At 37.5% G+C, this 65,886-nt stretch overlaps 1 protein-coding gene and 3 pseudogenes across 2 annotated transcripts; 3 read left to right on the plus strand and 1 right to left on the minus strand.

Moving 5' to 3' along the window:
• The first annotated feature begins 1,503 nt into the window (after positions 1-1,503).
• LOC148692237 (uncharacterized) lies at positions 1,504-2,599 on the plus strand (annotated as a pseudogene).
• A 15,498-nt stretch (positions 2,600-18,097) lies between these two features.
• Positions 18,098-20,180, plus strand: LOC137744892 (phloretin 4'-O-glucosyltransferase pseudogene; annotated as a pseudogene). The gene has a single exon (XR_015954273.1). The product of XR_015954273.1 is annotated as a phloretin 4'-O-glucosyltransferase pseudogene (transcript).
• Positions 20,181-21,111: 931 nt separating this feature from the next.
• LOC148692238 (uncharacterized) lies at positions 21,112-22,562 on the minus strand (annotated as a pseudogene).
• Positions 22,563-49,979: 27,417 nt separating this feature from the next.
• Positions 49,980-52,090, plus strand: LOC137744253 (uncharacterized). The gene is made up of 5 exons (XM_068484115.2): positions 49,980-50,653; positions 50,784-50,860; positions 50,970-51,006; positions 51,143-51,263; positions 51,386-52,090. Exons 1-5 carry the CDS (start codon positions 50,377-50,379, stop codon positions 51,867-51,869), a joined length of 996 nt encoding a protein of 331 aa, XP_068340216.2. The 5' UTR covers positions 49,980-50,376; the 3' UTR covers positions 51,870-52,090.
• Positions 52,091-65,886: the final 13,796 nt, after the last annotated feature.

The following is a 65,886-nucleotide window of genomic DNA, read 5'->3' on the forward strand; positions in this document are numbered from 1 at the left end:
AAGCTGAGAGATGAATATTGAACACCATTTTTTTAAAACTAAGACTTAAGATTGATTAATTACGCTATTTTCTTCTTCTTCTTCCTCCTTGAAATTGAACTCATACAGAACAAGCATGCATATCTCCAGTTCTGCTTTCTTAAACCTGTAATAATAATTTTTTTCAACAAAACCGATTCCAATAACAACAACTGTGAGCCTGTGACCAAAACCAGAGCCAGAAGCAAACCATATATTTAAAACTACTATAATCTACGGGGAAGAGATTTGAACTTAGGTACAAGGAGGTAGACGCAAAAAATTACAGTAAAATAACTTCTAAACTTTAAAAAATTGAAATCAAACGAACAAAAATTTCATAAATTGAGTCATACCTTGGTTGGAGAATTCAAAACTTCAAAATCACCATCCATCAATAAAAAAACTTATTTTTCTCTATGAAAGCTATTAGGGTTTTAGTCAGAATGAAAGTAGGATAAACAAAGAGTGATCGTAGGGTTTAATTAGTTTGGGTTTATTGATAAATTTGAGTTATATTATTAATTTCATTTTGTACTTAATAGTAATTATGCAATAGGGTAAAATAGACAATTAACATTTAAAATTTAAGTTGGGTGTAAAAAGAGGTTACATGGGTTTAAATAGAATTTTCCTTGAGAGATTAAAGAGAGTGAGGTCTTTTACCCAACAATCTTAACCGAATCCAATGGTTACAATTTGTTCTAATATATATAATATGTGATAAATAAATGTATAATATGTATATAAATCGATTCGGGATTACTGAACATTTGCCAACCAAGTCCCAATTCCTGTACCGAATCATTGGGATTTTTTCGGTATGGGTTACCAAACTTTTCGGGATTTTTTATTTTGGAGTTTTTCGGTTTTGAATTATGGATTTCTTGATCGGGTTTGGGTAATTCAGAATTTTTTTTTCCAGCCCTACATACATGAGATGTGAATAGAGTCATAAAATAACAATGTCAATCTTTACACAAATTAATAGTTGGGTACAATGCAGTGTCTACTTCTTGTTTTGTGGATTCAGACACTTTGTTGCAGTGTCTATTTCCTGTTCTGTGATTGTGCATTTAGATTCAAATAGGTTTGTGGATTCAGACACTGTAATAGTGTCTATTTCTTGTTTTGTGGATTCAAACACTTCATTGCAGTGTCTGTTTTCTGTTTTGTGATTGTGCATTGAGATTCAAATAAGTTTGTTAATTCAGACACTACAACGTAGTGTTTATTACTTGTTATGTGGATTCAGACACTTCGTTGTAGTGTTTGTTTCCTGCTCTATGATTGTGCATTGAGATTCAAATAGGTTTGAAGATTCAGACACTGCAACGTAGTGTCTGTTTTTTGTTTTGTGAATTCAGGCACTTTATTGCAGTGTCTATTTCATGTTCTGTGCTTTTACGTTAATGGATTCAGACATATAGTATTAATATCGCTAACAGAAACTTTATATTTTTTTGTTTGTTTTACCGTTGAAACATGTCCCCAAAAAAAGTTAAAGGGATACCTAAACAAGTTAAAGGCAGTACTTTAAAAACAAAAGCAAAAGGGCAAGAAAACAGAAAGGCATATGATCAAAAAGCTAAGCATCCGAACCATGCACAATTTAGGTGCAACATGACTGCCTTCAACACGATTGTTCAAGAGGTGAAAGGCATCCTCAATAGTAAGCAAATTGACTTGCTAAAGAAAACTCCATTTTGGCCCTTAATAAAGCCATTCTATGAGGGACATATGAGCAAGGATGACATAGTCAAGTCGGACCTCTACTTGAACGAGATAGTGAAAGTTTTCAACCATCAAACCAAGTCATTCAACTTTGGGAAACAAAGTATCAAAATAACCTCCAAATCAGTGACGAAGGTTTTGGGGTTACCAAATGAAGGAAAGATACCTAAAATGATGGGGCCAAGGTACAACTCAACTTTTTGACAAAGGTATTTTGGCAAATGGAAAATATCGAAAGTGAGACTTGATAATGCACTTCGAAAAGCAATTGCATAGGCTAAAAATCCACCTCAACAGAATTCAAATCACGCAAAAGGAAAAGGAAAAGAAATGAGTGAAGAAGAGTATGAAGTTGTTGAGTACGACAAGGATGTGGTAGTGTTAATCCTTCTTGAGTTATGCCTCATGATGCTTTTCCGCAACTCTGCCAGCACGCTAAACTTGAAAATTATGGAGTATTGCAAGAAGTTAGAGGAGTTATCTAAATATTCATGGGCTTAATTTGTTTGCAACTACATCACACTTCATTGGTTGAACACGCTAAGGCGAAAGAAACTGAAAATAAACTAATGGGATCAATCGATGGTTGCATCATTATACTTCCAGTGAGTCCAACAATTTTTTATTTTATTTATTTATTTTTGATGTTTTAATAGTATAAAAATTAGCTTCTAACCTAACATGTATTTCATTATTTTTTATGCAGTTTTTATTGTGTGAGAGAACCACTCTTATACAACCAATGATTGGGAAGGAGAACTCCACACCAATAATGATAAAATGGGTCCTTCAAGGGCTACACACCAAATTCAACCAATCGGGGAATGTTCAAAATATTGAGGTATAAACATACTCATAGCATTATACGCATGTTTTACTTTTGATCATACATATTATAACACAATAACTTTCATGGTGCAGCCATTTTTCAAAGCACAAAGTGAGATTGATGGATGTGATGATGTGGAAGATTATGATTATGGAAATCATGATGATGTTAGGGATGAAAATTTTGCTAGTGTAAAGATGGTGAAGAGGATCAGAGTGACGAGAATGAGAAGGGTGATGAAGATGAAGGTAGCAAGGATGAAAATGTAAGTAAACAGTAACTGCAATGAAGTTTCTTAATTTTTATGTTAAGTTTTAAATGCATTGTAGTTTTCAATTATTAACATTTGAATTTTATGATGAATGTTAACAGGAACAACAAGAAGATGTTCAACAAACATATCGGAGGACAAAAATAATGGAAGAACACGTGGAAATGATTAACAAGAAAATTGAAGAATTGGAAGATATAAATGTGGCGTTACAAGTTGAGAATGGTATGTTCAAACAAGAAAATGAGAAGTTAAAGAAGAGAATAAAAGAGTTGGAAGCCAAGATAATTGAAGAGCAATTATGGACATCAAAAGACAACACTAACAACCAAATGCTCGAAAAATACCAAGAGGATCATCCTGCCACTAGAATGGACATTGCAACAGAGTTTGCCAATCCTATGGATGTTTCAACTCGGCAAAATGAAGCAAATGTTCAGGAGAATGCAAGCACAACTCCAGAAAGTCCCGAAGTTGATGTTATGCAAAAAAGAGTTAGAAAGAAGAGAAAGCTATCTTGCTACAAGTACGACACTACATATAAGAAAAGAAAGAAGCAAGATGATGATTTACCCAGTTACAATCAAGAGATAAATGTTGAAACTTCCAAGGAAGCTGCCAAGGATGATAGTGATAAACTTGAGCTACTGGAGCATGCTAATAAGAAGCCTAAAATGAAAGTTCAGTTGTCAAAGCTAAAATGGGGAAAGAGTCTAGTTTGCAATATGCTTACTCCAAAAGAGAATGAGGTTATTGGAGACTACATGCGAAATTCCAATAAAGACTAAGTTCATTATACCTTTGATTAAATAGAGGACTTTGGTTCCAATATGATTTAGTACTAATATTTATAAATTTTGACTTTGCTCAATCAAATTTTCTGGAAAGGAAAAAGAGACACCCTAAACAAGTTCGACATGAAAGAGATTGTAACCCAACTCACAGTACAGCGTAAGTAACAAATAAACCTACTAGAACAATAATTCAAAATGTACATTGCATTGCATATGCTATTAATGTATCAACTGACACACCTCAACTCGAAATGTCCACTAGGACTCCGAATCGAGCTATAATGGCCGACACCTGGAAGGTGACAAAGACATAAAGTATAGTGATGCGGAAAATGTGAATAAATGTTGCCCCAAAAGTGCCTAAGGACCAGAGTGCACTGCGAGCGGGAACGAGCCCGTTTTACACGCAACGTCAGAGTATAAGTAAAGTATAGTTGTAACATCCCACATCGCCCAGGGGAGTGGATCCTTTATGCCTTATATGTATATTCCCATCCCTACCTAGCACGAGGCCTTTTGGGAGCTTACTGGCTTCGAGTTCCATGGGAACTCCGAAGTTAAGCAAGTAGCGCGCGAGAGCACTCTCATGATGAGTGACCTAGAAACAAAACCATGAGGGTGTGGTAGGGGCCCAAAGCGGACAATATCGTGCTACGGTTGAGTTGAGCTCGGGATGTGGTGGACCCTAGGTCTGGATGTGACAACAGTAATGTGGGTAAGGTTCATACCCTCACAGGTAGCCACCTATACTGAGATTTGCCACAAATCCTCATCGATACGAACTTCCAACAGCTAAAACCTGGAGGGGTGCAAAAATAAGGGTGAGTGGGCCTGAAAATAAAGTTTTTAATAAAAACATTTTTGAAAACATTATAACCCCTCGCCGTAAAACCCGTATAATTTTCCAGAAAATAATAATACATACGTATATAGAAATCATGCTCGAGAGTAGTGAAAACCAAGTATATGCCATGTCAAGTATCTTAGCAATGAAATAAGTAAGCCATGTGAAATAAATCAATGTAAAATGATATGCCAACCGGAGTCACCTAACGTGACCTGTACGACTCTAAACCTGCACACAAGTCAGAACCACCTAATGTGGTCTGCACGACAGGCTGGGTGTAAATAAATACACACAAGTGCTACGATCACGTGAAGGTTGTGCGAAGTATCGCAAGTCACCTACGAGTCGGAACCACCTAATGTGGTCTGTACGACAGGTTGGCACTTGCCTTGGATCCAAGATGAGTGTACAGTGCAGGAGATGAACGATCACGTGAAGGCTGGCCCTGACCTCGGGCGGAGCACTAACATCGGGGTGCAGGATAATGAGTGCTAAATGCATCCAAACATAACCATATACATCATAATATACTCACCTGTAGCTTACCTGGGCTCTGCAACATCATGCAACATTATGCAAAGCTATACTAATGCATAGGCTAAAATGTAAAGCAACCATGACATGGCATCTTAAACGAAATTCCACTTAAAACCCTTTCTGGGAAAAATGGGAAACATATATACGTATATATAGAAAATCGAAATGCCTACTCACCTGGAGTCCGTGCTACAACTCCCTAGCACAAATATCAAGGCGTCACGAACAATTGCCGCCTAGAACAATTATCAAATCATGTCTTAGAATTCTTATCAATAGAACATATAACTTACATGTCCTAATTGGAAAGATCCGTACGTCGGATTCATGATCTGTAAGTTTCTAATATCCTCAAATATTATGTGTTATAACGTATCAAAATTTGGTGACGATCCAACGGTTGGATCGTCGATTCATATAATTTTCAAGTAACGCACCTTAATGAAACTAGATTCACAATACTTAAATCACATCATATGGATATCAAATCTGAGATTAGGATATCAATTTAGTGTAAAATAGAATTGGCAGCCCGTTGGCCATGCACTGCCACACGCGCCACCGCCGGTGGCGGTCGGCTGCCCGGTCTCGCCGGAAAATTCAACTATTTCTAAAAATTCTCAAACTTCACAGAAATGAAGATCTCAGTGAGTGGAGCAACTTTCATACCTATGGCTAAGGCCAATTTGGCCGGGAAAAGCCCTAATTCCACTAAAACCCATCGGAAACCCTTTAAAATGTGCTTCTTGATTCGCCATCTCCGATGCTCCGCCGCCCCTACAACTGATTGGGCTTTGTTTTGGACCTCATGGGAAGTCTATTAATGGTGGTGGTTGACTGAGGTAACTTTGGATTTAGTGGATCACCACCCTGAAGCCGTCGCACCCACCGGTGCAAAACCTCTCAATTCCAAACCCAATCTTCTCAAATTTGATGTAGAAATGGTAGAGAAAGTGTCAATATGAGGATTGGGAGTGGTAGATTGGCCTAATCCATAGGAAAAATGATGAATTTCACTTGAGAAACCTACGGGTCATAACCGGGTTCTCGGGTCCACGGGTCAAGGGTGATTCCGTGCTTCTCGTTTCTCTCATTTCCCCTTCTTTCTTCTGCTTCCTATTGGTTCTCCTCACATCACTCCTCTTCTGATTTGTCTCACCTCTCCCTCCTTTCTTTCCTTTATACTTCATCTGCATTGACCACCCTTTGCTCCTTTTAATCTGGGCTACAAACGTGGCATCCCAGATTTTGCTCCAAAAATCTGGAATTTTCTAGATATTAACCAATTTCCTAAAATGCTCTCAACTTTAAACGTTAATAACTCCTTCATGATAACTCCAAATTATGTTCTATTTGCACCCATGCGTCCGTAGCGACGAGTCCTATGAGGATACTGTAAGAAAATGAATCTTACGTGACACGACACGACAGTCAACAAAAGTCAACATTTTGCCTCGAAGGGCATTTTCGTAAATTCATCTTTAAAAATTATAAAAATCGTAATAATTGGGGACGGGTTGTTACAATCTACCCCCTTAAGAAAATTTTGTCTCCGAAATTTAAAATAACTTGTTGATACTCGAAAACAGGAAGGAACATATTTATATAAACATACGAAAGAAATCAAGTTAGAGTGGCTGCATCAAAGAGAATGCCACTCCGTCACGATCAGATTGCAATTATTCCTCTTTCATGCCTCCAAGCTCATACCTTCTTCCTTCCTCAATAACATAGTAGTATAATACTCGTATAACCCGTAAGGTTGAACACCAAGAGTGCAAATAACTCACCCAGAATTTGTAATGGCAGAAATACCCACATAAATATAATAACTTAGTGAGAAAATATTTGTACGAGAAAAATCAAAACCCAAAATGAAAATGGACCTCACCAAACATTCGTCGTGTTATGAACTTCGAGAATGAGTCTGAACCATAGGTAACTAATAAGTGTTGCCGTAGATGAGCCGTCTTGCCCATTTGCTTAGTGAACTCAACAACTAAGCCATCTATATTACAGTCTACAGCTTGTAATGCCAATCACCCATTGTTGTCTCAATAAGCTAGTGAGAAGTTCTCGAGGATGCCAAAATATCATTTTACTTCTCATGTGCGAGTATGCCTAGATCACTCGATTCATGCCTCAATCACGATACCTTACTATCCCAGAGCGCACCAAACCATCTGCTAGAAGTGATTTTTCCAAGATGTTCTTCCGTCGAGTGCTACCACTTTAGCACCATCGTCACATGAGACATTTCTAGAGTCTTAACAAAAGTAGACTTCGCAGGAATTCTAATAGGTGGTATTCTAACGGATAATGCCTATGAATCAAAACTATTTCAGATTTCCAATCTCGAAAGGGTTTAATACTGATGGTTGGAGGATAAGGATGGAGTTGGTTGATAAAGTCTTCGATGATACATAGTTACCGATACATTAGCCCTACTTAAGGCCATCAACTTGCCTCAAATCTACATCTTTCCTTGGCAAGGAATTTCTTCACTTTAAATCTAAGGGTATTCATCAAAGTGCTCTTCTTAAACGTTGACAAGTCGACAAAACTACCCAAAACTTAGCAAAAGCTAACACATTTTTCGTATTCGACAAGGTGGCAAGATCCAAACATTAAACTCAAAAACCGAGAATGCTTTCATCACGCATGTGATGAACGTAATACTGCCAACTTATGCTCTGATACCAAACTGACACCCCCCCCCCCGACCCAGAATGTCTACTAGGACTCCGAATCGAGCTGTGTTGGCCAACACCTGGAAGGTGACGAAGCCATAAAGTATAGTGATGTGGAAAATGTGAATAAATTTAGCCCTAAAAGTGCCTAAGAACCAGAGTGCACTGCGAGCGAGAACGAGCCCATTTCACACACAACGTCAGAGCATAAGTAAAGTACAGTAGTATGGGTAAAGATCATACCCTCAAAGGTAGCCACCTATACTGAGATTCGCCACAAATCCTCGTGGACACGAACTTCCAATAGCTAAAACCTGGAGAGGCGCAAAAACAAGGGTGAGTGGGCTTGAAAATAAAGTTTTTAATATAAACATTTTTGAAAACATTATAACCCCTCACCGTAAAACCCGTATAATTTCCTAGAAAATAATAATACATACGTATATAGAAATCATGCTCGAGAGTAGTGAAAACCAAGTATATGCCATGTCAAGTATCTCAGCAATGAAATAAGTAAGCCAGGTGAAATAAATCAATGTAAAATGATACGCCAGCCAGAGTCACCTAACGTGACTTGTACGGCTCTAAACCTGCACACGAGTTGGAACCATCTAAAGTGGTCCGTACGACAGGCTCGGTGTAAATAAATACGCTCAAGTGCTACAGTCACGTACCCCTCCCACCCCCCACCCCCCTGATGCGAGATTTATACGCACACAAATTAAACCCTCTTTTCGTCAAATTGTAGTATATGTATAAGTAGGGATCGTTCTGGACCGGGGATTAGGAGGGATTGTTAATCACTTGGATTTGACTCAAAAAACGTAAAAACACAAAATAAATGTATTTCTAACTAATCTAACACTTTAAAATAAATGGGGGATTGGTTTTGGACGAAATTAAACTAAAATAGAAACTTGGAAACAAAACAGATTGTACAAACGAAATTGATGGAATAGAATGAAGAAAAAAAAACTAGTTAGAGGGTTCCTTATCCACACATGAACATAAGCATATAATTTGACTCCCAGTTATGACTTCAACAAACGATGAATGACAATGCTCCAAGTTAATTAGGTCCGCTTAAATTAACCTTCAGATTTCCCTAGATTCATTGGATTGAATGGGATACGCATTACAACCAAATTATTCCTAATCAAAGTCTCTCACATGGAATACGCATGATAGAGACATTCAACAAAGATCATTAAGTTCAACGGAAATCATAAACATTGACTAGGCATTCATAACTATGGAATACGCATGTTAATCCAGCCTAGGGTTTACTAAACACAATCGTGACTAGCGATTTTTACTACTCATGAATATAAGTTCATAACGATTAGGTGAAATTCCCTTATATCCTAGCATCAAGTCTTAGGCATGCAAATTAAGTGTCGACCCTCAACCCACATACATAAACAAGTTCTTAATCAAAACAGAAAAGTAACCCACATCTAAAGTTCATGAATTCATAACTGGAGTAAATCAAATCATAACCAACATATGTCCATGGCTTCAAATTCGCCTCTAACTAAAAAGAAATTAGTTTCACATGTTTAACATAATTGAATAACAAGTTAAATTAAACATGAAAACAGAAACAAGAAAAGAAAGAACAAATGGATGGAAAGTTAGCTACGGGGTTCATCTCCACATATGTTATACTTGCATAATAAAACGATTTCCAATTGCATTTCAACAAATCATTAATTCTCAACGCCCCGGGTCAATTAGGTCCGCTTAAATTAACCGTCAAGTTTTCCTTAAGTTAATGAATTGGATGGGTTAGCGCAACGCAATTCACAACATTCTCCAAAAGTCCTTTACGTGAAAAGCACAATAAAGATACAATCAAAGATCATTAAGCATCATGAAAACTTTAAGTGTTGACGAGGCATTCGTTACTATGGAATACGCATGAAACTTATGCCAAGAATTTATTTAACGCGATTGTTTATAAGCAACCTCCACTACTTGTGAATATAAGTTCGTAACTATTAGGTGAAACTCACTTATATTCTAGCGTCATATTGATGCATGAAAATTAAGCGCGCATTCTTAATAAACATTCATAAATAAGTTATCAATCAAACGGTTAAACAAATTGAACCACAACTTATGAAACGCAATTAGAATTAATCAAATCAAAATGCAAGCATAAACATATATTTCGAATCACCCCCTAGCTAAAGGGGGTTTAGTTTATTATAACTTTGAAATCAAAGAAATACCTAAACATTCCAACAACTCAAACTTGAATTGTATGAACGTTTAGGCACTCTTCTCTTCCATTCCTCATACGTACAAACAAAGAGAATTGAATTTAAACATTGAAATCAAAGAAACACCTAAACATTCCAACAACTCAAACTTGAATTGTATGAACGTTTAGGCACTCTTCTCTTCCTCGTTGTTGTAGCACAAGGTCTAAGGATAGTTTGATGGTGTGAATGGTTTGGGGAGTGGTGTTTGGATTAATAGGGAAATGGAAAAATGGTGTTTGGATTACAAGGGAACTCACGGCAAAGAGAAGGAATGGAAGTGTTTGTGGTGTGTTGTGTATGAAATGAGATGATCTTGAATGAATGAATGCAAGGGTATTTATAGGAGTAGTGGAGGGAACATATGGCTGTTTGTTTAAGATGCAAGTGGCTAATTAATGATGGAAAATCAGTTAGGAAAACATGTGAAAGCTGGAATTGCATGTGAAGGTGTTGGAATGTGCTGAAATGGTGTGTGAAGGCACGGCATTGATGTTTTCTTGCTTATTTTCTGGCTACATGATAAAAGGTTAATGAATAATGCATGTAGGTGGCTGCAATGATGAAGAATGAGTGGTGGAAATGAAAGGGAAAGCTAGAAAGACATGTGAAGATGCTGGAATTGTGAGTAGGCCACGGCATGGATGTGTTTTGGGTGTGTGTGTGTGAATGTGTGGCTTAATGATTAAGTGAATGAATATGTGGCTGCATGTGGATTAAAGGGGTGTGAATGGTGGTGTAATGATGAAATGAAATGGCTAGAAAGGGTATGAAATGCACGGCAAGAATTTCAGGATGCATGTGTGTGTGAATGGTGGTGAAAATGCATGTGAGTGCATGTTTTGGTGCTGGAATTAGGGGGAATGCACGGGTTAGGCTTGGTTGAATGATGATGATGCATGTGATTGGTGGGAACAAAGGGGGAAACAAGGCACAAGGGTGCTTGAGTGAATGATTGAATGTGCATGTGGATTAATGAATGAATGGTGGTGTAATGATGAAGTGAAATGGCTAGAAATGTTAGGGAATGTGCACGGCAATGATGTTGGGAAATGAATGATTAAATTTGCTTGTGGGTGAAAGTGAAGGGAATGCATGTGTTTGATGAATTGTTTTTGATGGAATGGATGGTTCTTTGCATGGCTATAAGGGAGAGAATAAGAGAGAATGGGCTAGGCCCCTTTGTTTTATGTCCAAAGTGAATACAAGGCCTTCAAATTCGTCCATCGTCTTGGCTCCATGGATAAGCTATCCAATCCATGCCCAAAAATGCTCCAAATGGCCTCAAAATGCACTTTCTTGCTCCCTAGGCCCTTAGAACCTGAAAACACACAAAAGAAGCATAAAGGACTAAAATAACGAGAGAAACATAACGTAAATGCACGAGAACAAGCCATTTAAGTCGCATGAATATGCTCCTATCACCCCCCCCCCCCCCGAAACCCAAAAAAAATTCATCGTGGGCGCGTGAGGCTCTTGGCCTTGACCTAAGGTGTTAATTGTTTTTGCAGGTGCATTTTCGTCCAAAAACAAGAAGGAAGAAATTTGCATCCACATACATTACCGTGTTTTCGACACACTGAAATATTTATCCTTCATCAGATACTAAATGTTAATTTCAGTCAATCTTTTATCAAATCGGATAAATTGGGGTCCCATACATTTTATCCAAAAAAGAACCTCAGTGGATAATTATTGGCATCAAATACTCTCAAAAGAAATGTAAGAGACATCTATCTATCATCAACCTCTATCTCACAGAAGAAACCAAAGCCCTTGTTGAAAAAAGAAAAGAAGGAGGAAAATTAAGAGAGAAAATACCGCAGGAACTCTACTCTAGTCACTTAACTGACAGTAGTCAACCTCACCATTAAGGTTTACTTTTGTTCCGAAATGAGCTCAAAGAAACACAACAGTAATCTTAATTGTTTAATAAGTTAAAATGCTAAACAGATTTTCTCAAAAGTGATTTTTTTAGATTATTTATCATCTCATATTTTAAAATAATATTTTATAATATTGGCACCAGAATTAATGTTAAACAATAAAGTGATAGATAGTACATGAAGAGTCCCACTTTGAGTGAGTTTCCTTAGCACATAAAAGATAGATTGCTCGAGAATAAAAATATTCATTCAAAATAAAAAATTATTTTCCTCTAGGCGCATTAACCTTGCTAGGACTGATGAAGAATCACAAAATCTACCTCTTCAGTCAGATTTGATTATTAACGTATTTCAGGATCAGTCATTTACGCGAGAAAATGATCAATGAACTATTTACCTATTATAGTCATAACTATTTTTGTATTTATTTTTTATGACATTAGAAATGAACCGCACTATTTACTTATCATAATCCTAACCATTTTCCCCTTCTTTCATCCCCTTTAGCTAATTTTGAGTGCTTCGCTGCTCAACTTAGTTAAATCCCTCATGTAGCCTCTTGAACTCTTTGGTATTATTCAGAATGAATATATACGTGCTAAAATTTCATTTGCTGTGAGGTGTATATATGTTTTTCGTGATATGCAAGCAAAAGACAAGCTCAAAGATAGAGTATGATTCTCTTTCCTCCTATTCACATGCTCTTTCCTCTTGTTTTCTCACACATTGCTCTTTATCTTATTGTCTAAAAAAAGAAATCAATATAAGATGTTGACATGATTTGATAGTGACTGTTCAAATAGGAGGGGAGAAAAAAGAAGAGAGATTAGAAGGGGAGAAAATCCTCCTCCCTAAAAAAGATGTACTGTAAATTTTGGTTGCAATCTGAATTTTCAGATATCGTCATGGATGACCTTTTTTATTAATGTTTGGGGATCGAGAATATTCCAAGATTTTTTTCTGTAGTTTGGCTTATATAAGAGGCAACCATGCAGTGTTACGTCGCTATTTTGTTGAAAATTTGGGGTTTTTTTTGTTTTATTCTTGTTTGTTTTTGCATCATATGACATGCAAATGATCACTTGTGACCGATGGTAAACTGGTTGACGATGCACTCTTGCTGTTCACAGTTTCATTCTTCGTTTTTTAGAGTAAACTTGTTTGGACCCATTATTACACAATCTATCCCGCGCGCAATCGAAACTATTGAATGAACAAAATTTTGAGCCGTCGGAAAGCTCCGAAATAAGGAGATTTTAATAATTTCGTTGTCGTTGGTTTTATCATACATGATAATTATCTTGGAGTTTTTGTTAAAATTATTTCGACAGCAACAAAAGCAAAGCTGACAGTCTCTTTCTCCAACACAATTACAATTTTATCTCATCCTATCATTTAGTAGGATTTGGATCCTATCTGGATTCAAATGGTGGGAATTTTAGAGATCTTCATATCTTAGTCATTCATCGTAAATCGTGCAATTAGAAATAATTTGAATTTTTTTTATTTAAAATTAAATACAAATAGTACCTAACGAAAACTGATCGTACGATGAACAGTTAAAATGTGAGGATCTCTAGGATCCCCAAGAAGATCCGAAGAGAATCCTCTTTCCACTTAGTGTACCACGGTTTCACTGACGATGGACTCCGGGGAGAAATAAAGCTCCAGGAGTTATGGACTCCCTTTTGAAGCACAAGCTGCATTTGAGGTTTATGGGCGGTGTGATTGCTTTCCAATTCTACAAATTCAAAGAAGATAAATGACTACTAAGATGGGCACGGTGAGAAGCACATCAAATAGGTTTGTTATTTGTAACTTATATGGATATGCATGCAACGTGTGGGGGCAAAGGATATGATATCTTCCATGTAACTAATGATAGAGTCCCATCTTAGGAAGGAAGTAGGCCTCATCATGCACATGACCCCAAATGAGAATTGTTTCTCATGAGATGTTATCTGGACTTAAGCATCGGATATTTAGCAAGTAAAATGGGATAACGCTCCAAGAGCGTGCTGCAGTTCGAATTTGTTTCGGAACCTGTTAGCCAAAGTATTGCCGTCCTATAAATATGAGAGGCTCTGCAACGTGAAAATTCCCCTTCAACTTTGTAGACATCGAAATTTCAGTAAAACAAATGTTCACCAATGCATTAAAGTTTTGACGTGTCAAGGCATACATGGCATACGCCACGTGTTGTACAAATTGTACACATGGCGTGTGACTCAACAAAATAGGAAGAAATACCCTTGAAGGACAAAACAAGTTTTTCTTCTCATGTTGGGCAATGACAAGGCAAGCACACTTCAATCCATTACGGATCAAAGCAAGTTTTTCTCATTTGGGCAATGACAAAGCATACACATTTCAAGTTTAAAATGGTGTTAAGTGGGAAATTAGGCCATAAGTTAGACCACTTCAAGTTTAAAATGGTATTAAGTGGGAAATTAGGCCATAAGTTACACCACTTCAATTTCAATATTGCATTAAGTGGGAAAATTAGGCAATGGTGCTTGGAAAGGAAAAAAATATTTTGTGGTGGTGATTCATTCTCAAAGCCTATAAATAGGCTTCTCCATCAAGGTATCAAGCATCAAGGAATTCACAAATACATTTCTCTACTCCAAAATTAGAAGAGAATTCCCCAAATCCTTGAAGCTTTGAAACTCCAAAGCTTCCAACCATCCAAATTCCCAAGAATTCCGAAGAATCAAGAAAGCTCTCTTCGTTCTTCGTTAAATCCTCTTTCAAGATCAAGCCCCGACGGCCCTTGAAGAAAGTGTTCATCGTTCATCCTAAGATCAAGCCCCAACGGCCCCTTGGATCAACAGCACAAACAAATCCACACATCCGATCGTTCTTCAAGACTAAGCCCAAAAGCCCTTGAAGATCTGCTCATCCATCAACCTTCAAGATCAAGCCCAAAAGCCCTTGAAGAAATCCATACACCCATTCTTCAAGATTAAGCCCAACGCCCCTTGAAGATCCGTTCATCAACTGTTCATCCTTAGATCAAGCCCCGACGGCCCTTTGGATCAACAACTCATCCACAAACCTACACCCTACGAAGATAGAATTAGAGGACCAAATTTGAGAGAGATCGTAACCCCAAAATCATAAACACAAAAATATTATTTTGTACACGTTGTTCTTGTTTCTTGTTTCAAGGAATCTTTCGTGTTCACAAACTCAACAAACAACTTAAACGATGAACGCAAAGAACCTCGCTCTGTCCGAAACTCTTCTCACAACCCTAAAAAAAATGCCAATTATCCTAATCCCTCCGTTAGTACATATTTACTTCGTTGCAACATCATTGGGTTGGCTAATCGGAAACATATTCAATTCGGGTAAAAGTCACTGGAGCCATTGAACTAGTCAGCCTAGGAGTACCATCAATTTGGTTAAATAGTGCTACTTATGGTTTAGTTGGCTACCTCCAAGTCTCAGTCAACGAAGAGTCTTTGATACTTTCGCTGAAAGCGGTCACTTTATTAGCTCCCCTAGCGAAGTGAGATGTTCTATGATAGTTACTTGCAAGTGCATTTGGAAGTTTGACATTCAGACTGCAGAACAACATTCACCATAAAGATCTCATTTCCTTTGAATATCTTTGTCCTTACAGCCTAATACCTATTCGACATACTTATATTTTCAAGGATATAGTTGAAGTTGCCGAACCTGGGGCAGAATATCCTGAACTTTGCAGTGAAGTAAGCAACTTTGTGTTTAGGTTCTAAAGCCCTAGGTCTAGAGGCATTCCTTCCTCGGCTATAGTCCCTCACACACAAATCAACCCTTTTATGAGAAACCCTCCACAACCTGAAAAAAAATCCTAATTACTCATTAACTCTTCCCCGTTGACAAATATTCAGCTTGGTTAAACATCAGTGTGTCAACAACCGGTGACACCTTCAGTTTGGTTAAACAGAATTGGAGGCGTAGAACATGCCTGACTTAGGAGACCTTTAGTTTAGTTAAACAACTCTCCTATCCTTGTTGGTTATCTATTCAAGTCTCGACAAACAAGGAATTCTCTATTCTTTTGTCTCAAGAGATCATCTCATCAGCTTCAACAAAGTGATGTGTTCTTAGGTTACCTCTTCAGCACAACGAAAGTCGAATAATTGATTGAGCTTCATCGCAAGATTAGCAACCTTGTCAAAACCCTAGGTCTAGAAGCCAGCAGCATATCGACACCACCACCACACTCATTTCACTCGCCTGATTCACCTCAGCGCAAGGTTCTAAAAGACACTAGGCGCTAGTCGGGTGGTGGGCTGGAGCCTAGTGCCTAGGCGGACTAGGCTAATTTAAGTAAACCTATTATATTTCGTGTAAATAAGTGTATGTTTATACTTAAAATATATGTAATTCCATCATAAACTACAAAATAGAATGACATATATATTATGAAGTATTGGAACATAAGGAAAACATGGGGAACAAGCACATAATGTGTATTTATTTAAGTATTCAACAAGTCTGTTACAATTTATTAAAAAAATAAAATACAAAATGAAAATCATCTATTTTCTGTCCAAGTGAATCACAACCTAGGCAGGTGCCTAGGCGGTCTAGGTGGGGACCTCAGCAGGTCTAGGCGCCATTTCTTAATTTTCAAATGCCTAAGCATTAATTAGGGTGTTGACTAGCCGCCTAGCACCTAAGCGGGGCCTAGGTGACGTTAGGCGGAGATTTTTAGAATAATGCCTAGACGGTGAGGTGGCATACCTGCATGAACCACAAGAAGGATGTAGTTAATTCTTAGTTACTTAGCATGTGCGTCATGTAAGTTTGATAGTTTTTAGGATCAACAGCAGTACAAAAAAAGGGGGCAATGGCCACAGAGCAAGCGTGTTGTTACTAGAGTAGCTATTACTAAAAGCGTGACAACGGTCATGCCACACTTTTTGTACTTTTTGGCATGCTCACCTCTCCTATAAAATACGTCATCAATCGTCGTTGTCAAACGAAAGTTAGTGTGATACAGCTAGACGTTAGTGTGATACAGCTAGACCAATCAATTTTAGTGTGATGCAGCTAGACTAATCAAATTCGGCATATGATAAACGGGGCCCTAGGCCCTTAACTAGAGAAGTCCAAAATTTGTATGTGTATTAATCAGTTTGTGGTCACTAAATTCGCTTGTCTCTCTGACCACGTCAAACCTACTAGTCCATGTTATGTACTATGAACTTAATGAGAAATAGCAAGCGAATTCATGCACTCATCATGCATGCTTGATTGGAGACAATACTACAACCATCTAGCTTAATTAGGGAAGTTAGTCTGACTAGGAATCTTTGCAGGATTAGGAATTTAGGATAATGTACTTATAAGATGAAAGATATCTAAAACAATAGATTATATAAAATAGAGTATAAGTCCCACGGTTGAGGTATTTCATATTCCATTTCACCAAAACTATTTGGTTGCTTATTATTTTACGCTTCATATCGTACTAAATTACGACATATGGGGCATATGTGTGTTCACCTTGTCTAATTATCAGAAAAACGGGATAAAGATCTACTTCCAACAATATCGATATTGTCTCAAACTTGTTAATTAGCACTTGCACAGTTTAATAGGTGTGAAGTTTTTATCACAAAAAACCTCAATATTAGTTGGAGTAAAATTATGATATTTAAATTGTAATTTTCTCTTTCATTGTATTGTATCGATGTGAGATTTTTCAACATGCCTCTTTTTGACTTAGGACCACAAAAAACAAATTTGGTCCCTTTAGTTTTAGGACTTTAGTTTTAGGGTGCGGGAGCGTGCCACCATCAGATCGTGTCTTGGTCCTGAGTTTTTTTCTAGTATTGAGGACAAGACTTCAAGGTCAAGTTGCTCACATCTATGATGAACCGTATAGGCTCTTTAGTATGAACCCAATTATTCATGGCCTTACTTACGATTACGAAGCCTAACTTAACGAGGCCTAATATATTATTCGGCCAACCAAACCAGATCGAAATAATAATTAGTTAAACTAACAAATCAAACACTCGCATGTGTATTTATCAGTTTTTCGGTGATGGATTAATTTGTCTATTGTACCACGTTAGATTGGATTTAGTCCATGTGATGTGCTTCGAAGTTTAATGAAAACAATTTTAAAAGAGTAATGTTAGGTAGACTAATTTTTTAAATTAAATTTGTATGTTATGTGAGATGTTATTAATAAAAAATAATCATGTTAATCAACGCTTAAGTAATAATCAAGTCATCAACAATTATTTCATATAATTTACAAAATATGATATAAATAGGAATAATGCTACACTTACCACATTTTGTACAATCTCCCAAAGGTAAGACTCATCAAAACATGTGGATCTCATCATTATTATAAAGATGATACAAATGATGATATAAATATGTGATGAGGATGTCTTTACCCATAATATTATATGCATGGATCGAGAAGACCACAAATCACAAGTGTCCTTCTCACCTTTGCTTTGCCTCCAGCGCCTTCAATTCGTCACCACAAACGTCACAATTCTGCCCCAAAACCCCTATTTAAGCCGTGCCATTCTCTCACCGCATTCCCCACCTTGAATACGTACTCCCACAAGAATTTCAACTTCACTAAGCTAATAAGCCCACAGCACCAAATTTTCCACCAGTCAACTACGTACCTACTTTTTCTACTTCCAACAACTCCACGCTCCACCGCGCACCTCCGCAATCGCATACGCTGCCATGGTGCAACACCGCTTTCTACTTGTCACATATCCGGCTCAAGGCCACATCAACCCTTCCCTCCAATTCGCCAAGCGTCTTATCAACACTACAGGTGCGCATGTCACCTTCATTACCAGTCTCTCAGCCCATCATCGCATAGGCAATGGCTCAATTCCAGATGGATTGACTTATGCGCCCTTCTCTGATGGGTACGACGACGGGTTTAAGCCCGGCGACAACATAGACCACTACTTGTCGGAGTTGCGGCGCCGCGGAGCACAAGCCATCACCGACCTTGTAGTCTCAAGTGCAAACGAGGGTCACCCTTACACTTGCCTAGTCTACACAATACTTCTCCCTTGGGCCGCGGACGTGGCGCATGAACTTCACCTCCCAAATGTGCTGCTTTGGATTCAACCAGCCACGGTTTTCGACATCTACTATTATTACTTTAACGGGTACAAAGATATCATCCGGGATAATAGTAGTTCTGGTACGAACGATGCCCTTCCATATTCAATAGAGTTACCAGGTTTGCCACTATCTCTTACAAGCCGAGACCTTCCCTCCTTCATGGTGGATACAAATCCGTACAATTTCGCCCTCCCGTTGCTTCAAGAACATATGGATCTGCCGGAGAGAGAAACCCACCCTATCATTCTAGTGAACACGTTCGATGCACTAGAACCAGAAGCCTTAAAAGCAATTGAAACGTACAATTTGATTGGAGTCGGGCCATTGATTCCGACCACTTTCTTGGACGGCAAGGATCCATCGGACAAGTCATTTGGAGGCGATATTCTCCAAAAATCCAAGGACTCTCCGTACCTGGAGTGGCTGAACTTGAAGCCGGAAGGGTCGGTGATTTATGTGTCCTTTGGAAGCATTTGTGTGTTGGAAAAGGCCCAAATGGAGGAAATCGCCAAAGGGTTGTTGGATTGCGGCCGTCCGTTCTTGTGGGTTATTAGAGATAAAGTCAATAAGAAGGGAGAAGATAATGAGGCGAAGGAAGAAGACGAGATGTTGAGTTGCAGAGAGGAATTGGAAGAGCTAGGTAGGATAGTGCCGTGGTGTAGTCAAGTGGAGGTTCTGTCAAGTCCTTCGTTGGGTTGCTTTGTGACACATTGTGGGTGGAATTCAAGCTTGGAAAGCTTGGCTTCGGGGGTGCCAGTCGTGGCGTTTCCTCAGTGGACGGACCAAGGAACAAATGCCAAGTTGATAGAGGACGCTTGGAAGACAGGAGTGAGGGTGACACCAAATGAGAAGGGGATTGTTACGGGTGAGGAGCTCAAAAGGTGTTTGGAGTTGGTCATGGAAAGTGGGGAGATTGGTGAAGAGATGAGAAGGAATGCTAAGAAATGGAAAGATTTGGCAAGAGAGGCTGTGAGTGAAGGTGGGTCTTCGGACAAGAATCTCAAGGCTTTCTTGGATCAGATGGATTGATGTTATCTTAACAAATGGCTGTCCTTTTTTCTGTTTCTTGGTTTGGTAGTAGCTTATATATATGTAGAATTTTAGACGGCTACGTAAACACAACTGGTCCACTTTTTGGAATTGTAATACTTCGCTATTCAAAGATGAGTAAGAATTTCTACTCAAAATTTTTCAAAATTGTTCGTTGTCAATTTATAGAACTTCATGTTTATAATTAGAACCGTTCATATTATAAATACCATATAAAGATCGTCTCTGCAAAAATTCAATTAAAACTAAGGTCGTTTAGTCATCAAACTATTTAAAAACAAATAAACGGTATTGGTAAAAGCATTATGAACCGTCTATATATTTGCTACAATAAATTGACTAAACGACTTTAGTTTTAATTTATTTTTTTGCAGAGATGATCTTTACGATATAATTCATAGTATTAACGGTAATGATCATAAGCACAAAGCTCCGTGATTAAAACACTAAGAATTTTGAGTTGGAGTTCCTGCTCATCTTTGAATACCCAAGTATTGCTCGTGATATATATTGCATGCACATGTACTTTTTTATTTTACTTTTAAAATGAGCAGTTGTCTCCTTTGTTATTGCAAATAAGAATATTAGTTAGAATAATGTGCACTCCCTTCTACACTCAAGTTCAAATTTTTATTAATATATATATATATATGGTGTAACTTTGTTTTAATGTAACTTGCAACAAAAATGCTAGGAATGACTTGAAAACCACATTTATATAAGAGAAATTTCTTTATGAAAATCCAGTTGTGGAGAAATTTTAAAGTGTGCAGAAAATACGACCTAATATATCAAAAAAATTAGCAAAGCCTTTAAATTGAATTAGGAAACAGACACTTCAATGCAATCTCTGAACCCAAAGGCAAAAACAAAAGCACAAAACGGAAACTTCAACACAGTGTCTGAATCCAAAGGCAAAAACAGAAGTACAAAACGAAAACTGCATTACAATGTTTGAATCCAAAGGTGAAACCAGAAGTAAGATATGAAAACTGCATTCTAGTATCTCCATTCAAATGGTAAAAATTGAACTAGGAAACAAACACTGAAGCGAAGTGTCTGAATCCAAAGACAAAAGTAGAAGCAAAAACTGCACACTACATTTTATTGTGGAAATTCAAATGATAAAAACTGAACCAGAAAACAAGTATCTCAACGTATATAAACTGAAAATTCAAATTCAATTAATAACTGCCATGCATGTCTTCTTATTGTGCCCTTAATTTCACCAAACCACATCGACTGCACTTCAAGGCTCTCTTCGTATCACAAAAAATTTTGATCCTCTTTGTTACAGGTCTTTCGGGAGGCCGCTTAGTAATTGGAGGGAGCACAACTTGATCTTGATCAACTAAACCATCATTGTCCAATCCTTTCCCAATTGTTGGTACAGGAAAAATCGGGATATTCATATGCCTTTCGATAGAAATCTGCCTTGAAATAATCTTCAATATAATCATAAACACATGCTCGTATTGATACCATGGCTATCAACGCATGTTCACACGGAAACCCATCAATCTGCCGAAGACGACAAGAACAAGTCTTTGACTCTAGATCAACCATCACAGACCAATCCTCAATCACTTCTAAAATTGTCGCATTTAAACGGTGAATAGACCAACACCTACCAACCTCTATTGCACCATTCAAAGTCTTCTCCATCTCCGGACAAAGAATTTCAGTCCACTTCTCAGCTTCCAATCTACGATGAGCATTCAACACCATCAATTTCTTTTGAATGCCTGCCAACAAGGCAACACAGGCAATTCTAAAACTCTAGAATCCGATTGTTGAATGACTCTGCTAAACTATTAGCCATCTCACCATAGCGCATCCCTTGAAAACAAGCATTAGAATAATGCTCTTTAGAAAGGTCAGTACTAAATATCATTCCCTATATTCAACAATTGATCTATAAAGTTATTAAACTCGACTTCAGTCACAGCATATGCACATGTTGAAAAAAAATTTAGTACATTAGTTCGGAGCGTCTGACCATAGCCTGACTTCGGAAACTTGATTGACATATTTTGTTTCAAATGGAAATAGCAATACGAGTGAGGCCAGCCAAGAAAAACGTTGAAACAGCATTTAATAGTCATGGTTGACGATCATAGAAAAAAGTAATCGTTCTACCCATTGGAATCAAAATACTTGCCAAATGTTGAAGAAACCAGGTCCAATTATCCTCCGTCTCGGAATCAACAATGCCAAAAGATAGAGGAAAAAATCCTATAACTAAACAGTAAATAACAATATAATAATGGATAAAAACAAATAAATTATCTCTTGAAAGAAAACGCAACGTATATGCTTAATCGCTTATGGCTTAGCCTACGAGCTAAACCCTAAGCCATAAGCTCCACCCCACCCCAAAATTTCTAAAACCCTACACCAAAAACCACCCCCAAAAACCCATTCCATCTTCAAACCTTAGTAAGCTTTCTAAAACCCTAAACTCTAAATCAACCCTAAACTTCTACTTCATATTGTAAAACAATAAACCTAAGCCAAAAGCCTCAACAAGCAGAAAACAGCAGAAAACTGAAAATCTTAGAAGATTTTGAATCGTATGCATCAACCAAGCATCGTGATTAAAGTTGCAGTTAAAATCGAAGAAAACATTCGGTCGCCATTGAAACTCTGGTGCGATTGTCCTCTGTTGAACGCGAGGCTCCTTCGCTCGATAGTTCTTCTGTTGAGCGCAAGGCTTCTTCGAGTGAATAAAGGAGAATTGTTGGGCAAAAATATAATTTTATAATGGCTTAGAGTAACTTGGGCTTTCTTTATTGACTTATACTAAAATAATGTAAATAGTCCATTGATTAAGTCCAAAAGAAAACCTATGCATTGATATATGGTTAATTAGTAAACTTTTTATTGATCTATGGCTAAATTTCCTTTATTATTAATTACTATATATTGATGTTATATTCTGCTGTCATATGTCTCAATCTTTTTATATAATCAAAATTGTACATACATAATATTTTTGTACATAAAAATCATGCAGGCGGTTCATATCTAACTCAGCAAAGAAATTCATGATGCACCCCTTACATTATATTACTATGTATTCATATCTTTATATATAACAAGAGGGCCAGTGTGGAATATGCTTCCCTGTACCAAACCTATAGAGGGACGTCTATATGACCTCTTGGATGCCAAAAGTAGACATACTTTACAACATAAATATTTACCACTGCAGGCGAGTAATAGAGAGAATATAATGTTAAGAGTTCAAAGTCTAATACCAATGGTCCACTACTAAATACATCAACATTATCCCAACTTTAATCATCTGCACAGCCCAACATGTTGAATTTATAATTAATAATATATCATGTCATACTTTCTATGGAGGATGACTCTTCAACGTACACTTACCGCAGTTTTCAACATGTTATTTTCTTCACCAAGTCGTTCTAGTTTATTGGTACTCTTATTTTCATATGCTGGTAGATTTCAGTTTTTTAGTATACGATATCTTTTAATTAAAGCGGTATTAATTTAATGAATATTGTTTTTGTAATGTAATTATGTTTATACATAAGATTATAACTTGATAGTATAATATGACGTCCACAATGTAAAACTCAACCTTGTTACAATAATAACAATTTTGTTGGAACTAAAATTACGTCAATTATGTATTATCACACTAGTTAGCCTACATTTCTTGTAATTCATACATAATGCTAGCATCATATTGTAACACCATTAAAAAACATTAGCCTCTTGCCACATGTGTACGCACGTGGCAATGGGCTTTTTTGATTTTTTGATTTGGAAAAAAAGAGAAAATAATAATAATAATAATAATAATAATAATAATAATAATAATATATTTATAAAAAAAAGTTAATTACGGGGGTGGGTTTTTTTATGTGAATTCTTATTTTATTTAAAGTTTAATGAAAGAGGAAAAAAAACTTATATTTATGTTGTAACAAGAAGTTCATGATGTAACGATCATGTTCATAGTGTGTACGTAATAAACTTTATCCTTCTATAATCTCAGTCATTATTATACAGTAAACTTTAATGATTATGTAACTTTATTAAAAATAGTTATCAATATTCAAAATGATGTCGTAAAGTTAATGCAAATCTTATATTGATATCGTCCAATTAAATTTGAAAGTTAATTTTTTACTGATTGTCAATGTTTTTATGCAACAATATATTTACACTAAGGGTCAAACTTACCATTCACGAGATTCAAAATTAATGACATCTCACTTACAAGTGAAGAAAAATATTAATAGACTACAGTACGAAGTAGTTTTCTTGTCAATTTGAATATGTCATTTAAATAAGAAATTTGTTTAATAATTCAGATTTAAGTGTATTATCTTTATAAAGTATAAATGTGCGAAAATAAACATGCTCATGCGCATATAAGATGTTTTTTTTTTTTTTTTTAAATCACGGGCGCTACGTGCCTCTAAAATTGTGTTGCGTTAGTTGTTTACCATTGTTAGGTATAGACATTAATAGTGTCACTATAGTTATTGTGGTTGTGAATTTAACATATTGTTTTAAGTTACAAACAAACTTGCAAGTGGTCCTCTACCAAAGTGATAGAGAGGAGTGTTGCCCTTGCACCATGGCGTGGGTTCGAACCCCATCGATCCCTAATCTAACACCTAATCTAACAAATCTATACAAAAAAAAAAAAAAAAAAAACCTACAAACAAACACACCAAAACCTAGTCGTTCAAATAGTATTCCTCCACAGTTTGGACAGGTTTTCAAGTTTGACTCGTTTATCGATCGCTTGATAAAAATAGATAAATAAATAAAGCCACAAAAATTTTCCTTTATGTCCGAATGCTACTGCCAGTTTTCAATTATAAATATCATCAGTATTCTTTTTATGCACTCTCTCTATCTAATCGGTAAAGGGTTTCATTTATAAACACGACCTAATCAAATTGAAGAGAGTATCAATAAGACAAACTTTAAGTGCTTTTAGATTACTAATCAAATGACTGCAAGGAAAAAATTGAAAACCATATATATATATATATATATATATATATATTGTGGATGTAAATTTCCGTTATAATCAAATGACTGCAAGGAAAAAATTGAAAACCATATATATATATATATTGTGGATGTAAATTTCCGATATATTCTCCTTTGACGAAAATGCACCTGTAAAATAATAACACCTAAGATTAAGGCCAAAAGCCTCGTGCGCCTATGATGAATGGGGGGCTTTGGCCGAAGAATCTCCGATGCCAAAATTAGAATTTTGAAAAGAATGTATTTAAGAGTCTGTGGGTAGCAAATGACTTAAGTGGGGTATTTATAGGAGGATGGCCGGCCATATATGGTGTAATTAGGTGAATAATTGTAAGATATTATACATTAACATGACAATTATTCCTAAATTAAATAGAAAGTTTTGGGAATTACCTTTTGAATAAAATCAGTAAAGGATTGATGAGGAGTGATGAGAGGGATTTGAATAAATACCATATTGATCACCTTTGACTCTTCTTTGATTGAGCCGTTATTGTCCGTTGCATGCGCGTGGAAATCCAGGTGTTCCTTGAGGATAATCTTGTCTTTTTAACCCAAAAGTCCACATGTCACCTCCATGATTTTTTGGATTATTTTTGGCTCCACAAATGCCCACCAAAGCCTATTTAAGCCTACCTTAAGTAAGGGACTAAATCAACTTTGGAGGGAATTATTTAACCCTACAAGAAAGAAAGAAAGCTAGAGGATATTTTGTTCCCCCTCCTTTAGCATTCTTCTTCGCTTATCCATGCAAAGAACCGTCTTCCATTGATTTCTTTGTCTTCTATGTGCCGCACCAGGGTAAGAAAAAGTTAATTTTCTTTGTCTTCTTTTTAGGTGGTGCTGCCGTAGAGCAGTCGTTGGGGTAGTACGGCACGTCGACTGGCAGAGGCCAAAAGTCGGCTCAGTATGGGCTTAGAAGATGGTGTGGCAGGGGCCACAACTTGGGCTGCTCAGCTTGGCTGGAGCCAAGGGCAACTGTGTGGCTGGGGTCGCGACTTGAGGCACTGAGGCGCAGTACTGGGCGAGCCGAATAACTCAAGCCCTTTAGGTTCTTGGACCTGATGCGGGCCAAGCAGGCAATTAAGAGGAATGAAGAGGTCGTGGGCCTCCTGAGCTGCTGGAATGATAGGCATGTAGGCCCTTTGCCTACTGGTCCGAGAGAGTAATAAGGAAAAAACCAACTTGGGTTGAGCTAATTTGCTATTTGGTTGAGCCAAGAAAGCTAGGCTGCCAAGTCTAGCTTGTGGGCAGCTGAGGTTTCGTCATAAACTGTTTGATCTTTAAGTTGCTCCGTGCTACTATCTGATTTACTAATTTTCTTGTTCTGTCAATGTAAATTCAGAATTTGGCTCAACTTCCAAGACTTATCCAGATATAAAGAAAGTGCACATTGTTTTAGGTATCCCAGATGAATATCATGAATGACGTTGGCTGCTTAGTCCTCTTTACCAGGAAGAAGGTGTGCTGCCCTCGAGAGAGGAGATAAAATGGATTAAGGCTGAAGCATTGGCTCGTCCGATCACTGTCGTGAAGCCTACTATGAATGAAGATGGAAAGAAGAAATCTTCCCCACCAGCTCAAGAGATGCCGGTTGAGAAAAAACTGAAGATTTCTTCCGTTGCTCGTGAAGGTCCGCCTACTGTTGAGAAGCTTATGACTGACTTGACTTTTTTCGAAGGGGAAGAAAAATAAGGTTGATAGATCTGACCCTATGACGTTTTCCATGCCGAAGATGACAAGTATGATTGCTGATAGGATTGCTCAGCGTAGATGTTCCACCGTGCCCTCAGAGCCGAAGTCTGTATTAAGACGTCTGCTAAGAGCTAAGTTTGGTTCTCATTTGGAGAGGTTTGCTACTACGAAGATTGATAAGGTGGACTCTGCTACTAAAGTGGGGTTGGGCCTATTCCTTTTGCTGCTGAGACTGGTTCGCCTGCTAAGAAAGAGGAAACTGCTCGGCTGGGCAGTTGTGAGAAATCCACCAAGCTTGTTTCTGGAGAGTCTGCTGATATATGTGCACTTTTGAAGCTTGATCTTCTTAAATACATGAACGCGTGTGCTAAACTTGTTGATGGCATTAGAAGGGTTGTTTGCCTAAGTTCCTTTACGAAGAATACGACCCAATATAGGAGGACTGTTATACTTGCCATAATGCAATTCTAGCAGCCAAGTCTATGCTAGCTAAGGTTTATTCTTCTGCCGAAAAGATAAAAAAATTGGAGTCTAAGCTCGTCACTTTGAAGGGGTTCGATATCTCTATCCACACTTCTCTACATCTTGAGACCGCTCGCCAGGAGATCGTTGACTTGAACTAAGCTTGACACAATTCAAGTTAAGTTTGAAAGTGTAGAGAGGGAGATTAGTCGTTAGATACCTCATATTTAAAATCTTGAACGTGTCGTTTCCTGGTTTCGTTCTGTTACCTTCGGAAAGGATGAAGAGTTGATTACTTCTTATAATCAAGTAATCCACTTCCAGAAGATTGCCAATAAGCTTAAACCCAAGTGTTGAAACTCTAAGGTGTGCTGAAAATAAACGAAAATCTAAAGAAAGAAGTGGATGAGTTGCAGCGTGCCCGTGTTGGTCTGCTTGAGGATAATGAGTAACTAAAAAGTGAGAAGGTTGGACTCAAGGCTTCACTTGTTCAATGTCAGGCCAATTTCTAGAAGTTGGGTTATGTAGATCATCTTTTTCAGTAAGGCATCTGACTTTGAGTTTGTTGGGAAAAACTTCGCGACCTTCTCTATTAATCCAAAAGACTTGCTTGCCATTACTTTCGAGGCTTCCATTGGTGAAGTAGTCGGAGAAGTTGGTGCTCAAGCTGGGGCAGTCGGGGGTAAAACACATGATAATACCATTGCTGAAAGTGTGGCAGCTGCTGAAGGTGTGGCGACCGAGTAGTCGTGGGATGTCCAAGCTGCTGAAAAGTAGTCTTCTAGGTAACCTTTAGGATTTTCTTTATTTTCCTTGTTGCTTTTTGCTTTGCTTGAACTCCATCAACCTTTGCTATTTGTTTATCAATTTTTCCAGAAAAATTGATAAACTTGTTTCCTTCGCTTCATTTGTTTACACCTAACCTTTGACCTCTAAACTAGCAGCAGGTGTGCTGTTTTTCTATTAAGCAGACAAGCCCACGTAGCATACGTAGCCATAGGTTTTGGAGTATAACCTTTGCAAAGCAATTAGCTATAAGGTTGGCAGCCGAACGCCTTACTTACAAAATAAAACAAGTTCGTGTGAACATTTGGGTGTTAGTTTTGGCTTTCTTCAATCCTTTGAGCTGTATGGCCTACATGACAACATATTAAAGATTTATGGGGCATGAAATTCGCTAAAATTCAGTATCAAAAGTATGTGGTTGTATGGAATTTCGTAGGCAAAGGTCCGAGAGAACACCTTGCACTTTATGTAACCAATTCCGTGGGTTGCGTAGCAAGTACCACAACACTTTAGGAATCAGTGTAGATCTGAGTGATCATTCGGCGCTTGGCAGAGATAAAGCTTATTGACATCATAGCATGTCGGCAGTGGATAGAGCTTCATATATGCACGCTAATTGTTAACCTTTCATAAAAATGTGTGGTTGTATAAGTTTAATACGGCTTACTACTCGAAGGGCAAGCCGTAGGCAGTCTTCTAGAAACCATAGTCTACCTTAGTGCACTCGGTAACAACTTTAGGGTTCCAAGGCAGCCGTCTATATGGCGTACTACGTAATGTGCCTTCTCCGTCTCTAAGGCCCAATTCCCCGAGAATTAGGCTAAAGACCAAAAATCTTTTAGTTAGCTAAGCCTTCAAAAAGACCATTGTATCTAATTTTAGGGATCTCCCTGCAGGTCATCGTGTTCCTAGTTACATCATGACAGCCTTACCCATCCACGTTTGGATATTCGGAGTGTATAGTTTACCTTCTTACATCGAAAAGCAGTACCATATGGGTGTTAGGGAATTAGTTTACCCGCTCACATTAGAAAGCAAACCCAGATGGGTGTTGGGGAATTAGTTCACCCTTTCACACTAGAAAGCATAGTTGGTCCCCAAGGGGTACAGTTCCTACGATAAGTCCCAGAAATGGCACGATCTTCAATGAGAAGCATAGGTGATCAGTTTTTGTAGGCATACAGTCAAGCTAGGTTTGTGAATGACTTTTTCAATTTTCAAAGAATTGTATCTTTGCTGGAAGGTAGAAACTGCATAACAACTGGATAATCCTAAGCCTGCAAGGTTTTGTTTGTTGAGTTGCTTAAGTTTTTGAACTTTGATAGGCTTAAACAAGATTCATGTGGTGATGACAAAATGTGGGATTCGTCGTTTTGGAGCCTTCTCGTCAGGCGGTAATGATGACTTTTCTTAGGATCAAGTTTTGGGCTAGAACTGCTAGATTCGTCATCTTATTATAGTTAGAGATGAGCTGTTATTGGTAGCATGCGACGCGAATGATAACCTTTTTGTGTTCTTCCTTTGCTAAGTCTAAGTTTATGGCCTCTCTTTTCTGTTCTGCTTAATGGTTGGCAATAAAGTGTTGATGCTCAACACGATGACATTCAGATGGATCATTATTTCTGAACCGAATGTCAATGAAAAAGGAGTTTCACCGGTTGCTCGTTGTTTGGTGGTGTGATACGCCCATGAAACACCAGGAAATTCGTCTGGCCACTTTCTATTTTTGCTTGATAGGGATTTCTTGAGGTAGTTGAGGGTTGTCTTATTAGATGTCTCGGCCTACCCGCTGTCTTAAGGATACCTCGGTGTAGACATATGCTGCTTGATGCCATATTTCTAGAAAAACTTCGCCAAATCTTTGCCTATGAATTGCAGGCCATTGTCTATGACGATATCTTGAGGGATGTTGGACCGGCTGATAACATTCATCCATATAAAACGCTCTATGTCTATTTGAGTTATGATTGTCATAGGTTTTGCTTCTACCCATTTGGTGAAGTAGTCAATTGCCATGATCATCATGCCTCTGCCTCTAGTAGCGGGCGATGTAGGCCTTACCAGGTCGATTGCTTACTGCATGAAAGGCCATGAACTCATCTGCGAGTGTAGTTCGCTGGCAGGCAGTACTGGTACCACCTTATAGCGTTGGCAGTTGTCGTACTTTTGCATTAACTCCTTAATGTCTTTATGTATAGTAATCCAGTAGTAACCTGCGTTAAGAGCCTTTTGTGCTAATGATCGGCCTCCATAGTGATTTCCATAAACACCTTCATGGATTGAAGTTAGAACCTTTAAGTCATCGAGGTGCGCTAGGTAACAGAGATGTTGTCCACTGTAGGATCTTTGGACGAGAATGTCGTTCCACATGTAGTAGCATGCTGCCTTCGTTTGGACTTTTCTAGACTCCAATCTTTATTTGGGGAGTATGCCATTGACCAAGTAGTCTATAATGGAATCTTGCTAGTTCAGAGTTGAACTAACATGTGACACCTCGGCTATTGGCTCTGCCTCTATGCTTAGTTTGTCCAGATACTTCATTAGAATATAACATTTGAGTGGATGGTCCAGGGCGGAACTTAGGCCGGTTAGCGCGTCTGCGTGGGCATTGTCTGCCAGCAAAACTTGAGTGAAGTGTAAGTCTGAAATGCCTCAAGTTGTCTTTGTACCCTTCCTAGATACTACGTCATTCTTGGATGTTTTGTTGTGTACTCCCTAATAGTCTGGCTGGTGATTAGCTGAGAATCGGAATGAATTGCGAGCTTTTTCATTGCCAAGTTTTTCGTCATCTGAAAGCATGCTGGTAAAGCCTCGTATTCTGCTTTGAAGTCTAAAGAGCCGCAGACATAATCGGCATGGTGAAGAGCTACGAAGCTTGAGTCGGCGTGGCGAAGAGCCACGGAGTATGATTCTTATAATCGGGAACCGTGATGTAAGATAGGCATGGCAGGGAGTCGCGTTACGTGCAACAAAAGACGATGCTTAATTACCGGTATTGGGCCACTCTACAGTTGAGTTACAGAGCAAGGGTTAGTTGGGGCCGTGTGACAATCAGCATGAGGTGATGCTCTACTGTAGGTACAGGTTACTTCTATGTAGAATCTTCTGGGGTGATGAGGACAAAACTTACTTCCGAGTGCATATTTTTGTGTTCGTCTGCCCTTGGCACGCCTTTCGAGCTGAGTTAATGCGTTTGTCAGAAAACTTTGTGTCATCCAGTGTCTGTGCCTTTATCGTCGCGCATCTGGATTGGGCGAAATAAGACGTTATGAGGATGGCTACGTTCATCTGAAGGTATGACTTGAGCTTCTAGGTTGCAACAATTGTCACCAAAGTTAGCTTTTGAATTTCTGGTAGCTAGTTTCCACATTGAAGACAACTTTTGAACTATGGAATACAGGTAGTCAATCCCCCAGCTCTTCTTGTATGAGGGTAGAGCTTATTGCTGCTTTAGATACCGTCAAGCATGTAAATAAGTTTTCCGTTGCTTCCGGCTTGGATAGTAAGGAGGTGATGTCAGGTACCTCTTCAACTCCTTGAATGCTTTCATGCACTCACTTCATATTCATCTTGATGGTCATTTTCCATTGAGTCACGAAAAAGGCTTATGTCGATCGGTGGATCGCAAGGGCAAATGGTTGAGTGCGGCTATTAGTCTGGTCAGACCTTGGATGTGCATTCGGCTAGGTTGGGTTTCGTTACCTCCACGAAGTTACTGATGTGGCCTGACCACTGCTTAAGGTCAAGAAATATGTGCTCGGCGTCTTCTTGGTTCAGGTAGAGTTGTCAATATGCACTTCAATAGCCTCTACTGGGGTATAGGACTTCTTTTCAACTCCTTTAGAACTTGTACAGTGTATCGTCAGGATGCGGCCTAGTTTGACTTAACTTCTCTGATTCCTCATCCCGAGATGCGGAATCAGATTTTTTGCTACTCAACAGAGGTTACCGCGCCTAATCTCATTAGTCAGTGTCAACCTAAAATCTTGTTAAAGAGAGACGAGTCGCTAAATATTGTGAACGTTTGCTTTGAGACCATTGGTGGTGTTATTAAGTCAAGCGTTATTTTGTCGATGGCAGTCGAGGTGTGACCATTAAATCCGGTAAGTGGGGTATTTATAAGAAGGTGGCCGACATATATGGTGTAATTGGGTGAATAATTGCAAAATAATATGTGAAATAATATCTTGCAATTAACATAACAATTATTCCTAAATTAAATAGAAAGTTTTGAGAGTTACCTTTTGAATAAAATCAATAACAGATTGATGAGGAATGATGAGAGAGATTTGAATAAATACCATATTGATCACCTTTGACTCTTCCTTGACTGAGCTGTTATTGTCCGTTGCATGCCACGTGAGAATCCCAATGTGCCTCGAGGGTAATCTTGTCTTTTTAACCCCAAAAGTCCACATGTCACCTCTATGATATTTTATGTGAACACATCATATATTCAGCATTTGTTATCAAGCACAACCCTAGCAAGAGTTTTGTTTAAGTATACATATACATGGATAAAGTTTAGTGAATTTATACCGTATATATGTCTAGGTTTGGAAATTCCAATTTTGGTACTGTTAAAAACTAAAAATGAGCTATATATCAAGTAAATACTAAAAATTAATCATTTCAAAAATTAAAAATTCATCACTTCAACTAATTTTTTAATAGATAATTATATTGGAGTCACTTCTCTAGTGTAGGTATATTTGAGCTTTCATGACCCCAATGCGACTAAAGAGATAAAGATTTTTAAAAAAAAAAATCACTTTATAATCGGATGGTATAATTAGGGGTGGAATTTTTTACCAAATTACCATACCAACCGTACCATACCAAAGTTGTGCCAAAAAATTTGTACCATTGGTAATAGTACGGTATTTGTACCATACCATACATTTTCGGTACGGTAATGGTATTCAAAACCATTACCGGTGGTATACCGTACCGTACCACTAATATTAATATTATATCATTTATTTATTCATTTATATATATAATTAGGTATTATTATCATTATATATGCACTTTATATTTTTTTCTAGTCATTTATTCAATCATCTCACCCTCTAAGCTCTAACCTCTACTTTCCCAATAAAAAACCTAAGCATTCTTGCGCTGCAACTCTTCATCTTTTCACTCATCTAGCCATCGGCTTCATCAATGTTGCTCCCGTTCCGACAACTCTCTCTCTCTCTTCACAGTCCATCTCATCTTCTTCTTCATCAAATTAGGATGTCTTTCTCCCTAGCTTCATCTATCAAGTTAATTTTTGTACAATTTTAAAGAATGTAGAGATGGAATTTACTATTTTTTTTAAGGATGTTGGGTTCTTTCAGCAATTCTTCCATCTATTTTGTGACATCCCGTCCCGGGATTATTAGAACGCACGTGTGAAATTACATAATTGCCCCTAGTTCGTTTTGTCACGTTATGGGTTGTTTTGTGTGGTGTGGCATGTGTTGGACCACACACACACTCCCACACACAGACACTGTCCCTCTCTCTCTCTCTTTCTGTCTTCTCTCTGTCTCTCCCGTGCTCCCTTCCTCCCTTCTCCATTGAAACTGTACGGACAAACCCCAAAACCCCTCAAACCTTAGCAGATCGAGGGAACCAAGTACACCATCAAGCTCGTGAGGCTGAGAGGAGTCTAGTGGTACCATTTTCAGGTAAGAAAACTACCATTTTCACGTCATTTCGAAGTGGTCCGAATTGTGTACTGTTCATGCAAATTTAATCTAGTTAGCTTTTGGACTTTTGAAGCTTGTAGATGTGTTGGTGAAGTCCCAAGGAGCTTGGGAGTGCATCGTTGGACGGATTTGGACGTCGGAACCAAGAACTGTAAGTTTGGCCGAATTTTCATGTTTTTGAAAAGTTTGGTTCCGTTGTTTTTAGGCTCTAAAACTAGTCCAACGTGGTAGATGAGGTTTAGGGCTTCATTTTGGTATAAAATACGTGAAAAATGGATGAAAAACGACGGAGAATAGTGAGTTTTAAACTTTCCCAGTTTTTCCGATGGCCGGAGTCCGGCGAGGGTAGATCGGAGAAGAAAGGAGAATATTCCGTTAAGTTTAACGGAATATTCCTAACGGCAGTGACGGCGTCAGTTAGGTTTAACGGAATATTCCGTCAGTTTAACGGAATATTCCTGACGGCGTCAGTTGACACCGTCAGTGTGCATGGCACGTGGCCGCGCGTGGGGGGCGCGTAGGTCCATGCCTTGGCCGGCGCGTGGGGGCGCGTGCGGCGGAGGAAAATTATTCGAAAAATATGGTTGTGATCCTGAGGTTGTGTAGAGCACGTTGGTATATTGAATTGTCCATTTTGAGCAATGTATGAGAAGTTATTACGAGAAGTTGGTTATGTGCTTTAAAGTTAACGTTTTTATAGCTATTTCGCATATAGGTGACACGTACCCCGAGGACGAATGTGCACACGCGAGGCAGGGGGGCTACGACCCTTCTACATACCAGTGAGTGGGCTTTTGTTTTCCGTATATACCTATATACATTTATATTCCCAGAAAGTAGATAAAAGAGTTGATTGTTTTATGCCATGCATATTATTATTATCGTTTATGCATCATCACATGCATTAGTAGTGGCATATAAATACATATGCATATTGGGTGCTGTGGATGCACAGGTAAGTGCCAGGTAAGCGTTATTCACGTTTATGTTTCAGTAGTGGATTGAGATAGTTAGAGAACTCATAACCTGCACCCCCGGTGTTAATGCTCCCGCCCGTGGCCAGGGCACAGTCCTTCACGTGATGTTCACCTCCCGCACCTTATACTCACCTTGGATTCAAGGTAGGTGCACAGGCCTGTCGTACAGACCACTTTAGGTGGTTCCGACTCGTAGGTGACCCGCGATTATTCGCCCAGCCTTCACGTGATCGTAGCACTTATTTACACCCAGGCCTGTCGTACAGACCACTTTAGGTGGTTCCGACTCGTGGGCAGGTTCAGATATTGAGATTGAGATTTGAGCTCTATATGCAGCCGTACAGGTCACGTTAGGTGACTCCGGCTGCCAGATTACATGATATTGATATGATTATACCTGGGCACTTGCATATCTTTATGAGACGTCGGCATGGCATATTATTGAGCACATGGCATATATTTGAGCATGTTTAGCACATGTATTATGCGTATATATATTTTCTGGGAAGTATACAGGTTTTACGGCGAGGGGTTAGAAAGTATTTTATAAATGGTTTTCGAAAGCTTTGTTTTTGCCCACTCACGCTTTTGTTTTGCGCCCCTCCAGGTTCTAGTTGAGTAGCAGTTTCGGTGGTCTCCCAGAGGATTCTTCCGGCTTTTCTGACAGACACTCACCATTGTAGGGTCACCTTCGGGTGTACTATTGTTGAAATTTCGTTTGGACTGCTATAGACCTGCTCTGAATTTATATTTCACTTGTGCTAGCACTTGTTCTAGGACTTTGTATGCTAGTTTTTAATTATTCGTACTTTTATATTACTACTTTATTAGCTTCCGCACGTGCACATGGCTACGTCACCTTCGTGTGACGGCCAGCACGCTCCGATCTCGGTCGGGGTGTGTCATATTTACTTCTTGTTTCTTAAATGAATCTTTATAAAATTCTCATAATTAAATAAAAAAGTTTTAGAAACCCAAAGAGAGTGGCCAAAACACATTTGGGGCTTGAATTGGGTTGAAAAGAAAAAAAAAATCAAATTTTGGCCTAAAAGAATGGCCCAAAACAAAGTGGTAATTATCATTACCATATCATGTCAACTAAACTATTTGGCATACCGAAATTTGGTATACCAAAAGTTTAGCACGGTAATGATAATAGATTTTGTCATACTAAAAGTTTGGTATGGTAATTAGTACATGGGATTACCGTACCAATACCACCCCTAGGTATAACTATAAGGGAATATGAAGCGCAGGACCTTCATGAAAAGATCGATCTATTTTCTACTGCTTTATTCAAAAGGTCCAACTTCCTCATCAGTTTATTATGAAATTAATTTTCACGGTCTACGTGCAAATGCACCAATTTTGTTTTAATAATACAGAAGGAAATACCATCGATCCCACCTACCAATAAACACTGGAGCAGTTATGAAACTTCTTTGAAAATACCTAAAATTATTTATACATATATTTAAAAGCCGGCTTGCATGGAAATCATATGGTGCAGTGCACCATGTTTGCATGGAGGCATGCATTACAATATTACAGAGATGCGGGCGGGCATTGATGCCCTAGCTACTACTGTGAATAAAATAATAATAAAAATATGTGTGAAGGGGCAGAGAGGCCCTAGAAGACGACAGACATCCTCATTCTCAAATAATGGGTTAGATCCGCATTAATTGGCTCACGGATTCTCATGCAGATTAAACTATGGACATAAAATATTAGTATGAATGCGAAGAAAAAGGGACAGATGAGCGGTTAGCCGTTGACCTCAAAGGCTAAGTGTTGGTGTGAATCTTTTTGTATTCAGTATGGCTTTTGTTTCTGTCTATCTTCTGCTGTATGTTTGTCCTCATCTCTAGCAAAGCTGTGATTTGAAGTATTTTTCTTTGTTAACTTGTTAATTAGTTCGTCCATATACGCGTTCTGCAGTACTATTGCTGCTAATCTTATTTAGTCCTTGATTTGTTAGACTCAAAAGAATTTTAATTGAAGGTTCATGATATATAGTTGTAGCTTGCAATTAATAAATTAGACGGATTTATTCTTCTTGAAGAAAGTTGAGATTCCACCATAAAACCAATTGGTAATATGGAGAGTAACTTAACTTACTTATAAAGCACATGCAAGGTCCTTTCTCCCATCAATGTGATTCATTCTCAACGCGCTCTGACACCATGAAAAAAGTTGAGGTTCCGCCATAAAATCAATTGGCAATATGGGGAGTAACCCAAATTACTTATAAACTCATGCAAAGTTCTTCATCTCATCAATGTGAGATTCATTCTCAACACTTATATAAATAGATACTATTAATTTGGGTAGTGATATGTGTTACCAAACTCTCAATTTGAATCAAATTTTAGATAAGAATTCACCTTATAAGAAATGGTTCAATACGATATCGATATCTCTCGATTATCTTACCGGGCAACATTTTTATTAAATAAGTAAATTTTACTGACCGTAATTTTTTTTTAAATTACTTAAGAAAATATAATCTACACGGCATACTCACATAGAGAAGTGAGCCTAGTATTTTTTTTATTTTAAGTTTGCTTCTTTAAAAGGAGAAATACTATTAAACCAAACATTAAGATATCTAATTTCTATGGTACATATATACACAGCTAGCATACTTTACTAACCAAAAGATTACTAACTGTGATGATTATTCCAAGAGAAAATTAAAGTTTGACATATGCCACGGTTAAATAGCTAGCTAGTTGCAAGAACCCTGTGACTAAAAAGAAAAGGGATGACTTGATGTGCCTTACCTTGTTGGCCCTTAATATTCGCGGCCTACTGATATATACACGTGGGAAGAATGAAAAACTTCTCATACAACCTAAAAGCATAGACTTTGCTCTAGTTGAATCTGATGATGATGATATAAAATCATGCATGAAACTTGAATTCAATTCCAGCCCCCAAACAATGTTCCAGAAATTTCTAGCATGCTTAATTTCAACGTGTCATTTTTTTTCTTTCTGCTATGTATTTTATTAAAAAAATAATAATAATAATAGTATCGGAACACAAATCACACAGTGTGTCATGCACGTGTTAGAATAAGGATGAAAAACAAAGTTGATATGTTCCATTTCTAAAGCATATTAATGAACAAAAACTTACGTATTAAAATTTGAATGAAATAAACACCACGCAACTATCATAAAATTTCATATATTACTATTTTTCTCCTGTTTATCATTTCAAAAGTTGTTAAATATTTTTTCTTGGAAATTAATTAAGAAGATAGTGCCAGTGTGGAAGAAATATAGAAAGGTGACGTAGGTGGCATCAAGGGCCAAATCTCAAAAGGGAACAATCCCCGTGATTCCCGACAGAAGGCAGTATATATATACATACGGACATATATACATGGTGGATATTACACATGCACCATCCAGCTTAAGAGAGTCACCCCTTTAAATGATTGTGATATATCCATTATATGATTGTGATATATTATTCCTGTAAAGCAATTAGCATCCCCTATTGAGGATGAAAAGAAGATCGATTTCGAATACGCTATAAGTATTTGGGTTACTTCATGTTTATTAATTGATTTTATGGTGAAGCCTTAACTTTTTTTATGGTTGTGAACACGAAAGTTTCTTTGAAACAAGAAACCAGAATAACGTGTACAAAATAATATTTTTGTGTTTATGATTTTGGGGTTACGATCTCTCTCAAATTTGGTCCTCTGATTCTATCTTCGTAGGGTGTAGGTTTGTGGATGAGTTGTTGATCCAAAGGGCCGTCGGGGCTTGATCTAAGGATGAACAGTTGATGAACGGATCTTCAAGGGGCGTTGGGCTTAATCTTGAAGAATGGGTGTATGGATTTCTTCAAGGGCTTTTGGGCTTGATCTTGAAGGTTGATGTATGGATTTCTTCAAGGGGCTTTTGGGCTTGATCTTGAAGGTTGATGGATGAGCAGATCTTCAAGGGCTTTTGGGCTTAGTCTTGAAGAACGATTGGATGTGTGGATTTGTTTGTGCTGTTGATCCAAGGGGCCGTTGGGGCTTGATCTTAGGATGAACGATGAACACTTTCTTCAAGGGCCGTCGGGGCTTGATCTTGAATAATGGTTGTGTGGATTTCTTCAAGGGCTTTTGGGCTTGATCTTGAAGGTTGATGGATGAGCGGATCTTCAAGGGCTTTTGGGCTTAATCTTGAAGAACGATTGGATGTGTGGATTTGTTGAGGTTGTTGATCCAGCCGTTGGGGGCTTATGCTTAGGATGAACGGATGAACACTTTCTTTAAGGGCCGTCGGGGCTTGATCTTGAAAGAGGATTTAATGAAGAACGAAGAGAGCTTTCTTGATTCTTCGGAATTCTTGGGAATTTGGATGGTTGGAAGCTTTGGAGTTTCAAAGCTTCAAGGATTTGGGGAATTCTCTTCTAATTTTGGAGTAGAGAAATGTATTTGTGAATTCCTTGATGCTTGATACCTTGATGGAGAAGCCTATTTATAGGCTTTGAGAATGAATCACCACCACAAAATATTTTTTTCCTTTCCAAGCACCATTGCCTAATTTTCCCACTTAATGCAATATTGAAATTGAAGTGGTGTAACTTATGGCCTAATTTCCCACTTAATACGATTTTAAACTTGAAGTGGTCTAACTTATGGCCTAATTTCCCACTTAACACCATTTTAAACTTGAAATGTGTATGCTTTGTCATTGCCCAAATGAGAAAAACTTGCTTTGATCCGTAATGGATTGAAGTGTGCTTGCCTTGTCATTGCCCAACATGAGAAGAAAAACTTGTTTTGATCCTCAATGGATTGAAATGTGCTTACCTTGTCATTGCCCAAATTGAGAAGAAAAAACTTGTTTAATCATCCAAGGGTATTTCTTCCTATTTTGTTGAGTCACATGCCATGTATATAATTTGTACGACACGTGGCGTATGCCATGTATGCCCTGACATGTCAAAACTTTAATGCATTGGTGAACATTTGTTTTACTGAAATTTCGATGTCTACAAATGCCCCCACTTCAAGGCGCGTCGTAGACATGTGCTTGTCACGTGTAGAAGATGCATTTTGAAGTCCCTTAATGTAGATGTCAACCCAAGGGCCGTCGAGGCTTGATCTTGAATTGGGCTGGAAATTTCTTCAAGGGCCATTGAGGCTTGATCTTGAGTTCGACTGGAAGATTTTCTGGTTTCCTCCAATCGTTGATTTTCCACAGGCTTAGTCTTGAACTGGGCTGGAAATTTCTTCAAGGGCCATCGAGGCTTGATCTTGAGTTCGACTGGAAGATTTTCTGGTTTCCTGCAATCGTTGATTTTCCTTTGTGCTACTCTTGAACTGGGCAGCAGGATTCTTTTGGTCTCCCCCGAAGGTCTGAGCTTTACTCCTTTTTTCTGTTTCTTTGTTCAATCTCTCCAATTCGTATTGAAGAGGGTTAGAGGATAGCTCAGCATATGCAGTTGTTGCTTGTCTCCACATGCTTTAATGTATCATTTTCACTTGCCTTACTTGCTCCCCTTTGCAGAAGTGGTCCCTTCTCTGGAAGTGTATCAACCATTGAAGATGACTACTCGAGAGCAACACTAGGTAAGCAACCAGGGAATAGATTCCAGGCAGTCGGTTCCAGATCGGAAGACTGACTCCAAGTACCGGTTGATTGCTTCTTTCACTTTGCCATGCGAGTAAGAACAAGGACAAAGAAAAAAACAGGGAAAGAGCATGATATGAGATACTTTTGCTTTTGACCTTGATGATATGAGATACCTTTGCTTTTGAAGAAGCGGCGAATGGATCAGCACATGTATTTGTTGTGCTTGTCTCCATATGCTTCAATCTACCGTTTCCTCCTGGGTCATCTGTACTCCAGGCATCTGGTATCTTCTTTGGGGAAGAAGAAAAAATTGAGTATTTCGAAAGGCTTTGCTGGGAGTGCGCCCTCAGAGGTGAGGAAGAGTTGGGCATTTTTTTTTTTTTTTTGCAGGTCTGCCTTGCCATAAAAGATGAAGGTTGACATATATAGGGATTTCCCAATAGCAAGTGGTGGTACTGTTCCTTTACCATTGTCGACAACTGTTGGGTAATTGAACAGTAAGATTCACGCGTTCTCAACTTTGTCAGAAATCTTTGACAAAGTTGCCCGTGATTTCTGCAAAGCTGGGGTTGCATATGAAGGGTGATGACAAATCTGGAAGAGCCCAGCTTTTGAAATTCAGAGAGTGATGACTCTTCGATCCTTGAATAAGCGGCCCAGCTTTTGAGGTTCGGAGGGTGTTACCTCTTTGATTTCTGAACAAACGCTTCTTCGATTTTTGAGCAAGCGTCTCTTCGATTTCTGAACAAATGTTTCTTCGATTTTTGAGCAAGCGCCTCTTTGATTTCTGAATGGCAAACAGTAGTGCGGATGCGGCTTTGTCAGAGATCTTTTGACAAAGTTGCACGCGTTTTCTGAAAAGCCGAGAAAGCGTCGCCTAACTTACGCCTTTTATCTGGCTTTTGAGATTTTGAAGAGTGGTGTCGTTTGCTTTAGGGGTAGTAGCGCTTCAAAAATCTGCCGTTGATGGGGCCGATCTTCAACCCGTCTTCTGCCATGATTAAGTAAGCGCCATTGGTGTAGATCTCTTGTATTACGTAGGGTCCATCCCACTTTGATGTGAACTTGCTTTTTGTCTTATGAGTTGTAATGATAGGCCTACGCAATGCCATCACGAGATCTCCGGCTTGGAAAGACCTTGGGCGGACTTTCTTGTTGAATGCCTTGGATAACCGTGCTTGGTAGCATTCCAAATGTTGTTGAGCTTCGAGCCTTCTCTCATCCAGCGCTTCCAACTCCTGAAGGCGCAACTTTGCATTTTCTTCATCAGTCAAGCCTTCTTGTATAGCCATCCTTAGTGAGGGAATTTGACTTTCGAGCAGTAGAACAGCTTCTACGCCATATACGAGAGAATAAGGTGTAGCTTGGGTAGGAGTCCTATGTGTAGTCCTATATGCCCAAAGTGCTTCACTTATTCTTTCATGCCAATCTCTCTTTGTTCGGCCGATTACCTTTTTCAGGAGGTTGCACAACGTCTTGTTGAATGCTTCCGCGAGGCCGTTGGCCGGAGCATGATACATGGAAGACTTGTACTGCTTGAACTTGTATTTGTCGCAAAGCTCGTCCACGAGTCGGTTGGAGAACTGCTTTCCGTTGTCAGTGATAATGTAGCGAGGCACCCCATATCGGTGGATGATATGCTCCTTGATGAAACGAACAACAGTTTCCTTTTTTACTTCCCTTAAAGGGATGGCTTCAGCCCACTTGGAGAAGTAATCTGTTGCAGCTAGGATGTAAGCTTCCCCTGCAGATGACTTTGGCGTAATTGGTCCTACAACGTCCAATCCCCATGCATCGAACGGCCATGAAGCAACTGTAGGGTGTAATGGTTCAGGCGGTTGATGTATGAAATTGGTGTGGAATTGGCAGGCTTGGCACCTTTTGGCGTGTTCCAGGCAGTCCTTCACCATGCTCGGCCAGTAGTAACCCATTCTTTTAAGCCGAAAATGTAGCTTTGGTCCAGACTGATGTGCCCCACACACACCTGAATGTGCTTCTTCCATGGCTAGATTAACTTCTTCCTCACCTAGGCATCTCAGGAGCACTCCTTTCAAGAGAGCGTCGATAGAGTGTTCCTTTGTAGTAAAGGAAGCGAGGTGCTCGTCGACGTATTTCGGAACGGTGTCTGAGATCATCTGGAAGCTTTCCGTGCTCTAAGTAGTCGATCAGCGGCTGTCTCCACTCTTCAGCATCGACTGGAAGTACTGAGATGACATTTGTATCATCTAGTGACATTTCATTAACGAGCGGAATCACCCATTTTTGGCAAACTGGCACGTCTGCAACTTCATCTTTTCCTAGTGTCATACTCGAGGCTAGATTGGCGAGAGCGTCTGCCATTTGATTTTCCTTTCTTGGCACATGTTCTAGTGTCACAGCTTCGAACTTTTGTAGCAGTTGGGTCGCTAGCCGGAAGTATGGGACGAGATCATCTTTCCTCACCTCATATTCAGTTAAGAGTTGATTGATTATGAGCTTAGAATCGCCATATACCTCAAGAGCTGTGATTTCCATGTTGATCGCCATTTGGAGCCCGATGATCAATGCTTGGTACTCAGCAACATTGTTGGAGCATAGCTCATTCAGTTGGAAGGAGTAAGGTAGTATTTGCCTTTGTGGCGACATGAATACTACTCCTGCCCTCGCTCCGTCTGCTCGTGCGGATCCGTCGAAGAACATCCTCCATGTTGGGAAGATGTCGATGTAGAACACCTTCTCGTCAGGCAAGTAGTGTTTGGTGCTGTTTGCAGTTTCAGCTCGTGCAGGCAAGGAGCGTTTGGTGCCGTTTGCAGTTTCAGCTCGTGCAGGCAATGAGCGTTTTGGTGCCGTTTGCAGTTTCAGCTCGTGCAGGCAAGGAGCGTTTGGTGCCGTTTGCAGTTTCAGCTCGTGCAGGCAATGAGCGTTTTGGTGCCGTTTGCAGTTTCAGCTCGTGCAGGCAAAAAGAGCTCTTGCCTTACTTCGGGTTATGGTGCCCGAAATATCACCACTTGCGGCGATGATGTTCTTATTCTTTGCTTTGATTGCAGGAACAGCTTGATCCTTTCTTGATGCCATTTGCGTTTTTCGATGATTTGAGGATAGAGATGAGAGGTAGAGATGTCCCACTGGGCGTGCCAAATTTGTGAACACGAAAGTTTCTTTGAAACAAGAAACCAGAATAACGTGTACAAAATAATATTTTTGTGTTTATGATTTTAGGGTTACGATCTCTCTCAAATTTGGTCCTCTGATTCTATCTTCGTAGGGTGTAGGTTTGTGGATGAGTTGTTGATCCAAAGGGCCATCGGGGCTTGATCTAAGGATGAACAGTTGATGAACGGATCTTCAAGGGGCGTTGGGCTTAATCTTGAAGAATGGGTGTATGGATTTCTTCAAGGGCTTTTGGGCTTGATCTTGAAGGTTGATGTATGGATTTCTTCAAGGGGCTTTTGGGCTTGATCTTGAAGGTTGATGGATGAGCAGATCTTCAAGGGCTTTTGGGCTTAGTCTTGAAGAACGATTGGATGTGTGGATTTGTTTGTGCTGTTGATCCAAGGGGTCGTTGGGGCTTGATCTTAGGATGAACGATGAACACTTTCTTCAAGGGCCGTCGGGGCTTGATCTTGAATAATGGTTGTGTGGATTTCTTCAAGGGCTTTTGGGCTTGATCTTGAAGGTTGATGGATGAGCGGATCTTCAAGGGCTTTTGGGCTTAATCTTGAAGAACGATTGGATGTGTGGATTTGTTGAGGTTGTTGATCCAGCCGTTGGGGGCTTATGCTTAGGATGAACGGATGAACACTTTCTTCAAGGGCCGTCGGGGCTTGATCTTGAAAGAGGATTTAACGAAGAACGAAGAGAGCTTTCTTGATTCTTCGGAATTCTTGGGAATTTGGATGGTTGGAAGCTTTGGAGTTTCAAAGCTTCAAGGATTTGGGGAATTCTCTTCTAATTTTGGAGTAGAGAAATGTATTTGTGAATTCCTTGATGCTTGATACCTTGATGGAGAAGCCTATTTATAGGCTTTGAGAATGAATCACCACCACAAAATATTTTTTTCCTTTCCAAGCACCATTGCCTAATTTTCCCACTTAATGCAATATTGAAATTGAAGTGGTGTAACTTATGGCCTAATTTCCCACTTAATACCATTTTAAACTTGAAGTGGTCTAACTTATGGCCTAATTTCCCACTTAACACCATTTTAAACTTGAAATGTGTATGCTTTGTCATTGCCCAAATGAGAAAAACTTGCTTTGATCCGTAATGGATTGAAGTGTGCTTGCCTTGTCATTGCCCAACATGAGAAGAAAAACTTGTTTTGATCCTCAATGGATTGAAATGTGCTTACCTTGTCATTGCCCAAATTGAGAAGAAAAAAACTTGTTTAATCATCCAAGGGTATTTCTTCCTATTTTGTTGAGTCACATGCCATGTGTATAATTTGTACGACACGTGGCGTATGCCATGTATGCCCTGACATGTCAAAACTTTAATGCGTTGGTGAACATTTGTTTTACTGAAATTTCGATGTCTACAATGGTAGCGGAGTAAGTTGTCCTGCATGTGAAGCCCAATGGTCACACTTGCTCGACGTCATTCCCTTTATGTTGTACACGTACTAGACTTGAACATTTGTCATATGTAGACATGTTGTCAATGAATCCACGTGATGGGAAGAGGAACCTTAGTACCTTACATAAGCTTATAAATAAGTTAGATTATTCTCTATATTACTAATTAATTTTAGGGTTCTTTAGAAAAAGGCCCTTGGAACTCTTATTTTCCAAACAAAAACCCACATAATATTAAACTTCCAAATAAAACCCAAATTTCAAATAGAGTACCATGTAGACAAATATGTAACCAATTATCATCACATATTTACAACTTATGCCACAAAACTCTAGTTATGTCAATAAATATTATTACCCACCCTAATTATGATTAGCAATTAAGCCCATATGAAAATTTTACCTTTCTTGTATGATAAATATTAGGAATATATATATATATATATATATATAAATTTAGCTATGTTCATAAACAATTTATGGTCACATTTTTCGTTTGGAAAGAAAAATCCTTTGTACAATCAGTTATTTTGCATCAAATAATAATATTGTTTTATAAAACAACAAAAAGCCAATTAATATTCTTTTATGCTGTAGGTTAATTATTTTACCTAGATTATTACATACATTAGGCATTTTTTGTTTGTTATCATATATGCTTGTTAAAAATAATTTATCTATATTTATATGTAAAATATAAGTAAATTAATTTTGAATCAAATAGTATTTATTTTGTAGGTAAATTAAAATAGTAGTTCCATTATTTTGGGAAAGTTAAAGAGTGCCTAAATAATTTCGTAAAAATTAAACCAAGACAAATTATCTCCATTAAAATAAAACAGTACATATTCGACAAAAAACATAAATAAATAAATAAATAAAATAAAATAGTAGATACATTATTTTCTTATAAGATTAAACAATAGGTAAATTATATTGTAGGTACATTATGTTTGTAATATAAAAAAAGAAATTGAAATTCATAAACAAAAAGTAGTAGATATATTAATTTTTAATCAAATTTCCTTTATTTGTTGGTGAATTATTTTCATGCATTATTGTCACATCCCGGCCTGGGGTGAATCACTTCCCGGACCCGCTCCACCACCGTAGCATGATATTGTCCGCTTTGGGCTTACCATTCCCTCACGGTTTTGTTTTTGGGAACTCACAAGCAACTTCCCAGTGGATCACCCATCATGGGATTGCTCTAGCCCCCTTCTTGCTTAACTTCGGAGTTCCTATGGAACCCGAAGCCAGTGAGCTCCGAAAAGGCCTCGTGCTAGGTAGGGATAAGAATATACATATAAGGATCACTCCCCTGGACGATGTGGAATGTCACAATCCACCCCCCTTAGGGGTCCGACGTCCTCATCGACACACCATGGCCAGGGTTAGGCTCTGATACCAAATTGTCACATCCCGGCCCGGGACGGATCACTTCCCGGGCCCGCTCCACCACCGTAGCACGATATTGTCCGCTTTGGGCTTACCATTCCCTCACGGTTTTGTTTTTGGGAACTCACGAGCAACTTCCCAATGGGTCACCCATCATGGGATTGCTCTAGCCCCCTTCTCGCTTAACTTCGGAGTTCCTACGAAACCCGAAGCCAGTGAACTCCGAAAAGGCCTCGTGCTAGGTAGGGATAAGAATATACATATAAGGACCACTCCCCTGGGCGATGTGGGATGTCACAATCCACCCCCCTTAGGGGTCCGACGTCCTCATCGACACACCATGGCCAGGGTTAGGCTCTGATACCAAATTGTCACATCCCGGCCCGGGGCGGATCACTTCCCGAGCCCGCTCCACCACCGTAGCACGATATTGTCCGCTTTGTGCTTACCATTCCCTCACAGTTTTGTTTTTGGGAACTCACGAGCAACTTCCCAGTGGGTCACCCATCATGGGATTGCTCTAGCCCCCTTCTCGCTTAACTTCGGAGTTCCTACGGAACCCGAAGCCAGTGAGCTCCCAAAAGGCCTCGTGCTAGGTAGGGATAGGAATATACATATAAGGATCACTCCTCTGGGCGATGTGGGATGTCACAATTATTATATATATTGGGCATATTTTACTACTAATATATATGTGTGGAAAATTTTACCTATATTATCATATAAAATATAGATAAATTTATTTTGAATCAAATAACATTTTTTATTCTATAAGTAATTTTTTTTTTTTTGAGTTGAAATGATAGCGACTTTATTAATGTCAAGAAGACGACATACAATAATCCAAGAGGGTACCCTGGAGTAAATTATTTTGCATGTATCATTACATATACAGGGCAAATTTATTACTAATGCACATGGCCAAATAATTTACCTATATTTTTTAAATATAGGTAAATTATTTTATAGTGCTCTTCCAAATTTTCATTTGGTAAGAAAATGACAAGATTAAATTAAAATGGTCTAAATTTATGCAAATTTAAAAAACAATTACAAACTCTTAAGGAAAGTATAACATTATTAGTTCTTTTTTGCCTTAACGTACAATTTGTTTTGATATATTAATGCAATGATTTTAAAAATTAATACATTTCTTTTTATTAATTTCTCCCTTCAAATCTGCATAGAATTAAATGTCTACATCAAAACGGTAATTAGGGGTGTTTTAGGCATCTAAAAAATGAAAAATGTGTAAAGGCAAACAAAATTAATAAATTTACTTATGTGGAGCCTAGTCATTGGGTTTTATTCAGATAAAAAGACTATGTTGGGTTTTATGTAAAGAAACTTGAGTTTCAGGGGTTAAAGTCATATTTTCAGTTAATTATGATGAAACCTCAATTTTCTTCAACCCTAACTTTTACAACATCTTGATACACCACGAGCAACATGACCGTGGTGTATTGTACTTTACCACGAGCATTGACCTAAGGTAGATGACGTGGTGTCTTGTAGTGCCAGAAAAAATTACTTTAGCTCTTCTACTAATGATTTTTGGGATAATTAATTATTTTATGAGAGTTATTCACACACTAAAATTATCATGCACTCAGTCTTTATAAAACATAAGAAAATGTAAACGACGTAGTGTATATATAGTGACAGTGTTTTGGAGTGATAATGATAGTTTCTATTTTATCATTCACGTATATAGATTGAGAGGATAATATTTCATCCAATCTAATTACAATCGATGTCTCTATATATAGTAGTTAAACTTAAAACTGAACTTATGTCCATGAAATGGATCTAAGTATGATATGTACGTATCAGGCCGTATTTAGATACTTCCGTATGTACATCACAAAGGAAAATAGAAAAAAATAAAGAGGTTATTGATATAAAAAAATTGTCAAAGCTCCCCTAAACTACTGCGTTCTTCATGCGATATGTTATGCCACATAACTTAAACTTTCGTATATGGATGAAAATTAAAGATGTACAATTTAACAATTGGTCATTAAAAGGATTGAATTTTTTATCACCCGTGTTATTTAACTAATATTATTTTTCTTCTACACTTGCTAACAGCGTATCAGAATGAACTCTACACTAAAAGACCAATTGAAAGTTGTTTATTTAAGTTCAACTCCAACCGTGAAATATTTATCAATAAAAGACCAATTTCTTAGTCTTTGCTGAAAATAATAAAACCCTCCTTGTTTGCTAAGATAATAAAACCTAATAGCCTACTTGTCTAATATACGGCAAAGTAACTCAACTAGAGCAAGGGGCTGCACAGTTTATGCTTGGACTCTTTTAATAAAAAAGAGAATTATTACTTGCAAAATAAGAGGGATCTGGAAGAAAAAAGATATATAGCACCGTGTATATTACTATGTAATATTCTAGTAGATATGGTGTTGAACTTTTATCTATGTGTCCCGAATTCGAAACTCTCTCCTCCTTTTAAATAGTTTCAAACTCTATCATGTCCCCTCTCCTTAATAAAAGTATATTTTTATTTTTATTTTATTTAAAAAAAATATATTACTAAACTATACTTGAATTCAATTTGTTTATTCAACTTATTAAACTTTAAAGGGATATAAAAATAATTTTCATCTTTTTGGCTGACAAAAAGAGTTTTGATATTTGATAGGATAGATTACATAATAATAGTTAGCTATGTAATGATAAAGAATATTACACTACCAAGTTTTTTTCAACTTTTATTATTATTATTATTAAGGGGAGAAGAGAAGAGAAGGTTGGAAACTATTACAATAACTTAGGAAATGAGGAGTTTCGAACCCTGAACACATGGGTAGAAACCCAACACCCTATCCACTAGGATATTGAACCACATGCATATGCTATTACACTACCAAGTTACTACTGATGATTGTTACACCATGAATATCTTTTTACAGTATTGATGCAAGTTATTAGTGAATTATTTAACTATCTATAACTACTTTTGGGCTTCCTAGTTTCACCTTTAACACTACGTTAACAATCAATGTTTGCATTAGAAGAAAGGTATGATTGCACTATTATCGTCAAAGTTTTACCGTCTAAATATTACATAATATTGATAATGTTATTGTTAATAACACAAAATGACATTGGTACTATTATAAATAAAATAAAATAAAATATAAAAAAATAAAATAAAATGGCTTTTACGTTGGACACCGTATTATGCTGTTAAAGTAGTATGTTATGCATAAACGTGATTATATTAAAATTACTATTCAAATTAAACGATACCAACGAATTCTTTTTTTACTAATGCTACAATTATATACTATATTTTTATCACCTCTCTAATAGAGTTAAGGCCCATTAACACATGTGAGTCTCATCTTCATTAAAAAAAAATAGTACAAATGTTATATGAAAAATGTGATAATATAAGAGCAGGTTTTTGCACTTTTTTATTATATTATTTTAAGGGTGTCGTTCGTAGACTAACCCTACACCCATTTCTTCATGTTAATGACATCCTTCCTTCTATCTTATTGTTTAAAGTAAGACATATATATTGCGTACCCATTGGATTGGGGTACGCATAGTGATTACCAAGTAATTATCCCGTGTTTGGAATTTGATTATAAAAATGATGGACCACGGTCTAGATGGGATAGAAAATATTCGACACAAGAAATATTGTTATTTCATGCATTGCATGACATCCATACATGCATGCATGATATATATTTAAAATACCTATTTTCCTTATATCTGTAAATAAAATATCTTTAAAACCTATCCCCAAAGAGAGAGAGGAAAGAGAGAGGCAAGTTTCTCTATCTTTTGTCATGATCTAGGGTTTCGCACACTTCTTGTATTGTAATAGAGCTTAGCTGATTCTGTCTTGCTACTCCGATGTCTTTTTTGTTGTAAATAATTATACTTCTCTGTCTGAGCATGTGTTCACTGAAGAAGAAGAGAAAGGAATACGGACAGCAGCTGCTGCAAGCCAGACCATGAAAAGTTCATCCTCATCGTCTTCCCAATCGATCGACCTACTCAAGGCTCTAATCCCCAATTATCTCCTTTAGTTCCCTTAACTATAATCCACAAAATTACTCAATCCTTATTCTTGTCTCAATCGAGTTTCAATAGAATAGATTAATCAAGCTATGATGGGGAGCCAGGGAGGATCTGAGTGCTCAAAGACAAGTCCCTCGGATAAACAAAATGAGGACGGAAGCGAAAGCGGGGAGAATTACGGCAATGGAGAAAGTAGTAAGCCGAAAAACAACGAAGGAAGCTCAAGCAATAGCACAGTTGAAGAAGGTGATCAAAAGAAGGTATCAGTTAGACCTTATGTTAGATCCAAGATGCCTAGGCTCCGATGGACAACGGATCTTCATCTTCGTTTCATCCACGCCATGGAGAGGCTTGGTGGTCAAGATAGTGAGCTACCTCTCTATCATACACCCTTTCATTTATGCTTAATTTCATTATTTCATCTAACGATCATTCAATTTTAGGAATTAATTAAATTCATTTTTAATATGGTTTTGGGTGATGATTTTTGGTCCAGGAGCTACACCAAAGTTGGTTCTTCAGCTGATGAACATTAAGGGACTAAGTATTGCACATGTCAAGAGCCATTTACAGGTTATTGGATTTAAAAATCTCTGGAAATTTCTATCATTGTTGAACTTCAGCATAATTAGCTTGTGAATTTTCTGAAATGTTTATTTTCTTTATGTTTTTCATTAATCAGATGTATAGAAGCAAGAAGATCAACGACGCAGGCCAAGGTATAAACAAGATTTGCAATCTTGGATTCTCCTATTGATGATTAAGATAAATTAGGGTTTTCATTGTTTATTTACTAATAATACCCAATTAATATTGTTAATTTTCTTACAAAATCTATGACCTTAATTTTGATAGTACTACCGGATCGTCAAGGCCATCTTGGTGAATGTGGAGATAAAAATATTTATAACCTCAGCCAACTCCCCATGCTTCAAGGATATAAGTTATATAACCGAAGCCACACTACCAGCTTCAGGTTACAAATTAACATTTTACTCAAATTAAATTAACATTTCCCTTAACTCAATTTACTATTTTCATGTAAATATATATGAATTGAATTTCACAAAAGATTCTTTCTTTCTTGATTTTCCCAAGATATGGATCATATGGCGATGCGAATTCTTGGAACGCGTTTGAAAATCCAGGGTTTTCGAGATGTAGCACTGGCTTTCAAGGCAACTGGAGAACTAGTAGTACTAGTAATAATGCTTACAATTATCTGACAAGTTGTTCATTTGGTGATCATCCACAATCGTCCTGGATTACTCGTACACTGAAAGAAGATTGCCAACTCTATAACATCCGTGAGTCCTTGAAACCAGTGGAACTCAGCACAAGTTTCAACACCAACCATGGCCCTTTTCAAGATTCCGACACTGTAACCAAGAATCTAGTACAAGATCAGTTGAAGACGTTGAAACGAAAGGCTTCGGATTGCCACGATCTTGATTTGGATCTGTCTCTCAAGCTAACATCAAGGAAGAATGATGAGGATCATACTCATGAAGTTGATAGTAGTCTGTCACTTTGTTTGTACTCACCACCCACGTCCTCAAAGCTCAGAAGTTTGAAGGAATGAAGTTGAATGAGAAAGAGGGGAGTTATAGCCTAGAGCTGGGCAAGTACTCTAGATCTGACTATATGAATGAGACAATTCTAAGTGAGATTTTGAGGTACTTGCTCATGAAAACATATATTAAATAATATAAATTGCATTTTATTGTGAGTGTCTGTCTTGTTGTAGAACTTAATTTCATACATGGAAATTAGTCGCCTCCCAAGTCCCAACACTTAATTAATTTGTTCTTTCTTTCTTGTTTCTTTTCTGTATTAATGATCTCATTAGCATGAACGACGAATCTATACATCAAGCAAGAGTCGGCTAGAATTCGGCAAAATAGGTAGACAATTAATGTTCCATTGGTTGATGTATGCTTTTATTTTGTACAATCTATATTCAACTTTACAACTAACCTAAATGGTAGAAATAGGAATTCAAACTTAGGTGCGTACAGAAAAGTACATCCATTCTAATCAATATGATTGCTTCAACCTCTGCATTGATGCGTGCTTAATTTGTCTCATTAAACTAGCTTCTCCCATTTCTTAATAATTATAATTAGTACATAAAAAAGTGTTAGATAGGCAATGATCCAAACACCATGGACTATAGGGAACATATGGAGGAGACTTTACTCTTTTTTTTTCAATGTAGATAAATATATGTAAGTAATTCAATATCAGTGCAAGTCTAGTGTGTTGGAGAACAATTCAGAAATAAACAAAAATAACAGAAATAAACAGAACTTGAAATTCTAATATTTTATTTACCAAATATACTTGATGTGCAGAATGAAATTAAACAATAAATACATAAACTAATATAAAATATCAATGATACTAACTTGATCACAGAAGGTAGAGACTAGCATAAAAGTTATGTCCTTCGAACAGTATTTTCGTCTCACTCTTGTGCTTGTGGTTCTACAACGTCTGCTCGACCAGGATACAACTACCAAATTCTACAACCCGCACTGGATTATAGAACTCTAGCGAATTGCAATGTGTGTTTACTCTCTGGAAATTTTGTACGAAAGATAAGGAGGAAGAAAAGATGATTCTCACTTGGATATTGTGATTGCAGATATATAGGCTGTTTCACACCCTTTCAAATACCTATTCAGTGTATTTGAAAGTACACAACTCTTTCTAATAGATGTGTCTTTTAATCAAAACGTTTTTTAATTAATAAATTAATTAAAAAACTTAATCCGAAAATTAAAATTAATGAATCTGATTAATTTTAAATTCCAAGGCCCTTGTCTTGATTAATTAATATTAATTGTAATTAGGCTATGTTATATTCAAGCCTAATCCACACAACCATAAGGCCCAAGCCTTCAATCCATTTCCAAATGGTCCAAGTTCTAATTACTAAGAAAAGGGAATAAGCCTATATAAAGGCTTGTGAAAAAATACTATTGACCAATGTGGGACAAGAGGGTCTCAAACTCCAACATAGTGAATAGTGAACTAACGAAATGGAGTTTGCGTAGAAGTCAATTAATGTTCTCATATTTGTCACAATAGTAGATGAAAATTAGGAGAAGATAGTACACTTTGAAACACTTTGAAGTCTGGTTGTTTATTTATGTAAATATTTTTAATATGAGTACCACAAGATTTTGTTGGTGCATTTTTTCCTAATATTTATTGGCAACTCAGGTTAAAAACAACACAAATTAAGAAAAAGGTGAAGCCCTTGAATTTAGTCAAAGTGTTGAGGGAGGGTGAGTTGATGGATTATGATAAGAATAGGTTCATCACTTAGATTGGTTAAAGTAGCAATAATAATAATACTAAAAATAATTTACTTGTTCTATTAAGAGAAGAGGGCTTGTCAACTTTTTGCCCCATTTTCTTCCAATTTTGCCCTCACTTTTGGATACACAATGTTGACATGAGGAGGGCAAAATAGTAATTTTGTATCAAAATATTTACATAAGATAAAAATATGCACTTATTAAAAAAAGTTGTCCCACCATCATTTTTTCATACAGGTAAGTGAAATCATGATGCTTTTTGGATAGTTTGAATGAACTGAAATGGTTGTGCTTGAGGAGAATATGGAATGAGGTGGGCGGTTGTTCACACACACAAAGTGTGTGCCTCTGTTAATAGTAATAATAATAATTATTAATAATATTTTATTAATAACATGCTAGAATTGTCTAGCATGCTCCAGCCACCTCACTTGCTTACTAGAATAATCTAGAACATTCATCATGGGCTGGACCATATACCAACAATCTCCCCCTCCAATCCATAAGGGAGGAATTCCGATCATGACTCCAAGTTACCTGGAGTCCATCTCTAACTCCATTGCCTTCATCCATTTGTCACTGTCGTTATGAGCTTTGGCCTCCTCATAAGTTTCGGGCTCTCCATAATTAGTCAACATGATATACTCTAATGAAGAATACTTGGTAGACGGTCTTCGACTTCTGCTGGATCTTCTGACCTTATCTTCATTCTCTTGCGGGGCCAGAGGCTCCCCCTGATTGGGTTCCCCTGGAATCTGCTCTTCAAGCTCCCCCTGATCAGCAATTTCATAGTTTGGCTCATCTTGATAGGCTCCCCCTTATCAACATTATCTGGATCTGTAGGCACTTCATTGGCAGCTGCTTCAGGGATGTCACCGTGACTTTCTTCATCTGAAGCTAATGGATCAACTCCTCTGACTGAGCCACCTAGCTGAGCCTCTTTATCCGAATCCCCAATTGTTTGATCTTCATAAAAGATCACATCTCTGCTTCTTATAAACTTCTTCTGGTATGGGTCCCATAATCTGTAACCAAAATCTTCACCGCCATAACCAAGAAAGATGCACGGTGTAGCTTTGTAGTCTAACTTCGATCTCTGCTCTTTGGGCACATGCACAAAAGCTTTGCAACCAAACACCTTCAGATGAGAGTAAGACACATCATTACCAGTCCATACTCTCTCTGGAACATCAAGACCTAATGGTACTGATGGAGATCGGTTGATCAAATAGTAGGTTGTCCTTACAGCTTCACCCCAAAACTGCTTAGACAACTTTGCAGTCCTCAGCATACACCTAACTTTCCCCATGATGGTTCGGTTCATTCTTTCAGCAACACCGTTATGTTGTGGAGTTCTAAGAACTGTCTTCTCATGACGTATGCCATGTTTCACATAATACTCTCTAAACTGGTGAGAAGTGTACTCGTCGTCATTGTCGCTACTAAGGCACTTGAGAGGTTTCCCAGTTTCCTTCTCCACCATGGCATGGAACTCCTGGAATGTCTGAAACACCTAGTCTTTAGATTTCAACAAAAACACCCAGACCTTTCTTGAAGCATCATCAATATAAGTAACAAAATATTTATTTCTTCCAAGTGACTCGACTTCCATGGGACCACACACATCTGAATAAACAAGATCTAACAAATTTCCTTTCTTTGTAGATGGAACAGAAAAACTAACTCTTCTTTGTTTTCCGAATAAACAGTGCTCACAAGAGTTTAACGACGTACCTTTGGCAAAGGGAATGTGAGACTTCTTTGCCAAAACTTGTAGGCCTTTCTCACTCATGTGACCTAGCCTTTTATGCCACAAGTCTAGAGATGAGTTTTCCACGGCATTAAACTCACCTTTCAAAACCTTGGCATTTGACCGGTACAACGTACAACAAAGTCGTGCTCTTGCTACCACCATTAAGCCTTTAGTAAGCTTCAATTTTCCTTCGCCAATATGGTGATAATAACCTTGTCGATCAAGGGTACCGATGGATATCAGATTAAGACGTATATCAGGAATATGTCTCACATCTTTCAACATCAACTAACAGTCGAGATATATTACCAATTCTAAGAATTTTAGAATAGCTTTCATTCCCCATCTTCACTATGCCAGAGTCACCTTCTTTGTATGTACTAAAGAACTCCCGTTTGGATGTAGCATGGAAGGAAGCCCCATTGTCAAATATCCATTCAATGTCTCTGTCAGAATCACCCATATGCATACATTCACCAACAAACAATATTTCTGGACATCACCATATAGGACTGCAGTGGTATTGCCAATATCATATTTCTTCTAATTGTTTCCTTCCCTTTGCTCTCTCTTCCAAAATCGACAATTTTTCTCCATATGGCCTTCTTTGCCACAATGGTGGCATGCACCCCTGAACCTTGACTTGGATCAGCTAGGACTCCTGCCATGACCTCTAAGCCCTCTACTCTTGCTTTTTCCGCGTTTCTCTGTGACAAATAATTGGCTGTTATATGTGCCAGAAGTTTTTCTCCTTGTTTCTTCATTGAGCATGCTATTTTTAACATTATCAAGAGTAAGAACACCATTAGAAGCAGAGTTACTTACACTCACCACAAAGGTCTCCCAACTGTCTGGCAAGGATCCAAGTAACAAGAGCGTTTGTAGCTCATCCTCAATCGTCATGTTCATAGTAGCCAACTGGTTGATGATATTCTGGAAATTGTTCAAGTGTTCTGCTACACTTAAACCATCCTTGTACTTCACATTGATGAGCTCTTTAATCAAGAAGGCTTTCTTGGTTAGGGTCTTCTTCTCGAACAGGGACTCAAGCTTTGTCCAAAACTCGCGGCGTTGGTTTCGTTAGACACATGGTGAAAAACACTATCGTCCACCCATTGTCTAATTGTGCCAATTGCCTTGTGATTCATCTTCTTCCACTCGGCATCAGACATGCTCTTGGGCTTAGAGGCATCTCTTTCAATTGGCTTATGCAGATCTTTGAAATAGAGAATGTCGTTCATCCTTGGCTTCCATGTTACCCAATTGGAGTTGGTGAGTTTGATCATAGTGCCACTTCTTTCCATCTCGTAGTACGAGCCAACCAGGCTCTGATACCACTTGTTAGGAATGTCGGTACTACAAGATAGAGAATGCATAAAGTATAGTAGAAAATGGACACCAAGAGTTTATGTGGTTCATCAATTTATGCCTACGTCCACGGAACAACAATCAATCTTCACGATATGAAAAGATGATGAGTACAACAAGAGTAGTCTTACCAAGCCAAAGACAAGGCTTGATGAATACAAGAAAGTATAACACACACTTTCTATCACTCTAAACTTCACTTACACAATATGTAGTGGAACACTCTCACTCTCACTTTTGGAGTGGAACTCTAGCTTTAGACTTAATCTTTTGCTACTCACACTTAGTTACTTGAGTACAACACTACACCCATATTTATAGGTGAGGGCTTGGCATTCTACTAGTTTCTAGTTCCTTCTACAAACTAGAACTAGTTTCTAGTTTTTAGATTATTCTACCAACCTCTAACTTAGATAATTCTAGACTAGCCACAAAATTGTTGCTTCTAGATCTTTCCATTTACAACCAAGGAAGCTAGTACTCTCTAGCTTCTTCCATCAACTTAATAACGTGCTAGAATTGTCTAGCATGCTCCAGCCACCTCACTTGCTTACTAAAATAATCTAGAACATTCATCATGGGCTGGACCATATACCAATAGGACCCGTGTGTTTGCAAGCTTTTTCGGTCACTTTCTGACCACAGCTAGGCTTCGTGTCGGTGCGATTACCATCATAGACTTTGACTTTCCAAGTTCGAATGGATGCGAACTCGCAAGTATTTGTGTGTGGGTCTTTTCTTTTATGTAGTATTAATATTATTTGAGTTTCCATACATAGATTAATAATGCATTTTCTAAGTGATGCCATAATTAAATTGAGGTTATAAGAATTGTCATGATGATTGAAATTGTGAGATTATTATGAATCCTACGAGTTGCACATGTATGCATATTATTACGGGATGCCTTATTTATATATACGGCAGTGAATAGTATTATGTCGACGTAAATTATTGATTTACCACTGTATGATTTTGTTTACGTTATCTGCTCATTATTGTTGCACCGATGTTAGTACTCGCCTAGGCCAGGGCCAGTCTTTCACGTGTATGTTCACATTGCATCGTATGCTCACTTTGGATCCATTGTAGGTGCCAGTCATGTCCTAGATTACTATAGGCAATTAGGACTTGTATGTGATGCGCATAGTGTGAAGCCAAAAATAATCACAAGGCAACACGTGGATTTTTGGGTGAAAATGACAAGATTACCCTTAAGGCACACCGAAATTCCTACGCACGAGCAGCAGGCAATCATCCCTCAACCAAGTCAAAAGTACCCAAAATAGGTAATAATTCAAAACCCATTTCATTCATCCTCATCAAATTCTCTCCACAAGGTAACTTCCAAATTATTCCTCTTTTATTAAATTAATTAGCTAATCAATTAGGAAATTATTCCATTAATTAGCTAATTAAACACAAATCAAGAACGTAGCCCAGAAAATGGACCAAGTGCCCGGTCCTTCCTCTCCCATGGGGGCTGGCTACACCCCTATAAAAGCCTCTCATTCTCGCCAAAACTCAATTCCAATTCTCTTGCTAAATTCTCTAAATTCTCCAAACACTTTTCCCTCAAAATTCTAACTTTGGCATCGGAGGTTCTTCGACAAAACCCCCCCCCCCCCAAATTCATCATAGGAGCGTAAGACTCTTGGCCTTGACCTAATGTGTTATTTGTTTTGTAGGTGCAATTTTGTCCAAGAACAAGGAGGAAGAAATTTGCATCCACACATAGCACCAGTTTTCACGTGATTGTAGTACTAGAGCATCTATCATTATTACACCCAATCATGTTCATGTCAGAATATCTCTGCATGAACTCGTGTGTCAGCATATGTCGATGAGCACTTGATATGATATGTTTGTTACGCGAGATTAATTGATTACCGGACATTAGGTGTTTATTTACGAATTATTGTGACTTATTGAATTCTTGATATACTATAGGCTACGGTAAGCACTTTCACACTATACGTAGTATGTATATTTGGAAACTATACTTGTTTTACAGCAAGGGATTATTATGTTTTCAAAAAGGTTTTTACAAAGCTTTATTTTTAGGCCCACTCACCCTTGTTTTTCGCCCCTTCAGGTTTTAGTGGCCATTTCGTGTCGACGAGGATTTCTGGCAAACACTGTTATCGGAGACTACTTCCGATGGTATAGTTCTTATCCTAATTTTACTGTACTTTACTTATGCTCTGACATCACGTGTGAAATGGGTTCATTCCTACTCACAAGCGCTCTCTTTCATTTAAACACTTTTAGGCTTAAATTTACTCACATTTTCCACATCACAACACTTTATGGCTTCGTCACCTTCCTGGTGTCAGCTAGCACACCCCGACCTGGAATGTCATTAATTTTATCGGATGTCCGAAGGGAGATCTGATAAAATTAGGGATGAGTTGTCACAATATTAGTACATAAATGTCTCCTCATTAAATATTTAAATTTATTGATATGCACATTATAACTAATTGATTATTAACTTCCTCCAATTACAAATAATGTACCTAAATGAGAAAACTTTTCAAAAACAAATTAGTGACACAGAACAAAATTATGCAAATACATAAGTGTACTTAAATATATTAAAAAGAATTGATGTACCTAAATGTCTGTACAAAAATAAATATATCAAAATATATTATTAAAAAAAAAATTAGTGTACCTAATTGTTTGTTCCAAAATATATTATGATGAATCAAATGAAAATTGGGATTAGATGCATAACAATGTGTGAAAACACGGGTATTATAGGAGGAAAAAGAGTAATAAAACCTCAAAATAGAAATAATATATGAGGTGATTATAAATGTATGCGGACTTGGACGTTGTGTCAAGGGACTAAAATAGTTTTTAATCTTACCCAAGACATTAGTTTACAAGGGATTTACCTTTGATGACACCATTTACATGTAAGAAGTTTAAAGAGTCTCATATTCTCTAAATTATTATTATTATTATTATTTAAACTATTATTAAGGAGAAGGGAAAGAGTTCAAAACTATCACATACAATAATATAGGGAAGACAGAATTTTCAAACTGTAATACATGGATAGAAGTCTAATAACCTATCTACTAGAATATTGAACTCTCTAATCTTTCATTTGTAGTTGATATGGATTCTTAATTATATAACAATCAACACTATAAAAATGCATCGTAGCATAGTTTACTAATAACTTGTTCCGCAGCCATATTCGTCTTTATTCTCAAAGTCTAAACCGATCTAATCGACCCAAGGGAAGGCTTGAATTATTAACTATGTTACAAAATACATAGATTAATTAATTGCTTGATTTCAATTGGGTACTGGTGGTCGTGGACTTCATCGACAGTGACAACAGTCTTCATTTTGACCCTACTTTTGTTTTAAACGCGAAGAAGACTTTCAAATTTGAATAAGGGTTCTCAACGCACTAGTTTTTTCTAGTTTTTACAAACTTTTATTCATTTTTTATATTTGAATTGAATGAATCAAACAGAAATTAAAAAATACATACAAATAAACAGAAGCTATAGAAAGAAGAAAGATGTATAGATATTATTTCCCTGAATTTGTTGAGCATTGTTCGAACGGTACAATTCCATAACAGGGAAATGAAACACCACAACTTTACATAAAAACCAATTAAAGTTTCATCTGTGTCTCTGTATGATAGGAAATTAAGAAAACATTTCAATTCATTTATCTAAATTAATTGTTGGAAAAACCACTGCCGCTGCCACGCTGCATCTGTCGAATCAAAAGAAGCCTCTCTCTTTCTACCAAGAGCTCCAGAGTCTCCCCTGCAATATCAAATAATTAATCAAAACAACTGTATATATATTAACATATAACTTTAGTGTAGGACTAATTGTACGTGAGATATATATATATATATATATATATGGTGGTCGTGTGTATATGAATACCATCTTTGCGCGCTATGTAATTCTCAAGATATTTGATCCTCTCCTTTATTTGGATGTTCTCCATTTGCAGTAGACCTTGTTTCCTTTCATAAAAGGCCACTTGTGAAGATAGCCTTGCCACCTTCTCCTGTACACAAATACACAATTGGATTATTGGTTTGCTTTTTGACCTTACTCTAAAATATCAAATTAATTTCTCGCCTCAATATATTTTAAAAGGTAACCAATTAATTAATGTTATCGTGGGATAACAACATTGGCTAGTGGGGATATACTTCTCCTAATGCACCCAATTAGTTCAAATCCCCCAAAATCTGATTTTGTTTTTGGTAAAAATGAGTTTAGTAATCCTAAATGGTCGATAGTACAATATTAAGTTCTATATAATGTGTGACCAAAATTGAATCATTTTGATATCAATAAATTTCACTAAACGATGAAAATCGATGGATTTGTAAAACTTAACAAACTAATTAGATTATTCGTGTAGTGTGACTAAGCCCCAACCGTCATTCCCAAAATTGGTGTGTAAAAACAAAAAACAAGCAAACAAGCAAACCGAAACACAACAATTGCTTCACTTATGGAAAATGAATGAAATAGAAAATAATTGATAAATATGAAGGATTACGTCTGCCTCCTCAGCATCTTGATGGAGTTTCGCTTCATACTCTAGCTTTCTCATGTAAGCTCGTCTTGCCGACTCCCTATTGGCAAGAATTCTACACAATAAATTCAAATGTATTCAGCCATTAGAGAATTGAGATAATTAAACAAAGAAGTATTTGTTGATTTGCCCTCCCGAACTTGTATAAAATTGTCAATTTCTTCCTTGAACTTTAATTTTAGTCGATTACCTCCCTAAACTTTATAATTAAGCCAATTTCCTCTAAACTTTAATTTTAGCCGATTCCTCCCTAATCTTTTATAAATAGCCAATTTACCCCATGGCGTTAGGTTGTAAAAAAATTCCTCTAATTGTTCACCTATCCAATTTTCTATCCTTTTTGCCCTCATACAAATGTCATATGTTGTCCGCGGATCAAGATGGATGGAAAATTGGATGAAATTTTTTAAAATCTAATGCCTGGTGGGGTGGGGGGGTGGAACTGGCTATTTATAAAAGTTAGGGGGGGTAATCGGCTAAAATTCAAGTTTAGAAAAGAAATTGGTTAATTATAAAAGTTCAGGAGAATAATCGGCTAAAATTAAATTGCAAATAAGAAATTAGCTACTTATAAAAGTTCAGGAGAATAATCGGCTAAAATTAAAGTTTAGAGGAAAATTGACAGCTCCATACAAGTTTGGAGAGCAAATCAACAAAGATGCCTTAAACAAAACAGAACGTGAGTTACTGCATTGATCCTATCATTTACAACATCAATAATAGCGAACTTACTCACCTCAGCAGTTTCTTGGGATCAGATGGCCCAACATCTCCAACATTTGGGGAGCTTGGAATGGGAGTAGCAGCTGGAGTCATTTCCATATGAGAAGACTTATCATCGAGTGAAGAAGGTGAATCCCCAGCGGAATGATGCCCTGCAGAAGCCTTAGCTGCTTGTTTGGAGAAGTTCATGTTAAATGCGTAGTGAGCACGAGATTTCTTTTTAGCTGCACAAACATGAAAGAAATTTGTAACCAAAAAAATTTAATTGATAAGCTAAAATCAAAATGCAAAATGAGATGCAATGCGTGTACATTAGCTGAAGAGAGGAGAAGGTGGTAGGTGCATTTTCGAGGTTTGCCTAGACTGCTTTATACAAGGAATTTGCAAGGAATTGTGTTACACCTAACACAATGAACTTTGCTAGATATGTATCTAGCAATATATGGAAAGTGCATATCATACCTTCCAAAACTGTACTTTTGCATTGACATGTCGACCCGCAAGTACGCTGTCTGTCTAATTATTTAAATTCATATACCCACGGTTATCATTTGAACGAACGGGATACCTTGGTCAAAGAACTTCTTTTTTTTTTTTCCCCAAAAAGAAGTAATAATATTATCAAAGGGAAATGTTATTGGCACTCCAAAAATCTCATTCTACATTCCTGATAAGTGTATTTTTCTTTCTAAATATAGAAAGTTTGGAGTGTAGAATGACAAATTTGGAGTGCCAATAAAAATTCCCTTATCAAATACGCTATAGATTTCCTACTATACAGTTTTTATTCAAGGCCAGAAAAAAATATGTCTGATTTTATTTGAAGATTATTTTTAAACCGAGTGTGCATCATGTTAAACCTAACACAACGAGCTTTGCTAGATATGTATCTAGGAATATATGGGAAGCGCATTTTATACTTTTCAAAACTATAATTTTGCAATGCCAAGTCTATCCCATGCAAGTACACTGTCTGTCCTATGAAAAGCTATAGACAATCAAGCACAATTCAACGATTAAGAAGATACCACTTGTCAAGAGATTAGTTTATAAATGTTCTAAGCGTTGTAATGATGTGCCAACCTATCAAATTTGTAACAAAAGAGGTCATATTGCTTCTGATTGCTTTCAGAGACACTCTCCCACCATAGTTTCTTCTTCTCCTATGCAGTGCCAAATTTGTTGGAAATTTAGGCATTCTGCTATATAGTGTTATCTTAAGGCAAATTTCTCATATCAAGGCAAGTCACCACCATCAACCCTATCTACCATGCATGTCATTTACCAACCTTCTGCTCCACATGAGCAATTCTAGGTAGCTGATACTGGTGCAACTTCACATATGACATCAGACTTAGCTCAATCTTGCAACTCCTTTTGCAAGCAATAACACTATAACCACAGCTAGTGGTTCATGTTTGCCAATATCTCATACTAGTTCTTCCATTTTAAAAGCTCTTAAATATGCTTTTGAATTGAAAGAAATATTGCATGTTTCCAAGTTATCTCAACACTTATTGTTAGTATATCAGCTATGCAAAGACAATCACTGTAGGTTTATATGTGATGAGTTTTGTTTCTGGATTCAAGACAAGGTCACAGGAATAATACTTCTCCAGGGGCTGTGTAGAGCTGGATTGTACCTAATTCCATTTCAAATACCTGCATCCATTGTGTAGAGCTGGATTATACCTAATTCCATTTCAAATACCTACATCTATACTCAAGCAAGCATATCAAGCATCTCACTTACCTACACACCATCACTGCATTATTGGTCATCATACATCTCTTTGGCATAATAGATTAGGTCATCCTTCTAATGTTGTTGTTGCAAGAATGTTGAATCAATCTCAGGTTCCTTTTTCATTAGATCAATCTAGGCATGTATGTGTTTCTTGTTTATAAGGGAAAATCACCAAAGTTACCATTTCCTTTTCCTACCAATAAAACTACAAAACCCCTAAAAATCATTCACAGTGATGTGTGGGGACCCTCTCCTACATTGTCAATTGAGGGTTACAAATTCTATGTTACTTTCTTAGATGAATGTACCTGGTTTACCTGGATATTTCCATTAATGAATAAAAGTGAGGTGTTTCAAACATTTGTGCAGTTTCATGCTTTCTTACTTGCTTAATTTTCAACTGCAATTAAAAATTTTCAAAGTGATGGTGGTGGTGAGCATTGCAGCAATAACTTCAAACAGTTTTTACTTAACCAAGGCATTATACATCATAAATCTTACCCTCATACTCCTAAACAAAATGGCCTTGCTGAGAGAAAGCATAGGCACATTGTTGAAATTGCCTTAACACTTCTACATGCTTTCAAATTACCTTCAAAGTTCTGGTTTCATGCTTGTGCTACTTCAATGTACTTAATCAATAGAATGCCCTGCACTACCTTATCCATGAAATCTCCTTATACTTGTTTGTTTGGCACAACTCATATTTTAACACATTTAAAAACCTTTGGTTGTAGCTGCTTTCCTTTGTTAAAACCATACACTACAAACAAACTTCAACCAAAAACTGCACAGTGTATTTTCCTGGGATATGCAAGACAATACAAAGGTTACATTTGTCTACAACCAAACACAGGGAGATTTTATGTGTCTTGACATGTTTTCTTTGATGAAAATACTTTTCCTTACATGACTTTGGTCTCTAAACCAGCAATATCACCATATGTGTCACAACACACTCCTACTCCAGTTGTTCATCTAGTTGCAGAGGCTAATATTGTTGTATCACAACCTTAATAATGTTCATCACTATCATTATCACAGACACTTCATTAATCATCATCTGCATTATCAAAATCATCAACCCCTAGTGCCTATAAAGTCTTTCAGTAAACCCACTAGTGCTTCAGAGTCTTTAAATGTTCCAACTTTATCTCCAAAGTTTTTCAATACCATGCCAATCCCCACTACCTCATCTAGTGCTTCAGAGTTTTTGTCTACATCTCCAAAATCTATAACAGCTACATAGTCCCACATTCATGTGGATCTTGATTTTCAACCAAAAAGTCTCACAATTGTTCTTCCAATACGTACAATTAGTCTTCATCCAATGCAGATTAGATCTAAGAGTATAATTGTTAAAAGCAAAAGCTATTTCAGCCACTGTAAATACCTCTGAGAGTTCTATTATTGAGCCAACTACCTACAAAGCTGCTAGTAAAGTTCCAAAGTGGCAAGCAGTTATGCAAGATAAGATCAGTGCCCTGCACACTCAACAAACTTGGGATCTTGTTCCTTTTCCAAGTTGTAAAACCTAATTGGTTGTAAGTGAGTTTATAAGGTTAAGAAAAAAATCCTAATGGATCCATTTCCAGGTATAAGGCAAGATTAGTTGCCAAGGGATATAGTCAAGATGAGGGAATTGATTATACTGAGACTTTTAATCCAGTTGTCAAACCAACCACAATGACATTAATTCTTGCACTTGCAGCTCAGTTTCATTGGAATTTAAGACAATTGGATGTCAAAAATGAATTCTTGCATGGAGAATTGAATGAAGAAGTATATATGGCTCAGCCTCCAGGTTTTCTCAGTCATAATCATCATTCTCACTTTGTTTGCAAGTTGAAAAAGTCTTTGTATGGTTTAAAATAGGCTCCAAGAGCCTGGAATGAGAAGTTTACTAGTTTTTTTACCAAGCTTGGGTTTTAAACCATCACTTGCAGATCATTCTCTATTTGTAAAACGCACTGACCTTGGTATTGTGGTGTTGTTAATATATGTTTGATGATATAATCGTAACTGGAAGCATCTCTAGTGATATATATGCAGTGATCTTAGCTTTAAATCAACAATTTGATATGAATGA

This window comes from Pyrus communis, chromosome 12 (genome assembly GCF_041283825.1).
Source record: "Pyrus communis isolate YQ-2024b chromosome 12, ASM4128382v1, whole genome shotgun sequence".
In the NCBI taxonomy this organism is placed as follows: domain Eukaryota; kingdom Viridiplantae; phylum Streptophyta; class Magnoliopsida; order Rosales; family Rosaceae; genus Pyrus; species Pyrus communis.

What these genes read in the sequence shown, in the direction of transcription:
- LOC137744253 (XM_068484115.2), top strand. Translation starts at nt 50,377, where the DNA reads ATGATGGGGAGCCAGGGAGGATCTGAGTGCTCAAAGACAAGTCCCTCG. An exon ending in GAGGCTTGGTGGTCAAGATA is followed by an intron (nt 50,654 to 50,783) that starts GTGAGCTACCTC and finishes TTTTTGGTCCAG; the next exon opens with GAGCTACACCAAAGTTGGTT. An exon ending in ATGTCAAGAGCCATTTACAG is followed by an intron (nt 50,861 to 50,969) that starts GTTATTGGATTT and finishes TTCATTAATCAG; the next exon opens with ATGTATAGAAGCAAGAAGAT.